The sequence below is a fragment of the Stegodyphus dumicola genome, chromosome 1 (genome assembly GCF_044657685.1).
Source record: "Stegodyphus dumicola isolate Sdum_Otavi_A_Nest chromosome 1, ASM4465768v1".
Classification (NCBI taxonomy): Eukaryota; Metazoa; Arthropoda; class Arachnida; order Araneae; family Eresidae; genus Stegodyphus; species Stegodyphus dumicola.
Genome location: NC_140768.1, coordinates 144,931,594 through 145,003,682, shown reverse-complemented (window position 1 = coordinate 145,003,682; position 72,089 = coordinate 144,931,594). Strand labels below are relative to the sequence as shown.

Genomic DNA, 72,089 nt, shown 5'->3' with positions numbered 1-72,089 from the left:
CTACGGGACCTCCAATTGCCTCTAAACCAAGACGCTTACCTCCGGACGAGCTTAAAGCCGCCAAAGAGGAATTTCAATGCATGATGGAACAGGGAATTTGCCACTCCGTCTGTTTGATATAAAATGCTATGAGTTACGAGAGATAATTGGCGCTGGTTCCAAAATAAAACTAACTAAGTTAGGCCATACGAATATTTAATTATTTACATAATGTACAAGGTTATAAGTTAGGTGCTCCATTAGCACAAAGTGGAACGAACGAACGCACCATAGGTCCGCTGCGTACCTTCTTCAACAACCTACTCAACTAAATTTGGCTCCTCTCACAAGAGGGCGCTGATCCTAGAGGGCGTTATATTAAACCGAACACCATCTATTTCGGAAATGAAATGGTGACTGGTGCCCGTGGGGCGATTATCGCCGGCTAAATGCAGCTACAATTCCTGATCGTTATCCAGTCCCGCACATTCAAGACTGTATGCAAGTTTTAAGCTGTTTTTACAACCCTTGATCTTGAGCGGGCGTATCACCAAGTGCCCGTTAACCCAACTGATATTCCAAAAACTGCGGTTATTACTCCTTTTGGACTATTTGAGTTTCCGGTCATGACTTTCGGCTTATGCAATGCTGCTCAAACGTTCCAATGCTTCATGAATCAGGTGTTAATCGGTCTCGACTTTTGTGTACCTTATTTTGATAACGTCTTAATCGCCTCCTCTTCAGAGCAAGAACACCTATCACATTTGAGAACAGTTTTTAACGTTTTCAAAGGTATGGTGTCAGTCTTAATGCTTCCAAATTCATTTTTGGCCAACCAAGAAATTCCTTTCTTGGTCGTGAAATTTCCGCTGATGGCGTTCGACCCCTTCCAGAGTCACCGCTATCCGCGATATGCCCGAACCATCTACAGTGAAGGACTTAAAAGATTTCTTGCTATGCTCAATTTTTATCGACGTTTTTCACCTCATGCAGCGACCATACAAGCACATCTAAATTCTTTTTTTGGTTGGAAGCAAGAAAAACGATAATCGTGTTATAACCTGGACCACAGAATCTCCCGAAGCGTTCCAAAAATGCAAAAATGATTTAACTTGGGCAACAAATTTGCAGTATCCTTCAGCATCTAAACCATTATCACTCCACTTTGACGCATCAACAACAGGTATAGGAGCAGTTTTACAACAGAAAGATCAAGAATTATGGAGACCACTTTCATACTTTTTCTAAAAAACTCTCACCAGCACAAACCAGATACCACTTACGGTCGCGAATTATTAGGAATTTATGAAGCTGTCAAATATTTTCGACATATGCTAGAGGACCGCGTTTTCCTGATCTTCACAGATCACAAACCAGCGTTCGGATAAAGCTTCTCCTTGTCAAATGAGACACCTAAACTTCATAGGGCAATTTTCAACAGATATACGTTATACACACACACAGATCGTATTTTATTCTCGAGTGTCAAGATGTAGAATTGAGGGTTCGCACAATATTGCTGCAGACACCTTGTCTCATATTGGAGAACTAGCCGTTCCTTCGCCAATAAACTTTGCTGCCCTTGCGGATGAACAACACCGTGATTCAGAACTACAAACCCTCTTGAAAAGCAAATCTTCCAGCAATCTCAACTTGCAGTCTATGCAGCTGTCACCTGGAAAATCACTTTATTGTGATGTTAAGGATTCAAGATTTCGACTTGTTTCGCCATGCCATTTTTAGTCAGTTGCATCGTCTGTCACGTCATGGCATCAAGGATTCGATGAAACTGATACAGCAACGTTTCATATGGCTTGTCATGCAAAAAGACATAGCCAATTGGACATGTTCGTGTTTGGAGTGCCAAAGATCTAAAATTGTCAGACACACCAGCAGCCAACTTAAAAATTTTAATTTGCCCTCACCTCGCTTCAATCACGTGCACCTCGACGACTTGATCGGGCCATTGCCGCCTTCTAATGGGTATTCCTATACTCTTACTTGCATTGATCGATTTACTCGCTGGCCCGAAGTCGTTCCTTTGGTAGATATTTCAGCTGATACCGTGGCAAAGGCATTTTACACCGTTTGGATTTCTCGATTTGGAGTTCTGGAGCAGATTTCTAATGACCAGGAGCGTCAGTTCGAGTCCCAAATCTTCCCGTCACTAAGTATTTGGACACTTACAAAGTGAGAACCAGCCCCTACCATCCAAGTTCCAATGGAATTGTCGAGAGATTTCATCGCTACTTAAAACAATCAATGCGATGCCATACCGCATTACAGTGGACTGATGTGTTACCTACTGTACTTCTAGGTCTTCGATCAGCGTTAAAAGAGGATCTAAATGCCTCTTCTGCCGAACTGATATATCGTACTAATCTCCGTTTGCCTGAGGATTTCGTACATTCAGTCAATGCATCTAAATGTAACGTAGATCCTGTTACATTCGTGCATCAGCATGTCAAAATTGCGACCAGTTCCTGCCAACGCACATTGCAAACAAACTGTGTTCGTGCATAAAGAACTTAGAAACGCATCTTGTGTTTTTCTCAGATGTGATGCTTCAAAGCCTTCTCTCGCACCAAAATTTTCAGGGCCACATCAAGTGCTAGCTCGAAACGAAAAAACTTTTAATTTTGGTCAACAAAAAAGAAGTCGTCGTCAGTATCGACCGTCTTCAGCCGGCATTTATCTGAACACCAGAAGCCACTAGAGCGAATGCGTCTTGACCATCGCAAATTCCATCTCAAGATCCACATCTATCTCCAACAGACTTCAGTGCAAGCTGTTCCAGGACTTCGACAAAAACCACGACTTCCGACTTATCAGATGCTACGACAAGACACCCTCGTGTTGTCGAGTTCGCATCAACTCAAAGTATTTGTAAGGTATCGTTAGCACTGGAGGGGGAGGGGAAGTGCTGTGGCGACCTGCCTACTACAACTCAACTATGCCTGTCTGATAACTCATAGCAACGAAAAGCAAAATAATGTTTATTCTATTGTTAATATAAAAATTCAAAGAAGATTGATATGATTAACGATCTGTTTCTGTTATCATAGTTGCCTGTCGAGCTACGCTTTATTATTGTTCAAAACGGCTTATTATACAAATTAAATTATCATATTAAAAGCAGCGTGTAATTATCCGTTTCAAGAAAATTGTACCACCATACTTATGTATTTAGTTTTGCTCATCTGACCTTCTTAGTTATTAAACTGTTTATTACCATTAAAATAAACAATTACATATTAATGCCTAACATGCGATGAGAAGTTTTAAAACAATATTACTGAACGCACTTTTTTTAAATATGATTTGTTTATTCAGTGCCCCATATAATATTAAGAACTAAAAAAATCTTGAAAAATCCGTTTTTTTCTATAAGCTTATGCTAATGTTAACTGTAAATCAGAATATTGTTTTAAGAGGATATGAAGGTGTAAAATTAACAAACCTAAACTGGCAGAAATTTACGTAAAACTCTCGAGGCTGAGGGCTACTCTGTATTAAAAAAAAAAAAAAAAAATTTCTTTATTATTTTCTTTTTTTGCTTCTGAAGAGTTGTGTCAGATTCCGTTGAAGTTGACAGTTTTGCGTAAAATCTCTACAGCATAAGGTTGTTTCTTTTCAGATTTTATACTGTTGTATGATTTTAAATTTCTAAAGTATTGTTACGGATTTTGTATTTAATTTGCTATTTTTAGTTGGATTTTAATTAAAATTGTTTTATATCTCCCTGCGGTGGAACACGAGGCATGTTTCAAGAGAAAGCTACGCCGCAAAAGTAAAAATACAGGAGCACATACATTTAACATTTAATAAATAGATATCTCGTAATTGCACTCTTTTGCTTTCCATAAACCTCGAGGAAATACCAGAATGTTCTCGTGCATGATTTAAAAAAAACGTATAAAATCCGGAGGAAAACATCTCAGTTCAGTTGTTTACTTAGTGGTGTTATTGATCGTAGCGAATTCGCGCTGAGACAACACCTCCTTATAGAAGGAAGCCGGGACACTGGATTGTGACGTCACGCGTAGTCGTCTATGTCGAAACCCCGAGAGAGCAACGAAACAAAACAGGTTGCGCGCTAGTGCCGTACTTAACGTTGATTTCACTATTTGATATAGATACTTGGGTGGGATTTTATTCAGAGATTCAATTATATATAATGAATAATTTAATTACTTCAAAATTTAACACAATAAAATTTGACATAAATTTAAGAATTTTTTGTTTCTTATTTCTTGACTTTAATGAATTATACTTCCTTGTAGGTTTCACAGCAGCATTTAAAAAGTTAAAAATCAGCCATACTAACTCAAAAAAGGAATTTCTGATTTTTCCCTCATAATTTAATATTGCTTTATATTTTTCTAATATTTATGAAAAAAACCCAAATTATCTGCATACAAACTATTACTTATCATTTCATTTTTCTTCCAATCAGTAATTTGTCTTTAAAAGAAAATGGTATAAAAATGCACTAAATTTTGTCTATAATATGCTATGTGTATTGCAAGTTTCAAATAAATTAGTATATCAGAGGTTTGCTTAGCAAATAATTCAATGTGCAATTTAAAATTATTGCTTAAATCTGTAGAACCAATAATATTAGTTGTATATGTACTTAACTGTATTGTGTTAGTTATATAGCTGAACTTGAAAATAAAGATTCACAAGTGAAAAATAAAAAAATTTTATTTACAATTTTATGCAAGCAGTCAGCATAACAACACAACACCTAAGTTATAACATACAAATAAGTTAAAACCAGCTGATCTCTTTTTATCAATAAATTATTCAAACTTTCTTGTAAAAATTGAAGCAGAAATCTCATTAAGCATATTGCCATACTAAGAAATTTCATCAATTCTTATTTATTAACAGGTGTGAAAATTTCAAAACTGCTTCTATATTAATTGGGTCTCATCAGAAACAATAAGATGAGACTATGTGACCTTAATATTTAAATTTTGATACTGCAAGTTCAAGTTTCTATTCGTTAAATTTCAACCCATTTTGTCTGGCAATTACAAACACCGTTATTAACTTTTTACAACAGCCAATTAATAGTTTCAAAACGTATTACGATACTGCCATAATATGGATAAATATCGGGCAAACACTTGAGAAGACCGTCCATTACCATTTAAAACACTTCAGGTGCACAAATGATATTAAATTTTATACGATGGCTATTATTATTTATGAAGCATATAAAGATACATTCAACAGCAAATGGATGTCAGCATCACCAGTATATGTAAAAACATTTATTGATGTTGTGTAAAGGAAGTGATTATCAGTTAATGTTTCAAATATAGAAAATAATAAAAATGTTTTACCTATGCACCAGTATCCAATTTGAAAGTATCTGGTCACTACATGCAACACAATTTTGTTGTAATTTTTCCAAGCTAAAATCGTGATCTTCTAAGTTACTCGCTATCAGGCTTGTTTAATTTAAGCAAAGAATATATCAAAATGATTTGTCCAGAAAGCCACCAGTCTTAATTATGGGACACCGGTAATTTCAAAATGCACATGAAAATCACAGGTTTGTGAAATGAGTGCTCCTAATCAGAGACACCCTTTATTCAGCCAATTCTCAGAATAATAGTAGGAGTTATTACAAACCTGTTATTTTGTCGCCATGCTGAAACACATAACTGTTATCTTGATAAAGTAATTTATCATATGGTAACATGAAAATTATACTCAAATGATATAAGTAATGGCCATTTAAAGACACAACATAGACCCTTTTTTACACAACAACAAATTAAAGACAAGGAAATGAATTTTTCAATATTTTTAAGTGTAAAACAATCAGTACATGCCCATATAAAAAATATAAATTATAATGACCCATTCTCAGTATAAAAGCAGCAGTTACCATAAACTTGTCATCTTGTAAGCATGCTGAAACACAACTTTTATCATGAGAAAGCATTTTACAGTATGTTAACACCAAATGATAACCACTTACTAAACATTAAGTGGTAGCCATTTAAATACAACCCAGATACCATTTTATGCAGCAAACACTCAACAGCACGAAAATGAATTTTTCATTATTATCATCTTTCAAGTGCTCTGAATATAAAACAGTCAGTGCATGTCCATATGAACAAAATTATAATGACCCATTCCCAGTATAATAGCAGCAGCTATTATAAACATACAATTTTCTAATCATGCTGGAAACATATAACTGTTACCTCGATAAAACATTTTACCATATGTTAACACAAAAATTATATCAAAATGATAAGAGTAGTGGCCACTTCAAGTCATATAGTGGATATATATATAAATATATTTATATACGTTTGGTGTGGCCGATTGCAACCAAAATACGAGGTGCACATATACATGTTATAGCAGTCCTATATACAAAATTTCAACGCTCTGAGGCTACTCGTTTTTGAGTTATGTGAGATATGTACGTACGCACGAACGTACGTACATACATACTGAAGAGAATTTTAGTTTAAGTTTTTTTAAGCAGTTTTATAATTTTTTTGAAGGAAAAGAGTATTTTATTCTGTCCTTACGTACAGATATGGTGCAAAAACATTGTTAAATTGCATTCGATAGCGGTCAGAATGGATATTTTCGGTGAAATATGCTGCCTGAAACTTTTCGCGATTACAATACTTCCTTTTTACTTCGTACAAGGAAGTAAAAAGGACATGTCTTCTTCAATATTTCAAGTCATCTAAATATAAAACAGTCAAAATATGTTCATATCAACAAAATTATAATGACCCATTACCAGTATAACAGTGGCAGTTATTATATACATATCATTCGGTAAGCATGCTGAAACATCACTTTTATCAGGAGAAAGCATTTTACCATATGTCAACACCAAACTTATACCCAAATGATAAAAGTAGTGGCCGCACTAAAACACAAACCGAGATACTTTTTTACGCGATGACAAATTAAAAAAAGGACATGCCTTCTTCAATATTTCAAGTCATCTAAATATAAAACAGTCAGTATATGTTCATATCAACAAAATTATAATGACCCATTACCAGTATAACGGTGGCAGTTATTATATACATATCATTCGGTAAGCATGCTGAAACATAACTTTTATCAGGAGAAAGCATTTTACCATATGTCAACACCAAACTTATACCCAAATGATAAAAGTAGTGGCTGCGCTAAAACACAAACCGAGACACCTTTTTACGCAATGACAATTTAAAGGCAAGGAAATGCCTTCTTCAATATTTCAAGTCATCTGAATGTTAAACAGTCAGTATCTGTCCATATCAACAAAAGTATAATGACCCATTACCAGTATAACAGTGGCAGTTATTATATACATATCATTTTGTACCCATGCTGAAACATATCACTTTTATCAGGAGAAAGCATTTTACCATATGTTAACACCAAACTTATATCCAAATGATAAAAGTAGTGGCCGCACTAAAACACAAACCGAGACACTTTTTTACGCGATGAGAAATTAAAAAAAGGACATGCCTTCTTCAATATTTCAAGTCATCTGAATGTAAAACAGTCAATATCTGTCCATATCAACAAAAGTATAATGACCCATTACCAGTATAACAGTGGCAGTTATTATATACATAACATTTTGTAAGCATTTTGAAACATATAACTGTTACTTTGATAAAGTATTTTATCATGTTAACACCAAAATTATACCCAAATGATAAAAGTAGTGGCCACGTAAAAACATAACGCAGACACTTTTTTACACAACAAATTAAGGGCAAGGAAATGAATTTTTCAATATTTCAAGTCAATTATAATGATAAAGAATCTTACCATATGTTAACACTAATTTGATAAGGACCACTTAAAATACAACCCAGACACTTATTTACATAGATGCATAGAAATGAATTTTTCGTTACTACGAGGGCCATCCAGGAAGTAGATTACGTTTCCGTCTGTGTCCGCTAGGGGCGGGGCTAGCGCGGCCATCTTGGGGTCAGAGCGTTGCGCAGCTCAGTCTGCATCTAGCCGTGCTAGTGAGAGGTTCGTCCTGTGCTCCGTTCAGATACTGTGACGGTTTGAGATGTCTGCGTTAATTGAAAATCCCGCGAGCTGCGCTCAGTAATAAGGTTTCTGACTGCAAAAAACTGTAAACCGATAGAAATCTATCGGCAGCTTCGTGAAGTGTATGGGGACAACATTATCACTGAAGGTGGAGTGCGTCAGTGAGTCATAAGATTTCAAAATGGCCGAACCAATGTTCACGACGAAGATCGAAGTGGGAGACCCAGCATAGTGACCGCCGAACTTCTCGAAAAAGTCGATGCTAAAGTCCGTGAAAATCGAAATTTCACAATAACGGAACTTTCTTTGAGTTTTCCACAAATTTCGCGAAGTTTGTTGCACGAAATCATCAGCGAAAAGCTTGGTTACCACAAGTTTTGTGCAAGATAGAAGGCAAGAAGAGGTAACGAAGTGGTTGAAGGCGCAGGCGGCCGAATTTTTCGACGAAGGAATTTCCAAGCTCGTACATCGCTACGATAAATGCCTTAATTTGTATGGTGACTATGTAGAAAAGTAGTATTTGAGTGTGGCTTTCATCTGTATATAATAAAATTTGTTTCCTATACTTTATTTATTTTTTTATTCCAAAACGTAATCTACTTTCTGGATAGCCCTCGTATTACTTTTCAAGTGATCTCAAGGTTAAACAGACAGCATACATGAGTAGAAAAAAAATAATAAGGAATTCACAATAATGTGTAACAGTAACTGTTAGATGCGAAAATATTTTTTCAACAGAAATAAATCTGAACTAACATCACTAGGCTTTGCAATTAATTTTTTGTGTCTTGTTACATGCATTAAAGTTACTAAACTTACTAGTCTATGAAATACAGCATCATTTGAATTAAAACCTACATTTTTTAAATGTTTAATTGCTAAACACCCATTATATTTTTATTTATGCTTTAAAGTTTTCAATTTGCGCTCTTTTGCAATGCTTTTCTGGTTTAGTGTATCATTCTTTAATTTGCAATAATTATTTAAAAATGTGTTCGTTGATGACCAAAGAATCTGCTTTAACACTTTCTGTGACTCATGAGCTTTAGGGCAATCATCTAGATTTAAAAAAATGTCATTTTCTATCAGTATGTCTAGAGTTAAGTTACATGCTATATCCCTCTGATTTGCAGAAAATAAAAATTCATTCTCAAATTCTTCAGATACAAGTTTTTGAATAACAACATAATTATATATTACTGAATTTAGTACATCAGGATGAGGATATAGAAGTCCTCTATCAAATCTTTTTATCCAAGACTGTCCTTCATTTTCTACAATTAATTCTTTATCAATAGTTAGATTGCCTTTACAAATATCACAGCTTAATAGTTTCACAACTTTATAACTACAGTAACCAGCTATATACATTAAAATTGGTATGTCATTTTGAACATTTTGTATATCTTCATTTGTAATAGTTATTCTTCCTGAGAAAGTGCATCCAATATTTTCTTGCTCCAGAGATTCAATACACAGGTTTTTACAATTTAGATAAATAGGAATTCCTCCATACTTTGATGATTTAATAACAGTTGGCAGAAGACTTTGTAATCTTAATTTTGCTTCAGTTTCATATACTTGCCTTATAGAAATATTATGTTGTGAACCAGCCAGCTGTCTATATTTTCCGAATCTATTCTCTAGGAGATCTGTCTGAACTTTTCCTGGTAAAAAGTAAGTAAATTTTAGCTCCTCAATGCAATACCTTGCCATTTCGAGCAACGAATAGCTAGTATGTGTTAATGCAAAATGTGTTTCCTTAGTTAGTCCACCACTAGAACAGCCTAAAAGTTTCCACTGATCTAACCACTCAAGTAACTTATTTAAATAAATATATCTAACATCATCATTTTGCACAGTTAACGGCTTTTGATACTCATTCATCTTATGGTGTCCTTTAAAGATACTTTTGACATTGACTATTGACCACCATGTAGATATAATTTTAATAAATTCAGCTGTTGTTTCGTAATTTAAAATACTATTTTCTTTACCAATAACCACTATTGCCTCTGTAAGACGACTGTCAAATATTTGTAATGCTAGCTTGACATTTTGTCTTTCCAAATTGGTTGGATACAGCTTTCAGAGTCAAACCATTACTATATTTTACAATTCTGCCTGCCTCTAATGAATGGAGACTTTTTATGCATGCAAATGCCGTTTTGACCTTGGAAAAATTTTCAAAATTTGGATAAAATAAACATTGCCCAGAAGTTTTTTGATTTATCCAGTTGTTCCTGACACACTTCAAGATGTGCACTGAGTCAATAACAAAAAATAGTGGCCGAGATAAGTCTTCAGGGTTTTTATACAATACTAATTTTTGGAGGCATACAAAATAATGACATGGCTTTTTTATTTATTGAATTATTGTCAGAGACAACTGCCACAATTCTATAACCTATATTTTCTAAACCAATTATAATTTTCTTAAGATATTGATACAGATCCTCAGCATTTAATGATTTAACTGGTAATATATGTGCCACATCCTTGAAAGGTGATAATAAGCTACGTATCATAAAAACATAAGCACTTGTAGCAGCTTTTTCACAGTTGTAGGCCATGCCACACAAATTTCCTCCTTTAAAATCGAAACATGAATTTAAATGCACTTCATCCATCATAATAATTACAGTTTTATCATTTTCTTCTAAATCCTTGCATCTTTGTTTAACATATCCTAAAAAGTCATCATTAAATTGCTCAGTAATAGGATTAAGAGAAAACATTGAACAAATTCTACGAATAGTACGTGGATGGGGAATAGAAATGTAACCTGAATGTCGTAAAACCTTGTATGCATGCGGTGAGATCGAGTTTAACAAACTGCAAAAAATAAGTAAATCTGGAGTATATCGATACTTCTCTTTCTTTACATTTAGTTTATTTACTTGCTCTGAAAGGAAGTTCAGTTCAGTTTCTTTTTCAGGTAACACTCTTTTCAATTCTGAAAGCATATCATCCACAATTTGTATAGAATTCTTAATATATTCTTCATTTTGTAAGTTATGAGACAGACTTTCAACTTCCTTTAGTACTTCTAGAAACATATTTACATTACTAATTTTTAGAGGGAAAACAAATTTACCAATAGATTTTATAGCGATGTTTTTAATATAAACACATACTGTTAAATCCTCATTTATTACTACCGATTTCTGAATTTCTGGAGCTGGGTCACTTAAAATATCAAGTAACATAGTTGAATTTTCAGTATGTACAGTTGTCCAAAATGTTTCTAAAATCTGATGTTCTAGGCAATTATTGAATTCAATTAAACTTTCAAATGATCGTTCATTATCATACCGTTCTTTCATTTTCAAACTTTCTTCTATCGCTTTCTCCAGGTATTTCTCTTCTAAACGAGCTTTCTTCTTTTCTGGTGACATTCTCGATACAGAATTTGATGACATGTAGGATGGGCCATCAGGGAACTGAGAAGGTATGCATCCTTTTTTCAAACGTGGCCTAGAAATTGGGGCTTTAATTAACTTCGCTGATTTCTCATCATACATTTCGATTTCTCGTATTATTTCATCTGATCGAAAATGTAATTCACATACCTATAAAAGAAAATATTCAAAAATCAACTTGTTGTGAGTACAAAAGTTAGATGCATGTTAATATTTAGTAACAGAAGTCAATAAGCCCTATGATTTAAATAAATAATTTGATACATAAATACGAATTAAAAAACCAGTAATATCATTTCAATTACGTGTATAATTTAAGTAATTTGTAAAATCTGGAATGCTCATCATAATGATTACAGCTTTATTTACATTTAAAGAAAATTATATATTTGAGATAATTGTTTACAACAAACACTGGTTACCAAATACAAATAATTACCTTGAATACATCATACCAAACTTTCATATATCATTACAAAAATTTTAAAATGAAACCTATTATGATTACTTAGTAGTTCCTCGTCATATAAATTATGATAAATTTGGAATAACTACAGAATCTGCCTGCACAGTATACTAGAAAGCATTTACAAATTATTGGCATTTATGTAACTACTAAATTTAGAATTATTCCTGTTATATGGAACTTTATTTCATTCATAAAACTTTGAAGGAAAATATTTTTTTGAAATGATTAAAACAGGCAAGATTAAAATCTTTCAAACATAAAACTTCTTACCCACAGATCAAAATCTAATATCGTAAGCATAAACATCACATACCTATCAATAAAAGTAATAAAAAAATGTAAAGATACAAAACATAAAAAATGCAGTAAAATTGAACTTACTCTGGTATGTTTAGTAGGTTGAAAGCCATCTTTTCTTCGTAGACTCCTTATCCATTTCATCCGGAGTTCAGTCTCATTTGGAAACTTGAATACAGCCACTTTTAGTCCGTTTTTATAATTACCATGACATGTGGCTACAGCACATTTATGAGGCATCGTATGAAATTATAAAAGCACGAGACAATATATAAAAAAAGCACGAGACAATATATAAAAAAAGCACGAGACAATATAAAAACTCTGTCGCTAATGCAAATAACCGCTCCACGTTCGTCGCTCTTGGCTCAACTACGGGGCTTTGATTTTGTTTGAAGGAGCGAGGTGAGTCAGAGACGACTACCTGTGACGTCAGAGCTTCCCCTCGCTTCAGTGTCCCGGCTTCCTTCTATAAGGAGGTGTTGGCTGAGATAGGATTAGCTTTCTCTGTGTTTTGAATTGAGTTCTATTTAACGTTTGAGTAGTTTAAAATATAACTACTGTGAGATATTGCGATACTGTATGAATATCTCTGAGAAATTTTCAGCATTTTGTTTTATTTCTTGGGATAAGAATAAATTTTATTAACTTTTATCGACTTGTGCATTCAATCCATTACGAACCTCTACGCACGTAACACTTTTTGGTGTCAGAGTGGGGTTTGAATGCCAATCACTAGAGCTGTGGAAGAACAATTAAGGCAATTCAAGACAGCCTTTGCTGCATTTAATGAAGAGATGAAAGATTCCATTAAAGCAGAGATGAACGCAGGCCAAGAATCTGTTAAAGAAGAGATCAAAGCAGTTCGAGAAAAGATGGAAGCTGGTCAAACATCTGTTAAAGAAGAAAGACTGAAGCAGGCCAAGAGGAAATGAAAAGAGAAATTACCTGCGTAATAGAAAACAAATTCTAGGTTATGGAAGGCAGAATTGAAGTTGTTGAAAATAAAGTTGGATGCACTGAAGAAAGAGTTTCTTCTGTAAAAGAACAAATAGAAGATAGAGTTCTAATGTGAAACAACATATTGATGACAGGGTTATTGCGGTCGCCAAAGAAGCTGATACCATGAAGAAATTCGTAGCGCTGGCAGACAGCAGTAGTTTGATGGTTACAATTTTTTTTTATTTCTGCTCGTCCCTCTCTAAACCTATCTACATATGATGGGAAGACCTCTTGGCAACTGTACAAGACGCAATTTTCAATAGTGGCAGCAGCGAAAGGGTGGGATTCCCAAGCTAAGGCCTGTCATCTTGCTACTTCTCTGAGAGCAGACGCAGCAGATATTACCAAAGGCTAGATTTCGAAGCTGTATCCGGCGCACTGCAGCTGCGCTTTGAAGGGAAATGTATGAAAGACTATAGTAGGCTTGAATTAAAATCCCGTCAACAGAAGCCCACGGAAAGACTCCAGGAGCTCGCCACGGATGTTGAAAGGCTGTCTCACCTCGCCTTTCCGGAGTGCCGGAGAGAATCAAGGGAAATACTGTCTTTGCTGTATTTCCATTGACGGCATCCGGGATCCTGAAATATAGAAAGCTCTGTGAATGGCGGATGTAAAAAGCGCTTTAGTGTACACCACGAAATTCGAGGCAGCCCAGCGAGCAACTCGTAGAGACTACTACCAAATCAGAGCTGTGCGAGTCCACGAACCAGTGGATCAATTGATGGCTCGTTTAGATGATTTATTCAGCCAAGTCAATGCTTTGATATGGAGTAGGAGTGAGAAGAAACTGACTCCAAAGTGTTGGACATGTGGTACTGAAGGCCACATACGACGGCCCTGCAGAATACCCCAGGGCACGGAAAATAAAATAGAGGATTTGACAAGACCAGTCAGTGCCTTGAGAAGGAATAGTACTGGAAAGAATCCAATCCTAAAGCGTTGGAACTACGGTGTTGAAGGCCACATACGATGGAACTGTAGAACATCCAAGAGCATGGAAAATGAGACAGGCGGTATAAACAGACAATTAAATGCCATGAGATGGAAAAGGAGTGACAAGGAATCAAAATGTTGGAACTGCGGAGCTGAAGGCCAGGTACGAAGGAACTGCAGAAAATAAAACCATTTCCCAGCAACGACGCAGGAAAAAAATTAATGATCATATCGCGGAGCGGAGTCTGAACGATAGTTAAAGCGCTCAAGATTTCTGCAGTGAGTGGCAACAGTAATGGAGTATCCAATGGGCATATCGATGGAGTTCCTTGCAATGTAATCATTGACGCAAGAGCTAATGTTACCATCATTCTTAAAGATTTAGCTCAGCAAGTTAAAGATAAACTCATTTGAACGCCATCCTATGTTACCCTCCAGACTTTATCTGGTGATGAAATCGACATAGCTGGGAAGTTAAACGTGAATGTCGCGTTTGGAAGTGCCGCCTACCATCACACGGCATATGTGGCAGATATTACAGATCCTTGCATACTTGGATACGGTTTTCCAGAATGCTACTCATCTATACATGCATTTTAGACCCAAAATTTAACTGAATTCGCATAAATATCTTTTAATGCTAAAATGTTTTCCTTTACTTAAGACATACTGACTGAACTTATCTATTCACTATGAATACTGTGCTGTGTTATGCACTAAGCTTTTTCTCAAGAAATACTGAAAAATTTTATAGTCAAAATAGTGCATTTTAATCGAGTATGCAAACTCGTTTATGCAGAATGTACATACATAATGTCTACCAGAAAAAATGCTTAAGTAAAAACATATGAAATGAAGGTACACTACACAAAAAAAGGGGCGCAGTTCTATGTCTCCCGTTCTACTGGGCCTATCGACGAAATTCAAATTGCGTTTTTCATGTCTCGAAAGCGCAACTTAGGATATACATTAGATTTATATGTAGCATTATTCTAACATAGGTATTTTGACACAAAATAGGACCTTTTTCTGAAAAAACATATCATTTTCTTTCCATATTTCGATTCTACGACTCAAATTATGCCCATAAATAAAATATTAAATTTTGTAATTTTTGGTGAAAAATTTATAGAGAAAATTAAAAATTTAGCTTGGCAAATTTTTTTCAGTTTGCGTCAAGAATAATTCACTTGGCAGAATTTTTACTTTATAGTAACCTACTTACTAAAAAGAAGGTCCATCGTTCATTTTTTCAAATAATTTAACAAAGTGCGTAAACCACGTTTTCGTTATTATCACTTATATTAAATACACCAAATTTTAAAATGCGCTGAAATGTAAATTCACGTATATCTTAGGAAATTTTGAATAAAAAATGCTTAGAAATATATTTACTTTAAGGTGATGTTAAAAATTTTATAGGTTATAATACAATTTTTTCCCTCGAAAAATTTATACAAAATATTAAAAAATACACATTAAAAAAATAAATCATAAAAAACGTGCGCATTATATTTGGATTAAGCCTAAATTTCAAATTCAGAAAGAAGGAATCAAGTAAGTTTAATAAAAAACAGATATTAATAAATATGTATGAAATTCATTTCACACCGAGGAGCTGAAATTTTGAGAGATAATTTTTTAAAAACTACTTATGCGATTTTTACAAAATTTTCTTATTCTTGTATAAACTGTTTCTAAATTATTCCAATAAACTTTTCTCCCAAATTTTAGAGAATATTTCATTAGACTGGCTTTTTCTTTATCAGAAACTATGGTATTCCTTAGCCAAAAATGAATTAAATATACCGACATTAAATCAAGGACTACGTTTTCAGTATTAGCAAAGTTAATACTTATTACTTGTCTGATAAACTTTTAATGACGTCGATTTTCATTTTAATCACATTAGCAGTTTTAAAACTTTGTAATGTGAATTGAATGAAAATCTTTACATGTTGTTAAAAAAAGCATGTTTACATGTTTTTCGAAGTTAGAAACGTGTAACATGATTATACATAAAACATATTATGATTCGATACCCAGGCGAATCCAAGCTGTATTATATGCCAAAGTCAGTCTTATGCCATGTTAGGGTAAAAGTTTACAATTGGGTGCCCCTTGTTTATTGGCGATTCTTTTTTGATGCCAAGATCAGCGCCAGGAAGTCACAATTTCAAGATGGCCGCTACACAAAACCAAAATAAGAAATCAAAGAATTGCATAAGATCTGTGTCCATGTACACATCGATCTGTTTTTACTTAAAAAAACATCCTAAAATTGCACAAACTAGGCAATGCGCACTGCCTTAAATATGTCCATGTACACATCAATCTATTTTCATTTAAATAAAATCAGGAAGCTAAAACAAAGTTAAAACTATCATGGTAACCAGAAGTGAGGTTTCATAGCCAAAATTAAAAAAAAAAAAATTGCCAATCGAAGGGGCACCCAATTCCACACTAAAGCCCATGTTAGTAAAGGATTCCTTATGTAATTGTAAATTTTTTGACGTCTACCTTTATTTTTTGCTCTTCACTTGTAAAAGGAAAAGTTGTAAAAACAAAAAGGAAAAGCAATCATTTTTAGAGTATTTTAAAAGTGAGAGCAAAAAAAAAGAAAGGGCCAACTGTCAAGTTTTCCTGTTAACAAATTATCATCGTTTCCAGATTCTTGGTACCCTTTTTACCTCCTTTCAAGTAGCGCCACTGACTTAAAGACCCACTAGTATTAAAAAAAAATAATGAACAAAATTTGACCCACTTCTACTGTATTTTCTACTTATGTTATTTTATGTTCCAAAAAGAAAGGCAGAACCAAATGAAATTTTTTTAATTGATAGCTATTTTGATTGACTTTTAATTTGATTCAATAGTGAAGATTTAATTTAATGACTTGAAAATAATATGTTATTTTTACATATAAAGAAAAGCAAAATATTTGTATAATTTTTCGTGCCTTTCAATTTTTTTACATTTTTAAAATCCTTTGATAGCTTTAAAATATCTTCCTTTTTTAAAAATGTTAGACTGTAATCTAAAATTTTTGCAATGCGAGATTTTTAAGACTTCCTCACAAGGACATTAATGATATTTGAAACACATACTTAAATAGCTTCTGCGAACAGTAAACAATAGCAAAAATTTGATGTTTTATAGCATATATAAAATTTTATTTCCCCCTATATACAGGGTGGAACTATATGACATAAAATTGTCATATTTTCTGAATAGTTCGCGTGATGAAGTACCAACTTCGTGGTTGGCTGCAGCATGATGGGAACTAGTATATGCATTCGTATGCAACTTGTTACTATCAGCCATCTTCAAGTGAACAAACATATCATGGTACAACATGCCTGAGCATATGGAGCTTGTGAAGGCCTATGGGAGCAATAACAGCCTGACTACAGCTCATAGGAAGTTTGCGATTGAGTACAAGCTGAAGAAAACCGGTCCAAGTATGCTAACAATCAAGAATTTGATTCGCAAGTTTGAGAAAACTGGTAATGTTTGTGATGACAGTGTTGGCAATGTCAGTCGACAAACAAGAGTGAAAATGCCTGAAAACATCGAGAAGAGACGTGCTGCATTTCAAACCAGTCCAAGGAAATCGACCAGACAAGCTGCACAACAGGTGGGAATCAACTGGGAGACCCTGCGACTAATTATTCTTGAAGACCTGCATCTCTTTCCATACAAAATTCAAAGCCATCAGCCATTAAGCTTCATGGCCATAGTATAGTGGTTGTGTTTCACCAACGCTATTGTCAAGAGAATTAACAAACATAAATTTGATGTCAATATGCTTTGGTTTAGTGCCGAAGCCCACTTTCATTTGGATGGGTTCATCAGTAAACAAAATTGGTGCATCTGGGGGAATGAGAATCTGCATTTTGCGATCGAGAAGTCTCTCCCCCCTCAATGGGTGACTGTGTGGTGTGCCACGTCCACTCATGAAATAATAGGTGCAATATTTGTTGATGGCATGGTGACTACTGAACAATACGTGAAGGTTTTGGAAAGTGATTTCATCTCCATTATCCAAGTGCTCCTGATTTTGACAAGATATGGTTCATGCAAGACAAAACTCAACACAATTAGACCAAGAGAGTGTTTGATATCCTCAAGGAGCACTTTGGGGACTGCATTCTAGTGGCCTTGGGCTGTGGGAGTTGCTTGGCCACCATAATCTCCAAATCTGAACACTTGACTCATTTTTGTGGGGCTATATTGAACACAGTGTGTACAGAAATAACCCAAAATCCATTTCTGAGCTGAAAACTGCCATTCAGGAGGTCATCGACAGCATCGAGGTTCCGACACTTCAGCGAGTCATGCAGAATTTTGTTATTCGTCTGCGCCATGCCATTGCCAAAGATGACAGGCATATATACAACCAAATATATGCAGTGACGTTTACCATGTTGACTAAAGTTTGTGCACTCGGTAGTTTTTAAGTATTTTACTTTTTATTTCATACAGTTCAATAATTGTCACCCTGTGTACTCATCACTTTATAGAGATGTCACAGACATAAATATATAAAATTCATCCCTTAACTGACTTAAAACCAATTACGTTAACTAAATCTTAATCCGTAAATCTATTAAAAGCTTATTTGATTTTCTCTAAAATTCATTTGATTTTGAACCAATAAATATAGTAAGTAGTCAATACTCCTACTACTAACAAACTGAATGTTGACTGAATTGTGCACTGTGCTAAGTATATATAGAAATTATCAAATATAACAACATATAAATATTTTTATTCAAAATACTAAACAGTTTATCAAAAATTGCTTTGTATCACTGGAATATATTGCACAACTAGACACTTGAATATGACTATAACATAGCTGCCAATTTGAATTAGGGAAAAAAGGAAACTTTTCACATGAAAACCAGGAGTTTCCAAGAGATTTTTAACACTATGAGGCAATGCGATTTAAAAAGAAATTCAATCTGACTTAAATTTACTTTGTAATGCGAGATTCGTGTTACTGAATTATTTAAAAAGTGATTCTGATGTTAAATATATTAATATTTTATTAGATATTCTAAATTTTATGCTCTTTGGCTAACTTTGTTTTGTAATTTTATTATCTTTTATACTGAAAAGTCCTACATTCAGAAGGAAAGATTTTATTTATCAAAATACATTTATATATTAAGAAAATGAAATTAATAACTAATGCACATACTATTGCACTATATTATGTATAAAAACTTTGTAAGGTACTATTTATTGATGATGAAAAAAATAAATACAAATACCAAGTGATCAAATATTGGTTAAATCTTTATAAAAATTTCTACACTTATATCTACAGAAGATTAAAACATTTCAGATCACACGAAATTTAAGGAGAAAAATGACACTAAAAATCATAAAAAATGAGGGAATAAAATTTTTACAACTGAAGTTCCATTAATTCAATATAGTTCATTCATTGCAGAGAAAGGTTTTCTTTAGCAAATGCTAAAAATTAAAAAATCAGAAGATTCAGTGATCTACAGAGAGACCGAGAAATGTGAAGAAAAATGGAGAGAGTTGCAGCTATGCTATAGGCCAAGATTTAATATTTAATACAAGTATATGCAATTTTAAGCCGAATTTGGAAAGGAGAGATGTAGGTTGTAAAAATGGAATTTTTCATCCAATGATTTCATGGATATAGCCACAGACCATATTGGCAGGCACAGCTTTATCTAAATAAGAAAAAAAAAAAAAAAAAAAAAAAAATATTAGAATAAACTAAAGTAGCAGAATTCTGGATGCAACCATCAGTTTGGTAATCATAATTTGAGGAATGAATAAATGAAAACACAAAAATTATTTTAATAGTATGGTGTTTGAATTTTGAATATATATATATATATATACATCAGTAGTTCTTAACTAGGGGGAATTTCATAGTATCAGGAAGAGAATGTGGGCAGCCTTTGACTTAGATGTTATGTATTTAGTTTTAGATTATCTAGCAAATTAGTTTTATTCAAGTATTATTAGTTATCAACATTTTCTACACTTTTAGTAGCTTAATTTATAAAATACACAAATAAATATGTATACGTATTTTTTGAGTTTGGGAAAGAAGGGGGAATGGTCTTCTAGCAATGGTGAAAGGCATGCACAGGGCAAAATAGATTGAGAAACACTGATATATACTGATGTATGTAATGGGTTCAAACAGATTTCTTCAACAGCTATGCCAGATAAACAAGAAATTGAAATTTTATTGAAATAATTAACATCCCATACAGTATAAAATTACCAATACCCTAAGGAGGAAAAAGAAACTAAGTTCAATTTTCTATAAAAGAATAGAATATGCAAAGAATATAAGATAATACTCACAGAGCAAAAAATCTAAAGCAGTAATCAACAAGCAAGATATTCTCAAGTAAAACAATGAAATACTCTTAACCGACAATTAAAATGACTGAGTGACAGCCACTCGAGAGGAAGGGAATGAGAATTTCTGGAAGCTAGTAGAAAAAATTGCACCTAAGGAAGGTTGTGAGAAAGAATTTCCAGAAATTTTCACAATGTCACCATGTTGGCAAGGAATCATCAAAAATTGCCAAGTCTCTGTAAGAGGGTTGCTACCCACATTTTGGTTCTACTCGAGTTATATTCCAGTGTCGCATAGAATTAAAAGATCTAACATATAAATACCAAGTGGTAGCACATTTATAATTAAATAAAATTATGATAAATAAGCATAAAATTACAGTAATTACAATACAAAATAAATAGGTAAAAAAATACGATAATACACAAAAACCAAATTACATAAAAATAACCAAAATTATTAACATAATTCACAACAGTACATTCTCAGGTTTTAAAGCAAATATTCAGAAGGCCTTTCATACTGCTTACACAACATTTCCTCTTATAAATAACAAAGTTAGATAAGAACAATTAAACTGCCTATACAAAGTGGCAATTATTTATAAAAAGATTTTAATGCTGTTTCTACCCAAAGAAATATCAAATTTGTATGATTTAAGAAATCATTCATGAGATTAATAACAGCATTTAAAAGCAGGTGAAGTTTTGATTTTCACATATTGACTACTGCAGGAATATGTAACGAATGCAATCATTCCAACAAACTTCTGAGCTTAGGACAGCAATGTAACCATAAACAATTTGACATAAACGCTAACAGCATCATATAGCAAGAGTTGTTTCACATTATAAGATTTCAACATTGTCTCATGTAACACTGAAAGTCAAAGCTGGAGTTCACAACAGTATGGTTTCCTTTACAGCTATCAATAAAATCAAGTTCTTATTTGTAAAACATATTACATCTTCGCTGAAGGAGCATTTATAAAAATCTTTGAGAATCTCACTCAGCATATGCAGCAACAACCCCTAAACTTTTAAAAGTCAGGATAAAAGAATGTATCTGGTACAGTCAAAAGTCGTTAATCCGGACTCGTCGGGACTTCGGCGATTCCGAATTATCGATTTTTCCGGATTATAGATCATCAGTTTAAATCTGGTGAAATGGCATGCAGAAATTATAAAATTAAAAATATGAAACCGTAATTTACGAAATAAAGAACAATTATGATCTAAAGGGTATCAAAATTTACAAAAAAAAAGCTTAATATTTATTTGTTTACTTTATTAAACATTTCTTTCAATGTAAGTTGTTTAAGTTGCTTCGTTTTTTATGTGATAATACATTCTCTTTAATTCTATAAACAGACATAATTTCTTGTTCAGTTACAAAGTTCCGCTGTTCAAGTCGTATAATTGCTGTGTCGAGAATACCGACTAATTTGTCAATCGAAATTTTTTGTTTTCAATAACCTCTGTCACTTTCTTCGCTATCGGAAGCGAATTATAATGACGAGGAATTTGATTTAAATCATATCAAAGACGGAGTACATCGAGATGAAATACTACATTGAGTAAGCAATTATAAGCCAAATAAAATAAAAACATCTGCCCTTAAGATAAGGATAGTGCTGACGGATCAACTTCCAATTCATTGCACGCCGCGCGGCGTTAAAGATAAACAAAGTTTAGATAAACAAACGTTAAAGTTAAGATAAACAAAGGATATGGCTTTATCCATTTTTTGCAGCAATTCCACTTTTTGTTTAATGGACTCCGAAAGATACTTTCGCTTTGTATATCCTTTACATATTAGTAAATATATATCGGAAATTCTATTTGACATAATCGAAAGTTCAAGCTTACTTTTATAAAATTGCTCTAACAGTCTGCAAAAAATAATAATTTGGATCCAATTCGAAGATTAAGGAACAACGCAATCTGCAATATTAACTGAAATAGATAATTAGATAATTTTAGCTTAGCTTATTCCGTCCGTTATACATTAAACGCGCTTTCGTAAACGTATTTTGCGCACGCGCACACGCAAATTCGCCGTGGTAAAGGTCTTACGCGCATGAAAGTTTGTAGCTTTGAGGTCCGGATTATAGATCATTCCGGATTATGGGCGTCCAAATTAACGACTTTTGACTGTATATCAAAAGAGGAAGTGAAAAGGTTTTCAATAGCATTTGATTGAAAGGGTAAGCTCCAAATCTAACTATATACTATAACAAGGGATTTCTAACTACATCAAGGTTTTCTATTTTTTGGAAGTCAAAACTGTTTATACTGACTCATCCCACAATTTAAGCTTCTTAGAAACTTTCAAAATTTCCATGCATAAGAAATGAATCAGTAATTTAGCTTCCACACCATTCCTGTGAAACATTTGGGAAAACCAATTTCTAGCATCACCTATATTCTTGTGACCACTACTTCCATGTGAGGCATGCACCATAACTTTTACTTCCAACAACTAAAAGCATTGTTTTAGTAAAATTTGAATTAGTTGCAACAAAACTGCAATCAGGAGAAATTTCTTAATTTTTTAATTATTTACTTACTTGTGAGAATTTTTACATTGAACCTTTTTACTTATTTAATAGATTTGCAGTATTATCAATTTTGCAGTATTCAGTAATTAACAGAAGAAGTTTTTGTTAATTATAATAACAATTAATTATAATAACACTATACAGTACAAAGTCTGAAATCCAGATGACCAATATCTGGAATGATCTAATATCTGGATCACCAGTCCCCCTAAAACATTTGATAATAATATTATTAAGAAATCTCTCCTACAGAGTCTACAGAGAATATAATACCCCAAAAGAGGAAGGTGGTGTCTGTAAATGTGAGTTTTGTCCCGATTAAATGAGATTCCCACATGACATTTTCAAACACTTGGTGATTAGAGAATCTCACATTGACCAGTGACAATACACTGTTAGAGCTGATCACAATTTGGCCCCTGAGGGGTTATGGGAGTGTTAGTATTTTAATATCTGACCTAAATAATAAGTGAAGTTCCAATATTTTCAGTTTTCATGTCATCTTACTAGATTTAAACTTGTGATCTAAAATCCAGATATTTCTGAAATTAAGAATCAATTAAAGTCCCAGATCTCGAACTTTGTACTGCACATTTAAATTAATTATAAGTATTTCAAATATATTCCGAAACTGCTTGTAGCTTTTTTAATACAGCCAAATGATATTTTTTATGAATACTTGTAGCATTATGTAATTAATAAATGATGCTTCAAGTGCCATATAGTATATGATATGCCCTAATATAGAATCCTTTAGGGGGCTTTTCTGGATAATTTTATCAAACTAAAAATAAAAATTAATGAATTGACAACAATGAAAGTATTAATTTTTCCTCTTTTGCATACTCATACAAAATTTTAAATATCTCTTAATTTCATCATTGTATGATAGAGCATGCCAAAGAGGATTGAAATATATTAAAAATTGGTATAAAGTTTTAAAGGAATGAACACTAAATTTTATCAGCAGGTCATAAAATAAAATAAGAATGGAACTTTTAAGAATCTCAGCAGTTGTCTAACAAATAAGAGGAGGGAAATTATTCATTTTAATGGGAGAATGTTTATAACTATATTATAATGATAGCAAGACAATCCTCTTAACACTTTATGATTAAAAGAAGATGACCTTTTTTTTTAATACAGTTTGCATACATCAGAAAATGCATGCTATTATTATTATATTATTCCAGTGTGATATCCAGTCCATATATTTCCTATATTTTTCCAGTTTGAAAGTTATTTCTTTCACACTGGAAGAATATAGGTTCTCAAAAAATGAATGGCGTGATTTATGAGGTCCAAATGAAGTATGTATTATATGGATATAAAACCCTTTCATTTAATTCAGGCTAAAAAAGATCACAAGCAAAATTAGGAAGTTCTAATATGTTCATCATTAACAGCACAATGAATATCATGGTAACATTCAGTTTTGGACATATAGAAAGAATATTTAGTGTATTGACTTATAATTGCTCTTGGGATTTGGTCATTGAGGTAATCAAAAGTATGCATTTTCTTGCTGTAAATGTCATTTTTGGAAAAGTCACAGCTGTTGATTTCCTTATCTGTGAGATCAGGACTTGCCGTGGTTCATGGAACAGGCCCATTTCTATCACTCTGCCATTTTGGAAACTGATGACTGAACCTGAGTCAACATGCTTAGCAAAGTAGGACAGCACTCAATGTTGTTGAAAAATCTGCAACTCAAATCTTCAATTTCAATTTGCTCGATCTGGAATGTCACTGTACACTTGAACATGCTACAAAGAATCTATCATATCCAAGTATATGCTGATTATGATATTAATGCCAGCAAAGACAAAAGAATCACAAATACTGCTACTCATTTGGTCGTACAAAAAACTGACTTACAGAGATTCTTGAATGTATTTAAATGTCATAAATAGAATTTCAAAGCCCTGATTTGAAAATTGTGGCAATTTACTCAACCATTTATATATGACACGACTTATGCCAAAAGGAGGATATTTTAAAGAAAATCAGTTCATTGTCAAATCTCTAAAAGTGTAGGTAAGTGTAGGTAGTTTGCTTGAATTCGACAGTTGAATTTTATTGTGAGTAGTCTCGATCTTTTACACGACGTCATATAAAGTTGAAATAGGATTTTGAAGATTACAAACAATTTCAATTTGTAAGCAATTAACACCGTGGGTATCTTATATACACAATAAAAACACATGAATAGAAGCTTTTTAGGTGACTGAATTAAAAAAAAAAAAAAAAAAAAAAAAGCAGTCTCAATCTATTTCACATAATACACACTTCTCAAAGACTTCATAAAATCTCACCATTCATTCTCGGATAACTTAGGGAAAAAAATTTATATTAATATAGAAACATACCAATCATTTTTGGACATGCAAGGTTTAAGTTTTTCATTATTTCTATGAACTCCTCCTTGCTTTTGGTTAGACGTGCATTATACCTCTTTTCCTCCCAAACTGATGTAACAGTATTTCCTGTAACACATAAAAATACATTATTATTATACTGTAATATTCCGTATACCAATAAATATCAACTCAAAAATAAATATATAGTGGCATCTGTAGAACCAAAATCATTATCTGTTCAATGAAATACTTTGCTAAATTTAAGTGATGTAAATAAATAAATAAATAAATAAACTTCCCAATATCAGAGATGATAGTGGTGAGAAAAATTCATCTTTTAAAGAAACACTAAACATTTCTATGAGACTTTCAGATATTTAAAAGGCAAATAATAATAAAGAATTCATTTAAAAAGAGAAATATACTTATGCAGTACTCGCTGCTAATTAAAATCACTTCCATTCCAAGTATATTTGAATTTATTAAATGGCGATTTCAATACTGTAAATACGGTATCACCTTTGAACTTATTTAGTAAGATTAACTAACAGTCCACCCATGTGGTGACCTGGTGTAAAAGAATAGTCCCAATGTAGCTCATGCATGTCGTAAGAGGTGACTAAAATGGGTACCCAGAGTCTGGGGGTATAACTAGGCACCCTGGGGATTATATCAAGGGACTGGTCTTCCAGGTTGGGGGTTGTGTTAACTACCCCAACCTGTAAAAAAATACCAATTGAAAAATCTTAAGAGCTAAATCATCAACGAACACCATTAGGACAACATGGAAAGACTATAAAAGTGGAGCACTTAAAAATCTAGTTGATATTTTCCAGAATTATAAATAAAACATTTTGGCCATTAAAGAGATCAGATGGCTTGACCAAGGAATTTTGAATAAAATAAGATGCAGTTTCTTATATAGCTGTCAGAATAAGCAGTACTGCTTTGGGATAAGATTTGTAGTTGCTAGGAAAATAAGAGACAGAATTATAGACTTTAAACCTATAAATGAAAGGATTTGTACAGTGTGGCTTCGAGCTTGTCCTCAAAATATTAGTATTATCAGCATACATGCACATACTGAGGACAAATGCACTACTATTAATGATTAGTTTTATGAAAAACCTGAAGACTCCTATGATAAATTCCACCGAGATGATATAAAACTAATTATTGTTGACTGTAATGCAAAGAATGGCGTGAGATTAGTAGGGAACTCTGTGGGTAATCACAGTTTACATGAGGAAAGTAGTGATAATGGTTTAACTAGTAATTTTGCAAATGCAAATGAACTTGTTATAGCAGGTACCTCCTTCAGACATAGAAATACACATAAAGTCACATGGCCGTCCCCAGATGGAAAAATAATAAATCAGATTGTTCATTTCCTGGTGGATCTAAGACACCGAAAATGCCTTTTGGATGTCAGCAGTTATGGTGGAGCCAAAGCTGACTCTGATTACTTTCTCATGATTTCTAGACTGAGAGGAAGGATAAGTAAGATCTTTTGGAATGGGCAACAAAGGGATGGAAGTTTGGACATTGAATCATTGCACAAACTTGTGATGATGAAAAGTTATAGAAATAAATTAAGCGAAAGGCTACCGGAATGCAAGGATTTAGAGAATGGTGACTTCTCCTGGAAACGGATTGAAAAAATAATTAAGAATACTGCAAGGGAAGTCATACCAGAACTGAAAGGGAATAAATGACACGGAGAGTAAGATTGTGATTGTGCAAAAATTACTGAGAAGGAGGAAAAAAGCTTATGATTCAAAAACACTACATGGAGGAATACAGGAAAGTTATAAAGAGTTCAGAAGAAAAGAAAAAAGACTATTTCGAATGTAAAAGAAAGCATATTTGAAGGAACAGTTTAGTAAGATAGAAAAATTAAAAACACAAAAGGTGTTGAGAAAATTTTACCAGAAAATCAGTGCTCTATTTCGCTTTGCCTTTTGCTTCACTTTGCCCAGAGGACTATAACTTATAGAAAAAGTGACGGTGACCTTACAAGTGATCAAGTTGAAGTGCTGAAAGGATGAAGAGAGTTCTGAAGTAATCTTCCAAGTGAGGAGGCTGATCTAAATATCAACCTGAATGCTGCTAAAAATGATCAAACTCTGAAACCTTATGTACCATCCTTATGTAAAGTGAGGAAAGCTATTGAGAATCTAAATAACAACAGCACTGCAGGACCAGATGGTATTAAGGCAGAACTTGTTAATATTGACCTACCCGAACTGATTGATGCTTTTTGTACGGTTATATGTAATGTTTGGACTATGGAGCAGATTCCCACTGAATTGAAGAGGTCTTCATATGTCCCATTTTTTAAAAAGGATATATATTGGAATGTAACAACTATCGAGGCATCACCCTCTTAAATGTATCATTTAAAATCTTCATCCATATGTAATACAATAGGTTACTACCATATAAATCTACAGTTACTGGTAGCTAGCTACCAGTGTGGATTCCAACCTGGGAAATCATCACTACTATTCATCAAACTCATTCTGTTAGACAAATTTTGGAGGGAAAAAAACAATTGAACGTAATATTGATAGCATTCATCTTTTTATAGATTTCAAAGCTGCTTATGATAGCATATACTGTGAAAAGATGTTTGAAGCTAGGCTGGAATTTGGAATTCCTAGAAAATTGATTGATCTATCTAGAATGACTAAAGACAGTAAACTGCAGAATCAAAATCATGTCTGATCTATCAGAGGTATTATTCTACATTGAAAGGAGGTTGAGACAAGGTAATGCCCTAGCATTTTTTTTAATATGGCTTTTGAAAAGGCTATTAGAGATGCTGGAATTATAACTGGAGGCATCATATTTCAGAGATCTATGCAGTTACTAATATATGTTGATGACAATGACATTATTGGCAGAAGTAAACAGGTAGTTGTAAAGACTTATTTCTCTACAGTCTGCAGACAGAGACATTGAATTAACCATTAATGAGTGTAAAACAAAATTTATGGCAGTAACTAGAAGAGTGCATAATCCCCTTTCACTACAAATAAATTCTTACACTTTCGAAGGCCTTTCTCAATTTATATATCTCAGTACTATCATCTTTGATGATAATATTAAACTTGAAATTGACATCAGATTATTTTAGAGCAAACAGATGTTATCGTGGTTGAATTTGTTAGTGTCTAAATTATTAAACTTCAAGACAAAAAAAAATCTTTATTCAACTCTTATTACACCTATCATATTGTATGGTAGTGAATGCTGACCATTAATAAAAACTGATAAGGTGGCTCAGTTTGAGAAAATAATAGATGGAGAATTTTGTTTAACCATGAAATATATAGAAGGCACAAACAACCTAATATTGTCCGAGTCATCATATCTTATTGTATCAAGTGGCTTGGACACATTTTTAGATGTGACAACTTCAACCCTGGACGCCTATTCTATGATCACTGGATTTGTGTACAACTTGAGCAAACAATATTGACTAAAAAAAAAAAACAGTATGGACAGCCATCACAACTTATCGGAGAAAGCCATTCTGTGGTCCTCAGTTGGAGGGCGGGTGGGTCCATTTAACTTTACTGAAAGGGGACAAGACTTCACGGAGCTTCAGACCAATCGCAGTACAGACGAGTGACGAAATTTATAGCGCGTGCTGGCTGAAGTTCTAGGAATATTCTCCCATTATTTCACTAACTCACACGCTGCATTTGTAGTTAGAAAAAAAATTGCACAAAACAGCATTATGACCAACACGCAGTAGAATATGCTGCTGTGTTATGTGAAAGAAAATCTCGTTTTTTAATGGGAAAGTTAATGCGGGAATTTAGAGCTAAGAAATAAAGAGTGATATGGGATACCACGAAAGCAATGGTAAATAGATAAGAGTAAATGAATTAAGCTTACTTCAAATCCTTTTAGAAATAAACAATTTTAATTATTTAAATTTATGATATGATTAATTTGCATTACAATCTAATACGAAACTATTTTTTTCCCCCATGTTTACATTAAAACTGTTTTCTCGCAATTTATTTTACAGTTACTATTCGAAAAATATTTCTTTAAATAAGAAATTAGAAAGAAAATATTTCTTTCTTAATATTTCTTCCCTTTTTTATTTTCTTTTTCTATGAAAATTATTTCTTTCAGGAAAAGAAATAAAATTCATTCGCTATCACAGTATGCTCGATTGCTGCTGCATTCAATTATCACACACGTATCAAAATGCTTTATTTTAAATAATTCATTCTATAATTAACATGAAAGAAAATATTTTTTCAATATAAAATATATAACCAAAATTAAACTAATCTATCCTGTATGTGTAATTAATTCGTTTTGCAATTTTTGTCACACAATTACTAATACCTTTTTTTCAATATTACATTGCTATTATTTTAATTTTGTATACGTATTAGAACTGCTCAGTTTAAATATTCTTCCTTCTCAAAAGATTTTGTTCTGTGAAAATAATTAAAAGATAGTAATATTTTCACAATGGAAGTATTAAAGTAAAAATAATCAGTGTAGGTCTTCTGCAGTTGAAGTCCTTATCAAACCAGCGGTTCGACACATTTTAAATAGAAAACCAATAATAATCAATATCTCTTTTACAATATAAAAATGACAATGCTATGAACAGAATTTTTTATTTATTTATTTATTTTTAAGTTTGCAAAGAAACAATGATTTTTTAATACTATAATAGGTTACAAAAGTACTATTCCATGAACAAACCCTCAGTCTTATAGCATAATACAATAATAATACAGTATAATTCTGCTAACAAAAGCCCACCAGCCGCCGAGCGGTAGAGTCGCTGAACGCAGGTAGTTTGGTCCGAGATTCGAATCCCGCGAACGAGCTGGCCGGCGTTTTCGTGGCTTTCCCCATGTGTAACGTGTATACGAGCCAGTTTCCCTTAGAAAGTCCTCACTTAGAAACCAGTTTTAAAACGTATTAAAATTACACACACACACACACATGCATACCAAAAAAAAAAAAAATAATAATAATAATAATAATAATCTGAAAGCCTTCAGATTTTATATTACTCCCAAAGGGCTATTTTTTGAAAGTTTTGCGTGTTACCTTTATTTATTAAATATCATGTTTTTCGCACTTAAACCATAAAATTCAATTCAACAGCAATATCATATAATTTAAAAATAGCATATCTTTAGAATTTCCGATAAATAGTCTTGCGCGCTAGAGATGAAAATGTTTTTTCCGTACAATGTTGCCATTGCTCGCTTTGAAATTGTTGGGTTTCTTAATCAAAAACTCATAAATGCTTTACAAAATATGATATATGAAATGGATAATAATACAAATTCTCAGTTCCAAATTTGGGCCTCCAGATATTAGGATGGAGGATAACGTTATTCAGAATTTCATGGCTCTAGGTACCGTTGTTTTATCACAGTGCGAGAAACATTCATACATTCTGCAGATTTCTCATTTAATTTCTTTAAATAATATAGAGTGCGATAATACTTGGTGGCAACGATTTGAAAAGTGAAACGCCACAAAATGGCAAAACTAAATTAATAGCCCCTCTAGGCTAAAACTTATTTTTAAAAGTATCACACTAGTTGTAGTACAGTACTGAAAAAAATATTATAAATCTATTTTTTAGCTTTATAATAATAATAATTATAATTATTATTTTTTATTTTTATTTTACAGTAGTGTGAATTTTGCGTAATAATGAACAACATTTTTGTGTTCACAGTATTATTCGTAAGGTATTCAACTGTTAGATTTTAAAGTAAACGTGATTCTTGCTGTACATAAATCGAGTAGAAGCTTATCGGATGTCTATATTTGTATTAAAAGAAGAAGGTTTATGTGGTTGATAAACTTATTATCTTCTACATTTTTAAAGCGTACAATTACAATTTATATCTATAATTTCAGGAATAGTATAACCTTTCTTTCAGTAGAAATTGCGTTCTTGTTTTCTGAATGTGGCTCCAAATACTCTCTCAGTTCATCCCAAATTAAAATAACTATAAATTTTGGCAATCTGAAATATGCAATGAAAACATCTTTTGGCAGAGCAAAAGCATCAATATATTTTCTATAAATTTGCCACCGATTCAGAGATCTACGACCATATTCTTCGTTTAAATATGAAAAAATCAAATATCTCATTGTCTACTTAGTATGTCAACTGCACAACCCCGATTGACGACGCGGCAACATTTTTTCACGCGCTTTCAACAACTTCCATACTCAGAGAATATAGGATGTCGGGCAGACCTGTTTTTTACTAGCAGCGACATCTGGCGGCCCACAACTTGCTGTCAACTCTCGTAGCGTAGAATAACCGTCCTGTTTTAAAGGTGACCTTTGTAAGTGTAAAAGGTACCAAGAAAAGAGAATGTTCTCGCACAAGATGGATAGACTGTGTGCAGCCCATCTCAAGACTAAAAGTTAATCACTGGTGGACCATAGCGACCAATTAGATCCATTGGAGGAAACTTATTGAGACGGACTTGGCCTGCAATAGGCTGTAATGCAATTGAAGATCTAACAATTAATCTAATAATTAATACCTAAATTATTAAGTTAATATATGCTAAAATTAAACTATCCACAGAACTTGGAAATTTAATTTTTATTAATTTTTTATAAAAAAAAATTATAATTATGTACCTGATGAAATTTTGAACTTTTACAAAAAACTGCTCTGTTTATTGCACAGTGTTAATAAACAGTCTTTTAACTGCATTTTCAAGTTTGTAAACTGTTGTAAAAGCTTTTCTGATCTCTTCAAAAGTTCTTGGATCCTTTGTTGCCTTTTACAATTCAGCTGATGTTGGCACGAGTCATTTTCTTCCGTATCAATTCACTGTCAGTTTCAGTTTCTGCAGTGTTTTCACATGCTATCTCAATATTATCATTGACTGCATCTAAAAACGAATCTTCATAATTTCCCTCACTGATGTCCAAAATATTAGAAATAGTTTGCAATTTCTCTGTGGCTTCTTCTAATTAAAAACTATATTTTCTAAAGTACTTTCTAACCGTGTTTTGGGAGATTGCTTCCAGTGCACCGACTATAATAATATGCATAACCTGTAGCAAGGCTATCAACTTAGTTACCACCTTCGAAGTGCTTACATTTTCACAAGCTTCAATTCAGTTTATCTTTTTTCGAATGACACCTTTTCTGTAATTCCATTTGAAAGCTTTGATAATAGCTTGATCTAATGATTGAATGACATAAGTCATATTTGAAGGAAGACATTAATTTAATGTTTTTTTAGAATCATATCAAAAAAAGTTGCAGCACAGTCATCTAACAAAAAAGTTTTTTTTTTTTTTTTTTTTTAATTTTCACTTCTTTGTTCCTTTTCTAAAGGAAATAAGTTAAAATACTACTAGTCATCCATGAGGTCTTGCTATTATAGTAAGTTAAATTCTTGACACCTTTTTATTCTTTTCAATAACGATTGATGTCTTTTTAATTGTTGTATCTCATTCATTTAATTTCTTAAAAGCAGCTGCTGTTTCGCATTTAAACATTAACATGTGCTCCGGTAATGCTCTGTAACACAGACCAGTTTCATCTGTGTTATAAATTTCATGTGGCTTGTATTCTTTTAGAAGCCCAGGTAAAATGTCTTATCTATTTCTCAGCCGAATGATTATCTGCACCTTGTTTCTCACCACTAGTTTCTGATAATTAATTTTATTTTTCTCTTTCCATTTTGTGAGCCATCCATCAGTTGGCACAGAATTTTCTGCTAACAGTTCAGTCAATGTCACAGCTTTTGTGGTCAAAAGAACTCTAGAAACTGGTACAATTTTTAGTCTTATAGAATGAAAAAAATTTAGAAAGCAGTTTCAGTGTCTCTCGATTTTTAATGCTTTTTGTGCTTCGTTGAGACATTTGCATTTTTACTAGCTCTTTATCAATTTTATTTTTTTTTAAAGTAAATTACACAATGCTGGTTGCAAAATCCTCATTTTAAAAGCTGCTTCTTTTTGGCTGCATTTACCAAACATATCATAATGTTTCAGTAATTTATCCTCTTTTTTCAGGCTTAAATCATATCACTTAGGTATTTTTGACATGTTACAAGTCACGTACACAGCATATGAAAAATGTTTCTTCCAGTAATTTATTAAATCCAAAATTTCCATTTCTTGCCAGCAGGAAGATAGCATCTTTGTCAAGTTGACCTGTCACTTCATGGTTATTATAGGTGTAATCAATGCTTTCTTTTCTTTTTTCTTTTGTCATCCTACAATGACCACTCCTGTTTTTCAATCAAAGACTGATAATATATGATAATGCAAGAAAGCATCGCATGTTTTCTGAGAACGCCCTACAAATTTAATGTTTATTCCCTATCAGCTGGTGTTCGACAAAGGAACCAGTTTTCACTTAAGCATTACCTATGTTTTAATTTTGGGAAACATTCATTTATAACCAAAGAACTTGTTTCCAATGCCTTTAGAGGACTGCTTTTGTTAATCATAAGGTAAAAGTATTCTGCCACTCTCAGCTTTTGTTCGGACAAAGAGATTTACAAACAATGGCTGACAGGACCTATGGAAGTGTACCCAACATCCTAGGGGCCCCTTTTTCTAATTTCACTGGCCGAAACTTCTGCTAAACCCATTTTATTGGGGCACTAAATAACTGAAAGCTAAATGAATGAACTACAGACAGCTTTTATCAACCACAAATAGTTTATTTTGGATCTTAATAAACATACTTTCGCCAGTTCGAGTTTTATAAGTGGCAGAGATGAGTTTAATAAATGACAGTTTTTCTACTGACAAGTATACACTCTTTTTGGTTCCTGAAAATTTTAACTAAGTAGTTGAGTTTATTAACCAGTGAATTTAATAATTGGCAGGCACTGTACTTTCTATGGGGGGGAAGGGGATAAGAGGGAAAATTCAAGAAATAAAAATGTTCCATTTTTAAACTACTCACACAAACCATTTTCAAACTACTCAACAAGCATTCATTAAGCTTAATTTCAATACTACAGCATAAACTGAATTATTTGTAGCAGCAACACAGCAACTAACAAGATGGAGTGGAGAGGGAACTATAATAAGTATTGCCGAATGTGGGGGGAAAAGAATTCAAATAAGCCATATTGTATTATAACTTATGATTGCTTTGTCACCAAAATTAAAATAACTGGCTAAAACATTTAATGATGAATAAAGAATTGATGAGTCAAAACAAAATTAATAGAATTCCCTCCCCCCTTAAAATCTACCCAAGAACTTCAATTAACAAACATCATTAAAATACACATAAAACCCAGGTAGAGCATGTTCTTTAATGATATGTTCTGAGTTTTAGTACGCAGTACCTGAAATAGCATGGAATAGTTCCAGATTTTGCAAATAATATATCATACAAAATCAGAAGCCTTCAGTATACTCATACTTAACACATATTGCAGAATATTATAAAGAAATACAGGTAAACACATAAGAGCTACCAAGCAGCTTTAATTACAAATAGCTTTAAAATACACATAACACTCAGATACAGCATGTTTTTGAATGACGTTTTGATTTTACTTATACAGTACTTGAAATAACACAGAACATCAGAAACCTTCAGACTATGTATAATATAAAATAATAGTTGTTACAGAATGTTATAAAGGCATACAGAGATAATGATTTTTTAAAGAATTAATACTGTTATGCAGATGAACAATGCACTTTTACAACACAGGATATAAGCAACTCCTGTTGACCAGTTACTTTAGCCATGATTTTTATTCAGAGAACAAAAAGTATAAATTGAAAAACAATAATTCTTGAAAAATTTTAAAAAAGAAAGAAAACTTACCTTTATAATCATGAGCTGGATAAAGTAAATAATCCTCTGGCAAACTAAAAATTTCTTTGTGAATGGAATCATAAAGTTTAGAAGAATCACCTGAGGAATTAAAAAAAGGAAATGCATAATTATAATACAATAAAGTCTAAAAAATACTTAAAATAAAAGAATAATAATGCTCTAGAAAAAGAGTAACTGAAATTTAAAAGCAATCTTAATAAAATAATTTTTTTCCTCAAATTCAGTATGCAAACAAATGATAAAAATTGAAGAAACTGCATTTTGACAGTGAAACCTCTTACTATGACCATTTCTGAAAGTGACCAGTATTTTATGGGACACAAATAAGGATATATGTTAACATCACCTTCCTTAAGACAATTCCAAAAGATTGAGGTGCAATCACCTCAACCAAAGACCTAAATCCTCTAGAACCATTTAAGGAGGTTTTGCTGTTTTCTTTCAATACTTTTTCCTAAAAATTTTTAAACAAATTTAGAAGAAAAATATTATTAAGCTTTCATATATATTTTTATAGAACTTACATTTTTATAATACATACTTTTGCAATGTATAATTTACATTTCCAAAATGAAACAAGCAAATAATCTTACGAAAAAATATCTAATCTAATTATTCTAATCATACCACCAATATTTTTACTATTACAAATTAAAGCAATAGTTAAGTGTATAAAAAGAAGTACAGACAGCAAATTAAGATGCCAAAATGTAAAGGAAGCATTTTAAGTGAATTTTGTTAATTTCAAGACTACTTCCTTCAATTTTTACTTAAAAATGAGGATTACTTTAAATATTAAGCCTAACAACAACCTGAAAATGAACCACTTTATCATGAGTGAGAATGTAAATAAAATTTTAAATAATACTTGTATTATAGAGCAATTTGTTACAGCATTTTTTTAAACAGGGTTCATAGCCACATTTTACTTAAAAAAACAAGCACCTATAAGCACTTTCCAAGTACATTTTAAGAAAAAATAAGCACCTGTCTAATTATATTATACACAACTGCATAACCTTAACAGAAAAATTAGACTTTTAATTTAAAATATGAGAAATTCAGTATTTATTAAGGGAGAATGAGCCTTACTCAACCATGGAAAACAATTACATTCTTTTTTTTAAATTTTAAACAACAATTCAATTTACAGAACTAGTTTACAATGAGAGAAAAAAAAAAAAAAACTATGTAGAACTAACTTATATTACAAGATTTATTGATGAAATTTCAGTTCAAAACAGAGAAAATAAATAATAATAATAATAAGCCATATTTAATGTATTTGCTTGGCACCTAAAAATAAATACAATTTATTTTTCCACTCGTATTAATATTTAAATAATTTAACTTTAATCAAAATTCTGAACATTTTCTAAATTTTCATTGTATAACAGTTTTTCCTTAACAGATATTGCAAGCAAAGTAATTTAAGTAAAAATAAGAAAAAGGGGAACTTTTCTGAAATCAGAAGACGGGAAATTGCTTCATGCAGTCATCCTCTAACAGTAAAAGCTTAACTAACCAGTATATTCAGAAATTGCCGAATATCTGAAAATTCTGGATAGTCGAGCATAACTGCTAAAAGGAGAAGGGGGTAGATTGTAGCTTTTCTTTAGATTTTTTTTCAGGTAAAATTTGCTTTAGACATTTGGATATGTGCATCATATAAAAAATAGCCTAATGGAACTGAAAAATAATGTGCTTAGCAAGCATAGTAAAACTCTTATCTCTGCGGAATATTGCACACGTTATTGTGCAATACGTGCACTTTAATTCTTCCGCATGGTGATATTTTGCAATCGGAATTAACAGCTACCGGTATAAGGAGAATAAATAACTAAATAAAATAAAACACCCCTTTGCTTCGTCCGGTTTCAATATTCAAGATTTTGAGGAGAAGGGGAGAACCACAAACTTTCGTAGTACATAACGCACTGGCCAAAAAAAATGTTATTTTGACTATTCGATTACTTTCACTTTATGTCATTGCAAATATTATTCCTCAGAAAACAAATCTGTGTTAAAACACACTTACCCATTTTTGAAGTTTATCTATACTTCAGCAGTTACTGCAAATATATAATTATAAATATTCATACATATGCTCATAATATAAGCATACCGATCATAATAAACGCAAATATGAACTGACCATGAGGAACCAGAATGTAAATTATTAAAATCTTGATAGAAATTCAAATGTATGTTATATTGGGTGGGAGAAAAAGAATACAGAATGCATTGGAATTTTCTACCTCTTTCGCAATTCTTTGACCAATAGAACGACATACACCTCATGTTCCATATGAGGAAGAAAAGTTGTTTATTTAGTTTTGGCTTTGGTACGGAGAAAAATGTGCGTTCGTTAAAAAAAAAAGGCACTAAAAGCAAAAAAATAAGCACTTATAAGGGCTTTTATATTTTATTTTCAAATATAAGGACTTATAAGCACTTGTGAGGACCTCTACGAACCCTGTTAAATGTAATGCAAATTATTAACATGCAACATTTAACACTAAACCAATAAATTTTAAGAAATTATTAGGAAATAAACTGACACATATGTAAAAATACAGATTTTTTTAAAAATGACTGTCAGAAAATGTCAAAAACGAGACAAAACAGCATGTGCGCTTTCAAAATCAAATGCCTTTTACAGCCAAGGTAAAAATTAAGAATAATTATTTTTCAGCATGTGTACACCACGACATACTTGCACGGAATATTAAATATACAAATTTTTCTTGCATTTCGTTTAAACATATTGAATTGAATTAAATATACTTCGTCAATAGCACATAAACCACAATAGAATAAATGCACTCTTTAAAATTCACTATATTTGTTTACCATAGTGACACTCTGGCACTGGGTTCAACAGCGTTACATTTTGTTCATATTATAACTCAGAATGCATATAAATTTATATCATTTGAAGAATTATCTAATCGTTGCCACATGTTCTACTCAAATACTATAATAAATCTAAAATGATATATAAAAGAAATTAAACAAAAAAGAAACAGTTTTTCACAGACAATTCAGTATTTCACATTCAGTTAATTCAGTTCTCACTTCCTGACAAGGCAAAAATACATAAAAGCTCAAAATATCTATATTAAAAATTACAAAATAAATCTTAAACACTTATTTCCTCGAATAAATTCTAGAATGGATTAAACATGATTTAATCCGTAATAATAAAAGGCATTATCTTTGTTGTTGCGACATTAGTTTCTCTAGATTGGCAACAAATCCACTATTTTGTTTAAATGTAAACAAACATCCACAATCACAAAATTAATTAGGCTTAGCTACACTTAAACAACTTTTAAATTGTTGATAACTCTGAAAATATTGCATGCATATTTACTAAAGGCAACAACATAATTCAATCATTTTTAAAGCAAAAAATGCACAACTTACAAACATATATGAGTAAAGAAACTGAGATCACTGAGCCAGGTAACAGAGTGGATATATATACATATAGTTATATATGTTTGGTGTGGCTGATTGCAACCAAAATACAAGGTGCACATCCGCATGTTATAGCAGTCCTATATACAAAATTTTAACATTCTGAGGCTACTCGTTTTTGAGTTATGCGAGATACATATGTACGCACAGACGCCATGAAAAATTCTCTTCAGAATCGATTTTAAATCAGTTTTATAATTTTTTAGGTGGAAAAGAGTCTTTTATTCTGTCCTTACACACAGATGTCGTGCAAAAACATCGGTAAATTGCATTTGATAGCTGTCAAAATGGATAATTTCGTTGAAATATGATGCCTGAAAATTTTCGCGATTACAATACTTCCTTTTTACTTCATACAAGGAAGTAAAAAAAAAAAAAAAAAACTGTGCTTACAGCTTTTAAACAGTAACTCTGTACCAAACTTTTGAAAGAAATCATAGCTATACAGTCAAAAGTCGTTAATCCGGACTCGTCGGGACTTCGGCGATTCCGGATTATCGATTTTTCCGGATTATGGATTATCAGTTTAAATCTCGTAAGATGGCATGCAGAAAATCTAAAATTAAAAATATGAAACCGTAATTTATGAAATAAAGAACAATTATGATCTAAAGGGTATCAAAATTTGCAAAAAGAAAAAGCTTAATATTTATTTGTTTACTTTATTAAACATTTCTTTCAATGTAAGTTGTTTAAGTTTTGCTTCGTTTCATGTGATAATACTTTCTCTTTAATTCTATTAAACAGACATAATTTCTTGTTAAGTTACAAAGTTCCGCTGTTCAAGTCCTATAATTGCTGTGTCGAGAACACCGACTAATTTGTCAATCGAAATTTTTTCGTTTTCACTAACCTCTGTCACTTTCTTCGCTTAAGCGAATTATAAGGACGAGGATTGTTTTAAATCATATCAAAGACGGAGCACATCGAGATGAAATACTAATTTGGTAAGGAATTATAAGCCAAATAAAATAAAAGCATCTGCCCTGAAGATAAGGATAGTGCTGACAGATCAACTTCCAATTCATTACGGCGTTCCCCCCGCCGAGCAGCGTGAAATTGATAAACAGATTTCGGATTTCAAAACATACTTTCGCTTTAGATCCTTTACATATTAACAAATATATATCGGAAATTCTATTTGATATAATCGAAAGTTTAAGCTTACTTTTATAAAATTGCTCTTACAGTCTGCAAAAAATAATAAGCCGGATCCAATTCGAAAATTAAGGAACAACGCAATCATCTACATTAACTGAAATAGATAATTAGATAATTTTAGCTTATATGTCCATTATACATAAAACGCGCACGCGAAAACGTATTCTGCACTTGCGCACACTCATATGCGCAGTCGTAAAAGGTCTTACGCGCACGCGTAAACACCTATGCGCACGTGTCAACGCGGCGCATGCGCAGAAGGTTTTTAGTTTTGAGGTCCGGATTATAGATCATTCCGAATTATGGGTGTCCGAATTAACGACTTTTGACTGTATTAGGTTAAGGAACTTTGAAACAACTTGCATTTAAGCCCCTCTGCATTATGATCCGAGCATAAGATTTTTTGTCACTTGGTAGGTTATAGTTTTATCAGGATCTGTGTTCCTCCTTACTTTCTTTGGAAACATTAACTGTCCTGACTCGGAACAGGGAGCTTACTAAAGCTATGTTCAATAAATTGTGAAGTAGACAATACACATAGGAAGGGTATACGAAACTCTATTTTTCTATCTTTACAATGATTTCCGGAACTTCGGAATACAGAGACCAACCACTTGTGGTCTGAACGTAAGAATATAAAAATATTAACTAAACTCTAACTAAACTAACTTTGGATTAATAAACAAGTGCCTAACTCCAAGATTGGCCGTGAATTAACAAAAAGCCGTATGTAGTACAGAGAGCTGATAAAACTACGATACGTTTAAAATTATCAAGAGGATTAAACCTCTGGCCTTGAAGGCAACCAGCAACCGAGTAAAACTACTATGGCAAGCGGCCTGCTTCTAATAACTCCTTCCTCTCTCTTGCTTGGCAAAAAGCCACAACTTAAGTACTTGGCGTTAGCAAGACAAATTTGCATAAATAAGTTAAAAGCTTTTAATTCTGGCCGGAAGTAGAAAATAAGAAGTGATAGTAAAGATTTAAAATAAAATAAACGTTAGTAAAACTTAGGATCCTTACAGTTTTAAATATTTTGCTGTCTCCCTTTTCTTTAATGGTGTAAATATCATTTTAATAAATGGAAGTTTATGAAAATTGAGCCTAAAATGAGTAATCATACAAATTTAACTAATAAATGTTGTTTAAATACAGATCATCAATCATGGGCAGATTTAAAAAGCCATGCCACTCTGAGAATTAAAGGGGTAAAAAAAATCTTTTTAGTTTCAGAGCATTTCAAATAGAAAACTTGAAACTGTACATAATTTTTTCAACTTTTATGAAATTTAGTACAATTAATTTATACTAGAAAAGCAGACTATAAATGCAGATTACTACTGAATATCATAAGCTACCTAAAAGATCATGTATGATATGTCCAGCCACAGTTGTTGAAAGAAAGCAGTTGAATAACACATCAGTGCACATAACAGTAACTAATCATTAATTATTAGCCTATAATTTAACCATTGTGCTCGAATATCTTTCCCATTAACTTGATTTAGGCTCCAGGGACTTTTTATTGCATTTAAATATCAAAATGGAGTTGCAGAGGCATCATTTTATAAATGTGAAAAATGCCAATCAAAACTACTTATCAGTTCAAGGACCCCTTAGAAACAGACCTGAATAATAATGAAATTTTTCATTTACTTTTTGGGCCCACCAGCGGCCGAGCGGTAGAGTCGCTGAACAGTGGTAGTTCGGTCCGAGGTTCGAATCCCGCGAACGGGCTGGCTGCATGGGCGTTTTCGTGGTTTTCCCCATGTGTAACGTGTATACGAGCCAGTTTCCCTTAGAAAGTCCTCCACGAAAGGCATCCCTCCCCTTAGGCAGATAGCCCTAGTGTGCTTTGCCATAATTAAATACACCAACACCATTTACTTTTTGTGTGAACTTTGTGAACAGATGATATATGAGTTATTAAACGAAGCAGATTGTCTTTAAGACAACAATCTATGATTCTAGATGATTATGGTTTTCTGGGCAGACAGCTGTTTTTCTGGGCAGACAGCCTTCTTATAAAAGATGATTAATAATGGTGATTATTGATTAACATGAATTTACCTTAATCAAGGCTCTTGGTATTTTTAAAGGAAAATACACTACAGAAAGGGGTAATTTATTAATACCATTACATAGGATGGCTCATGGAAAAGTAGCCCACTTCAGGATATACAGAGAGTGTTCACACTTTTTTGTAACAATTTTGATTTTTTCCATGAATTTAAATATTAATTTTTAAATACAAACATGACTCGCATACAATTGGAATAAGGTTTAATTATCGTCTGCAGTATTAAAAATATTCTTTTCTTCAAAATGTTGCTGAAAAATGAATTGAAGGCTATATTTTTGCGCTGTCCAAAGAGAAATACTATTCAATTATTAAAAAAAGATGTGAAAAGCATGGTTTTAATATTTGCACATGTAAAATAAGTAACATAATTAATATGAAAGGAAAGAAATGTCAAAGTTTACATCTGATTATGAAAAGGACAAAAAATGCAAACTTGACAAAGGTACGTACAGCACTTAGTAAATCTAAAGTAATGTTTTAAAGGAAAATCTAGCCCGCTCCAAAGAGCTACAGCAAAGTTTTTAAATATTTATGTAGGAACTGTGAATAAAATTATAAAATCTAATTTAAAACTAACCAAAACCAAATAACAACAACAACAAATGATGTTCATCGCCTAATGCCAAAACATGTTTCTCAGCGTAAGTTATGTGCAGATTGCTCTATGAAAATTATTTGGCAGGTGAAAATGGAAATATATAATTACAGTTTATGAGGCTTGGATATACTTATTTGATTATCTGATTGCAATAGAAAAAGATTGATTTACTACTGAAAAAGAGGAGAAAAAAATATGTTGGTTCAGAGGAACCAAGGAAAGTTTTTCTTAAGGTTTTATGGTTATCACTGGATTCCCTTGTTATGAAAAACTTAAAATAAGAAAGTAGAAAAAAGTGTCAAAATTAATTCGGATTAGTATCAGAAATATGCTTTAAAACCCATTTTTAGAGAAGAAATTATATTTCTTTATCTAAACAATCTTTACTCTTAAGATACAATAACATGCCGAACAAATATTAATTTAGAAGTCAAACAATAAAAATCAGCAAACTGTGAAAATTTGAAAATATAATGCTGATTTTTGTTGCTTGACTCCTAAATTAATCTTTACTGTGTTAAGTTTCATCAGGATAAGGCTCCAAGCCATACCTCTAAATCTACTGCTCTATTTTTTGAAAAAATGAGTAAATCAAACAGGAATTGAAGCTATTCCCTTTAAAAGCATCCCACCGAAGTCCTCTGATGTGTTTCCTATAGATTACTGAGCATCTGAACTTTTAAAACTAGCTCTTTATTAGCAAAAACCCAAAACATTGGATGGATTCTGGAAGAATGGGAAGGAAAAGTGGAATAAAAATCAACCTTGATGTTTTAAGGACTTTTATCTTAGAAATCAAGATGTAATATGATAATTCAAAAAACAAAAAAGGCCTATGAAATCGAATATATTTGAAAAAAAAAAGGGGGGGGGGAAGAAATACGAAAAAAAATTAAGATTTGTTTATATACAAATCTTTGCAAAATCATTACAAAAATGTGCGAACACCCTTTGTAAGATAATATAGACACCATCTTTATCACACTATGTGCACAGTGCACAGAAGGAACAGAAATGCAAAATAAAGATGGGAGATTGCTTTATTTGACAACATTAAGTTAATGAATAGATGGACAATAAGCAGACAGACAGCATGAGGTTATGGGTTTCTTCAACAAGTGTGGCACAAGTACTGAAAATAAGCTACTTTTCATGGGCAACCATGTATTAATAAAATCATTAATTAAAACATAAGTTTAAAATAAAGTAAAGAATAAACTTTTAAATTTTTTGAAATATTCACAATTCACAGATGAGAAATCTGTGGAAAATTAAAATACATTACAAAGAGTTACAATATAAATCTTACTTAGTAACTTTAGTAATTTCTGATTATCTGCATCGACTGAAAAGTCAAGAAAAATATTCGTGAGGCAACATATGTTGTCAAAATAGTTGTGTGGCTAGCCACACAACTATGTTATTAAAATGTATTTATGTGGCACCCTAGATATGCATGTATCATGACTTCCCCCCCCCTCATTTCGTACTTTTGAAATTCAATTACCATTTTTCTGAGTAGTGTTTCTTTTCAGACAGAGTATATTTTTTCCATTCTAAGGAATCGTAATGGGAGTACTGAGTATGCTGGCTGACGAAAAAGAAAGGAAGCATTGCATTTCTCCAGAAATATCTTATAATACAGAATACAAAACTTCTCAATTTGTGAACTTATACTTCTTAAGCAATCAAATTTTATGGAAATACAAAGAGAAATATTGCAAGCAAAGTGTTAGAAAGATCAGAATTTGGTTGGAAGATAAATATACCATGTTTATAACCCCCCCCCCTTTTTTTTTTTTTTTATTTTTTAGCAAAGCAGGTTGCATGGTGAGAAAAATTACACACAGATTTCTTGGAAAAGGTAAATGATTTATTATCGATTTTTCTTTTTAAATTTGATTGACTAATTGCTCTTTTATGGGATTATTGGTGTGCTGCCAATTTGAAAATGGCTCTTGCTTTTACACATTACTTTGTCAAAAAATTAATTGCCAACAAGTTCACAACTGCTATCCGAAATCGCCAAGGAATTTCCTGCTTTTCAGTAGGTGTGAAGATTATCAGAAAGTACCAACTCTTAACACTTATGTATTAACACAATTATCTTAAAAATCACCAAATTTTTGGAATGTGCCAAACTCAAGCAACCATGTGCATAATCATTCTTCAAGCAATCACAATCATAACAGACCTTCATTGAAACATGATCCTATTTGCCCTACCCTTTTTATTCATTTCCAAGTTCAATGTCTTTTATAGACCAATTGTGATTTTTGGGGGGTATGAATCTTAGAATATTCACATGTGGAATTTGCCAGCAGTGCAAAATGCTACAGTAAAAATCCTGCACGAATACAATATTTTGCCATAAAATAATTTAAGAAAACAATGATGAAATGTGTTTAGTAGGTATGTAGTACAAAATTTGCAGGTTGTGCACAATAACAAGTTTGCTTGTTATTGTGCACAACCTGATGTTTTTTTAAGCAAAAACAGATTACTGTGTACATTAGAAGAACAGCATAAAAAAATTACAAAAGGATGTGGAAAAAATATTTAAAGTATCATACAATTTTTATTTTAAATTTCTAAATTCTGTTTTCTTTTGATTAGTTAATAGTGTTTACTGGCTTATTGAAAGCTTTTATTTTTTTTAAAGCTGCAAAATATGCTGACTTGCATGTAAAAAGTAACTTTTACCTTTTCATCTGAAAAAATTACCAAACTGCACCAAGTGGTTGCATTAATATGCAAGTGCATAACTTTTGGTTAAAAAGAAACATTATAAGAAATACTGCCATTTATTTTGCCAGTGTAAATTTTCTGAAGAATATAACTTCATTTGCTTACATTCAAGACAGGGTGGATTACATGGTCACAGGTTATCAGAATTCTATTATAATTAAATTTTATTTTAAATACAAAATTAATTTTCTTCTCTATCCATCTAACCAAAGGAATTAAGATATTACTGAAGATAAAGTATCATCCTTAATTCAAAATGAAGCTAAATTTCTTCCTCAAATATTTTTAACTTAAATACTTTAAAAACAAAAAAATCAAAATAAAGGTTACCCTGCTGAAAATCTGTTCTGCCACAGCCTCTGTAAAGTAAGGCATCCCCTGTAAATGCCATCTTTGCTTCGTGACAAACATAAGTTACACAACCTGAAAATCGGGCACAAAAAAATTTTCAAATCTTTCATAATAGATATTCCAGTTTTTATATAATAAAATAATGATGTGATTTAACAGCTAAACATAAAAAATTTATATAAATAACTACTGATAAAAAATTATATGTAGAAACTGTTAAGAATTCTAATTTCACATTAAATACTCAAAATCAAGTGAACTCCCTCTTACAGCATCAGAGTGATAAAAGTCATGAAATTCACTATTATGTGGAAAGGTGTATGGTACATACATGTTTTATAATTTATGAAATGGCAATACCTGTCAATGGTAAATTCTTGATTCTTTTTCTTCTTGTTGGCAGTTTCCATGTTAAGTAAAAACTCAAAATGTTAAAAAAGGCAATAAAATAGATAAAAGGTTTTATGCTGAAGGGTATATAATAACAATTATTATCCAAATGGGGAATGCTAGTTTCTGAAACAATACCTAGAGCTAAAAGGTACATGAGAAGAAGAGTGCACTGAACGGCTAATTAACTGAGGTAATAACAGGCATGATGCTGCTCAAAGCTTCCAGTGTTCAAACCCACTGTTTAGCTCAAGGCAGTTAAAAAAAAAAACTTAAGACAAATAATTCATAATCACAGTTAATAGAAAAATACCATTATCAATTTACCTATAATTTCAAGTAATTTAACATCTTCCAAGTACATTCCTTTGTTTGCATATATTAAATCAGTATTATAAACTAACACATTGTAAATAATGGAAGAATAACATTCATTAAAAATGAATAAGCCAAGTTATAAATGACATGGGTGATTCAGTCATGTGAGGCAAGCACCAGGACATAGTCTGATCCTGAGTGCAACAATGTGGATACATTATAGCAATTACGATGGCTAGCATGAAGATGGTAAAGACTCTAGAGTTATAAAGAGGAAAACACTAAGACAGATCGGTGAATGGATGCTAGGTCATTAATGATGGAGAGTTCCGAGCAGTGATGTCAGGAGCAAAAGCTTCCTATTGGTTGTGTAAGGGGAATTAATCATAATAATACTCTGGATTAGCAGGTAACTTAGCTTGGTCAGATTAATTTCAGAGCCATATAAATTTTTTAAAAATAATAAAATGAAAAAAAAAAGCTGAATTATAAAACAAATGAGGAAAGGAAAATATACCAGAGTGCATTAGAAGAATAAATGATAAATGCAGTGATAAAAATAGCCAAAAGTTGAAGTTAATTGCAAAAACTTTCAGATTTTATATTATGCTCAAAGGGAATTTGTTTTTTTAATGTTTGTGTGTTACCTTTATTTATTAAATACCATGTTCTTCGCACATAAACCATAAAATTTATTTCAACAGCAATATCACAAAATAATTTTAAAAAATAATTTAAAAAGAGCATATCTTCAGAATTTCTGATACACAGCCTCTCACGCTAGAGATAAAAAAAAATTTTTCCGTAATGTTGCCATAGCTCGCTTTGAAATCACCAAGTTTGTTAATAAAAAGATTCATTAAATGTCTATAAAATATGAAATAGACAATCAAACAAATTTCAAATTAGGGCTTCCAGATGCTCATATTCGGGTAGAGGATTATGTTATTCAAAATTTGATGGCTCTAGATACCATTGTTTTATCACAATACAAGAAACAGAGATACATTTATACAGTTTCTTCCTTATTCAATTTCTTTAAATTTAATACAGGGCTCTAACATTTGGTGGCAATAATTTGAAATTGATAAGCCATATATAGTGATTCAACATAAAATGGCAAAACGAAATTAATAGCCCTTCTGTGCTAATAAAAATTCTAATAAATGAGACTCTAACTGCTGAGCTATCGGCCTACAATCAGGTGTTTAAACCATCAAGCTAACATTTACAATATCAAAGGGCAGTATAAAATAACATTAAGATGAGTTGCTTACAGTTATTCATTGGCGTTATGTTAACATCTAAAATAATTTTGAGAAAAGGTGTAAATTTTGTCAATAATGCTATCACAAGCCCAAACTTTGATTGTATATTTTTTTAATGTATTGTTTATAGCAGTCAATTTGTTTTTATCGAAGATATTATTTACTTCCATGATGTTCTACCCTTAGCTAGTGGATCTGCTATTGATTTTATTACTGGCAGCTTTATGTGTTATTTGCATTGGTGTAATTTTCATTAGAAAGTTAAAGTAACAGTAATTGGTGCTGTGATTATTTATAACATTACTACTTTGCATTGATTTTTTAATATTTGTGAGTAGGTTATGATGAGTTTGATGGTGCTATCTTTAATTTTGTTGCTTTTGAGCAGGAAACCACAACAGGAAGCATGGTGTCTGTGTTACTGCAATTAATGCTTTTGGGTTGTTCAGTTTCTCCCTTGTCAGGGAAGTCAATAGTTTGGGGTGAAAAGGCACATTTAACACATCTAGATTTGAAAAAACAATTAAAAGTTGAGTTATGCCATATTTGGAAATAGTAGTATTGCAGGACTAAGTTTTTTGTGACACATGTTTCAACCAAAACTGAGAATAGCATTAGATATGAAATTTCATAAATTTTGAGAATCATATAGTTTGGGATAACATATATCAGAAAAAGGGCATTGGCGCTTTTGTTTTCCTTCGTGTTAGTTGTAATACATTTTAGATGAATAATCCTCCTCTGATAAGCGAAGCTGCAATTTTAGTTTTGTTGATAGTTATAGGTAACACACGACTAACTACTTTAATAGTTCTATTATAGATGTAGTGTTCAATGTGTTTTTCTTAAAAGAGAGTACTAAGTGTTCTGTAGTATTCTGCATTATTAGGGAGTATCTTGACATATTCCCCATTCAGTTTACCAAGAAATTTAGCTGTCATTGATCAAGAAAATTGACCAAGGAAATCCTTGAAAGATAACTGTCCAGGATTAACCATAATTGAGTTTTCTGTAGCCCATGGCTGTGGCCGAGTTTGAATTTCTAGTGAAGTATCATTATTTTCAACATTTTCTGTACTGTTATTTAGGACAACGAATTGATACGGCAGTATTAATGACTGTAAATTTTTCTATTTTAGGATGTTAACTGTTTGGTAGGCTACATGAAACCTTCAGAATCAACATTCAGATTTATGCTTGCATCTGGGTTTGAGGTGATAATTTTATGATTACTAATGCATCCAAAGGTATAAAGATTTAACTTATCCCTTATCTGTTTGGCTTTCTTCCGCAGGGTTGCTAGTTGTTGTGCCAACAGATCATTAATGCTTGTGTCATAGTCCAAGACGGACCTTCGTTTCTGTAAGGCGTATAATGTACCCTTGATGTGTTGGTATTCATAGCCCAATTCCTCTAGTTTCTCAAGATAGTACTTTTTAGTACCTTGGTCTAATCCTCCCTCCCCAAAAGTGCTGGCCTCTTCACTGATAGATAGGATTAGTCCGCAATATTTGATTGCTCACCCACACAGAAAGTCATTTTTATATGCAGACGTATCTATCTATGACCTACTCTCATGACAAGAACAAGTGAGTTACAAATGACACTAAAGAACAATATTTACAAGAAAATTTGAATTATGCCATCGAATTCAAACTGGTACAAAGTATTTCCTTAAAATTTTAATTTTTTATAATAAAGTGTTTATATATTCAGGATTATGCTCAATTAAATTACATACTGATTCCTAAATACCATAACATCATCCAGTATCACTGGAACTTTTCTTTTTTATATTTCTTGCAGACGGCATTGTTTCATGTTGATGAAGTTTAAGGTATTAGGATGGTAATTTTAGAATTATTCCACAATTAAAAAGCTTACATTTTTTCAAACAAAGACTGCTTAATATACCTTTGGATAATTGGAAGTTCACTATAATTTAATCAATTTCTAATTGCTTTCAGGTTAACTTATGCTATATGAAACAACTCTGCAGTTAAATTTGTCATCTTTACTTAAAACTGTGTCTAGTAAAACAATATACTATATCTATATTAAATACATGCTACACCTATTTCAAAATAATAAATATAAAAATACTTACCGTCTGTATGGCCTGGGGTGGGTCGTACTTCTAAGCGAATATCACCAATTTCCAACATGTCCCTTGGCTCCAGATATTTATCAGCCTGGGCGCCAGATGCCCGAGATATTACACTTTGACAGTCTGGCAATAGTTTCTTTATCTCTCCAGTGCCTGTGATGTGATCAGCATGCACGTGAGTGTTTGCTGCAAAAACAAGAAAGAGATTAAATTCATAAATTAATAGCATTATAACAATCAGAGCAAAATCACATTAGTAATTATTTTACAAACAAATAAATCACTACAGATAAAAGAGATGAAATTTAGGCACCATATCAGAAAAAAAAGACACTCTTAAATAATGGAATTTTAGCATAAATATGAAAAATAAAGAATTTTATTTTTAAAAATACAAATTTCTACTTAAAAAAAATAAATAAATAAATAAAAATAAAAAGGTCCTGCAACAATGACAGTTTCCCAAAATCCTTGCCGAACTTATGGCAATCATTCTGATGGAAGTTTGAAGGAACAGAAAACTTTTTATTTAGATGACCAACAAATATAAGCTATGGATACAACTTATAAAATAAATTAAATATGAGCTCCCACTTGCACCAGTCATACTAGATACTAGTGGAAATTTCAAAGAAATAGATTATTTGTTAATTATCTAAATAAATAAAAAAGCAAACTGGCTTATTGAGGATTTACTGAGATTACATAAAACAAAGGTGAAGATCTTATAAATGAGTTGCAATGTCAGGATTATCAATAGCTAACACTAAATAGCACTAATTTGGTGCCAATTTTTGCTTGCTAAAATGGTTGATGGGAAAATATGTAAGTCATATTCACATTTGTTTTCACAAATATGGGTGATGGTAAAATCCAATTTCTTGAAAGAATACAGCAGCTTAATTTACACTTTGTGGTAAATTGGAAATAGTGATTGATTATTTTGAGTTTAAAAAAAAAAAAAAAAAAAAAAAAAAAAAAAAAAAAAAAGATTTTTTTTTAGAAATTTTTTAAAAAATCACATATTTGGTTTTATTATTTCTTTCAGTGATAAAATTTTTTAAACATGGTAATTAATTACTGATTGCCAGTAAAACTGAAATATACTTCCGATTTTCCTGAAAATCCATATCCTACTAAAAGAAATTAGCAGATAAATTGGGAAAATATCATTTGGTGAAGTTTGTTCTATAGCAGAAAAGGTATCAATAATCCTATACACAACATATAATTTCTTTGCCTTAGTGTTTATCGATTGGGTATTTATTGAATACCATACATATGTTATTTCACTAAAAGAAATTTTTTTAAATCTATAGACCACAAGTGAAAGACTAAAGACTCATAGATCTTTCCTTTCGACTGTATATGATCTTTATGATACTTACGATATTCCTACAGCCAATAGTCAGGTTTTTCTCACAGGAGTAGAATCCCATTTTAAATTTAAATAAGCTTTAAAAGCATCTTGATCGAATGTTAAAAAACACCTTTCCACATCAAATGAGTTAAAAAATGCTGCTCTGGCTACTATATATTACAGATACCCTCCAGACAAATAGCTTCTTGTTTACACACATGGGTTCAGCAGTAAATGCAATAAAAAAATGCCAGTGCTGGAGCCTATCCAAGTAATTTTAGTATTAGATATTCTGTTGGGAAGTACTGTGACAACATTGATAGAGAGATGGCAGCTGTAGCATATGCAAACGATAAATTTAAAAATAGCCTAGATCATATTATGTTTCTCAGTGATTCACAAGCTGCTACTTTTGCCACTTACCAATTCTAATGCCCAGGTTCATTCTTACAAAATGAAACTTTTTGAGCTAAGGGAAAACAGAGAGAGCATTACCCTTCAAGTGGATTCCGAGCCATTGTGATATTTGTGGAAATGAGCAGACAGATAGATTGCCAAGGATGGATCTCTTATGGCCCAACCTGATTTCCCTTTGCATAATATTAAAAGAATTACATACAATAAAATGAAAAATAATAGAATATACTTATATGTTAATGCAGCAGTGAATAAGAAGTGGAATATCCTGCTCAGGAAATGAAATAAAATCCCCAGTTCTTTACCTTGGACAGATGGAGTTGTTTGCTTTCGTTTGACAACCGGCCATGATTATTTACAGCAGTATTTACATCGGATTGGAGTTAAGGATTCAACTTGCTGTCCTCTGTGTCGTCAGGGTGATATGGATAGTGATTACCTCATTTGCCCTATTATTTTAAAGTTTATTATAGAAAACCATATCACGGCTAATTTTTGCTCTTGCTCTCTCATCATTTTATTGGGCTACTTGTCAACTAATGACAGATATACCACAAATAGGCGTAGGGATAAAAAAAGAAAAAGTTATTTCACTCATATTCATTTAAATTACTTAAACAGCTTTTTAAAACACACATATTAAATTGCACTATCTTCTCAAACCAAAGAAAAAATTTTAAATATGTAGTTAAGTTACCAACGTTACAATGCATGGGATTAATAAAAAAAATGAATCAAGATAATTAGTTTAGAATATGAAATAAAGAGTATGAATTATTTTTAATCTCTGCTACAAAATTAAATATTTTCCTTTCACTCAACTTGCTTCTCCCCTTCCACAATATCAGTAATCGTACATTTCTTTATTTTGTTTTTTAAAAAAAGCAATCCAATAGTAAATTTAAAACTGACCACTGGTATTCTTAAAATTTGCTTTAAACAATTTACTCATATAGTATACCCACCTCTCAAAGAAAAAAAAAAAATTGGCATATTGATTTATATACTTCTGGTTTATAGTAGCAAAAAACATTGTCTAAATAAAATAAACAGCAAAATAAAAACTGTAATTTGCTTCTTTGAAATTAAAATAGAATATATTACTATATCTATTACAAAACAATTTTTTTGAAAACTAAAAACCAAATATAAATATGCCTAGTATTTTTGAGCATTAAGCTGAAAAAAAAAATATCATTAAAGACAAAATAAGAAATTTAGAACTAGCATTTCACAAAAACCAAAAGTTGAAATTCATAATTAATAAATTTCAAATAATTGCAACAAAGAATTTAAAAAGAGTTAAAACCAAAACAGTTTTAACAAGCTAAACACCATTTCAAAAAATTAATGAAAATTTAAAGAAAAATGAACAAAGAAGAGAAATTCAATCAACTTCAATCTTACTTCATCAGGGGAAAAGAACAGTGAAATCAATTGAATTTTCTCTTCTGCAACAATCCCTGCTTTTCTGTATCCAGAACTAGCCGAACCATTTCAATATATTATAATCATAATAGTTCTATTATAATCTAATCTAGAACTATTCACCCAAAAAATTCTGGCCCTTTCCCAAAGCATGGAAAAAACAAAAGAATTTCTGATTAGTATAATTAGAAAAACCTTAAAAAAAGAACAGAATTCTGTTTTATAAAAAGAGAATTCTATTTTATTAAAATTGAAACCGAAAGTGAAAAAACAAAATACTGCAGTGAAGAATTTTAAATCAAAATGCTTATTTTTAAACAGATAATCCAATGAATTAAGATGTGAGTGAATTTAGTGTAACACTTGAAAAAAATTAATTAGTTACACACAGGAAGTAATAAAGAACTTTGAGCACTCTCATTAGACACTAGTCTTAATTATGAGATGTGAAACAGAAGTGATGTACAGGTGTGCCATTTTGCCACTAAAAAATCTTGGTGAGAAAGTAATCACACAAAAGCTAAAATCTTGTATGAAATATGTAATTTTGAAACCCAAAGTAAAACTTTTAAAGAAAATTTATTTATATTTTTTAGTCAAAGAAAAAATTGCATATTAATTGAATGAAATTTTGACTCTTGTAAAATATTTTTAAAACTTTAATTAAATTTTAAAAATCAATTAATCCTTAAAAAAGTGAAAATGTGGTTAAACAAAATGTGGTTAAATAGTTTTAATAATTGCTTTGTAAAGATTAGTAAGAAATCTATAAAGTTGAATTTTAGTTTTGAAATTTTGTAATTTAAAAGTACAGAAAAAAGTTGAAAAATGAAGTAAAAGAACTATGTTAGAAAAGTAAAAAGTCTTCACATCATGGGCTTTTCATGACGACTTTGAATATATATAAGGCCATGGTCAGTAACAGAATAGTAATTTAAAAAAAAAAAATAATGAATAAAACTATATACCCTTTAAAGCATCCTCCTTTATCCTTCTTTTTTTAGAGCTTTGAAATAAAAAATTCATACCTTTAAAAAGTATTATAGAGTGTAGACTACTTCAGGTTTGTTTAATATACTATTAATGAATTTTAAAGGAATTTCATGATGTTTTAAAATTTTTGTGAGAATTAGAAATTCTTCTTTTTGTGTTTCTATTTCAGTGTAAACTTGCTTAATTCTACTAATTTGGTTAAAAATAGTACTATTCCCAACAACTTTTTTTACATATGTTTGAATTCCAATTAATAAGTTTATTAGTAGAAAAGTTAAAATCTTTTTGTTCATCAAAAAGTTTAATTTCCTTTACATTATGAATACTTAGATCAAGATAAACTATTTCTGTTTGGATTTTATTGGTCTTGTTTAGTTTTAGACAATTTGGGTAGATGTTGCTGATTTCGATGAAATTAAAATTGTTGAAAGTAATAATGTCATCAATATATCTATAAGTGTGTTCAAATTTACTAAAATCGTTATCAGAAAGGCTTTTAAGAAATTTAAATTCTTTTGAAAATAGAAATAGGTTACAAATATGAGTGGAATAAGAACTTCCCATTGAAAGTCCTTGTGTTTGCAGGTAAAGAAAGTTTGAATATTTAATACAGTTATTGTACAGTGAAAATTGTACAAATTCTTTCTGTTTTTGTAGATACAGAATATTAAGTATTTCAGGAAAAAATTTCTATGAGACTTTCATAGATTTCATGGAGTGGCAGGGTTATGTAGAGGTTTACAAAGTCATAGCAGTTAATATTGTAAATTTTAAGATTTTTAACTTCTTCAACGATTTTTAAGTTGTCGTAAATAATCCAGCAGAAGCTTTTGTCTTCTTTAACTTGCTCAAAAACTACTTTACAAACAGACTTAAGTAGATTGGTAAAAATATTATCAAAATTCTTCTTGAAGTTTCTAATACTATTAGCCATAAATCTAATTTTACATGATTTTTATGAAATTTTGGTAAGGCATAAAAACTGGCAAATCTGTTATTTGTAGTGAAGAGAAAAATTCCCCATTTTTTGTGAAAGGCAGAAATTTGTTAAAAACAGTTCTTTCTTTATTTTTGCAAATTGGGTAATTCTGGATACAGAAAAGCAGGGATTGTTGTAGAAGAGAGAATTCAATTGATTTCAATGTTCCTTTCCCCTGATGAAGTAAGATTGCAGTTGATTGAATTCCTCTTCTGTTTTTGTTCATTTTTTCTTTAAATTTTCTTTAATTTTTTTAATGGGGTTTTATTTGTTTGAAGTGTTTTGGTTTTAACTTTGTTGTAATTATTTGAAATTCATTAATTATGAATTTCAATTTTTGGTCTTTGTGAAATATTGGCTCTATATTTCTTACTTTATGGCTTTATTACTATATCTATTTATACTATATGCTTTTTTTTTTTATATGTCAAGTTCTGCTGTCCAGACGGTATACTGGTTAGCGACGCTGACTGCTATACCAATGGGCTCAGGTTTGAATCCCAGAGAAGGCATGGATGTTTATAAATGTATAGTGTCTGTGCGGTATGGAAGCATTCAAAACAGACAGCAAGCCAAAAGTCCTTTTGAATAGTTTGGTGGCAGGGGAAGAGGGGTTTGAGACCTTTGGACCCATTCCCTAATATTCTTCAAAATTATGGCAGAGCAAAGTTATGCTTTTATATATGTGGTGCTCTAGGCTGATGCCAACAATGTACACGATGTAGCACTCATTGCCATGATAAAATTCACAGGCTTGTTCAGATTAAGTCATACATGTGAGATTAGCTATTACAACAATATGTGGTTAGAATAGATTGAAGGGTGCCCCTTGTTGTTTTATTTATGGTAATCTGAGTAGTTTAATGTTATGGAAACCCTATTATGATGTAATCGGTTGCGTGATTGACATAAATTTTGAATGATGGGAAAAAAATTTGTAAGGGCTTGTGGTGTGTGTTGGTTAGGAAGCACACTGCTTATTTTGTGGTTTAAATGGTAGAATGGCTGAATGTGGTAAGATTAATTTGAAGTTTCTGTAAGATTTGGAACGAAAGGGAAAAATTGCATTAATTGACTGGTGTGTAAACGAAAGTTTACTTAGTAGCCATTATAAGCATCTTGTTTTTAGAAAGGAAATGTGTATGGTTGAACGTCAGAGGATATTTTTGACTCTTATTTTTGTGAATTTATGTGGCGACACCAACATACGGATTCTAGTTCACATAATTTTAGGAAGTTTTTGGATGCTGTTGAGGAATTTTGTGTGCCATAGACTGAAGGACTCAGAAATTTCTAAACAAGGTAAGTGGATATTTGCTTTGTGAAGTGTTTAGATGCATAAGATGAATTCCCTTTTTTATGTTATTTTATTGTTTGATTTAAAATGTAGTTTATTGAGATTATGTATTTTTTGTTTGGCTCTACTGTAGAACTGGGTGCTCCTTTGCTTTTTAAGTGAAACTAGATCGATATGTACATGGACAAAGGGAGTGCGCAATGCCAAGTTTGTGCAATTCTTTGACTTGTTATTTTGTCTTTGTGTAGGCTAAAAATCACCGATACACAAAGCCAAAATAACAATTCAAAGAACTGCACAAACTCGATATCCATGTACCACCAAAAATTGCCAATTTTTACCAAGGGTCACCCGTAAATATATTTTTACTTAACATGCCAAGTTCTTTCTGAAAACCCTCTACTCAAAAATGACATAATTTTTATTGCTTGATTTTTCAATAAATAATATTAGTAAAAAGAAAAGGGGAAACAGATATGTAAATACTGTATTTACAAAAAAAATGATGTGATGATATCAGTTTCAACAACTACATCAGACATACTTTTTATGGTGTTTGCTCTACTTCTTACAACATCCAGACAAGTACCCAAGTCATCTACAGACGATTTGGTGCCTGCACGTCACACCTGCACAGTATGGATTTCGAAGTGGGGACCATGTAGTATCAGTGGCCCCTTGATTGCTCCGAGTTGAATAGGCCTCATCGCCAGAGTAGTCTGACCCATTCAGGATAGATGTACACTCTGGCTAAAATAGACCACCGACACGCAAGGCACAAACATATACATATATGTATATAATATAGTTAAGGTATATAATATAGTTAAGAAGTACATTTTTCATGAAATTTAATTTAGTCAGTGTTGTATGAAATAGTTCCAATGTTTCTGTCCTGAGTCTTATATCTATGCCAAACCAAGATAGCTTTTTTACCTAATTTACATTCCTAGCTTTCTCTTCCAAATTTTTTTTACCTTTATCTTGAGATTTTTTTTATTCCACTTGCTCTGAGAAAACAGGTATCCCTCCTTATTTCAGACAGTAATGTTAAGTTTCCTTTCAAGAATGTTCATTAACTAATCCCAATGCTATTTGTAAAAACCTAAAACATTCGTACATGTCTGAGTAATATCAAACTAGAAACTTTAAAATATGATTTGAGAAGAACACCGGCTCTATAATGTCAAAATAATTCTCTACACAATTTGGACTATTTGTTACTAGGATTTGATGACATTTAATAACTTAGTAAAATCCTAGGAGAACCGACACCCTTAGTGACAAACTGGAAAAGTGCAGAATCACCCACTGCATCGTTTCTCAAAATCGCCAATTTAAAAATAATAAGTAAAAAAATTGCACAAACTCGGTATCCATGTATACATCAACCTATTTTTACTTAAAAAAAAAAACATCCTGGAATTGCACAAACTTGGCATTGCACACTCTCTTGACTTTGTCCATTTACACATCGATACACGCCATATAAGTGGGCGCGCCAAGGGTGTAGGCTCTGCTAGGATCCAACCAATAACTTGACAAAATATAATAAACATAGATAACTACTGGAGTTATAGACTATACGGATTTCAAATAACTTTTTGCATTCAGGAAACATTACAAAAAAGTTATGAAAAATAATGGCATAAGGAGTTATATTAAGTGCATAAAATTTTCATAAACAGATACCCAACACAGAATACTATCAATGAAGCAGCTACACATAATAATAAACTAAAATTTCAAAAGCTAGAAATTTTCGTACAGTGAAATGTCAATAAACAGATCTTCCATACCTGATTTAAATGCTTGTTATTCCTTAAATATATAGCTTAATATCTTGAATATCTGTACAAATCATAATAAGGTACTATAAAATACAATTTTCTTAAAGGGGTTCATCAAGATAAACTAAAAAAAATTTCAGTTAGGCTGAAGTCAGTAACCAGATTCAACAAATGCAAAATACAGTTAAAATCTGAATATTTAAAATATAGCTACAATAAAAATAAAAATAAAATAATAATAATAAAAGAAAGCACTAAAAAAGAATTCTTCGACTATATTAAAAAAGGGTTATTACTTACTAATACAGAAATCTATGGCAAAAAAGTACATGAGCTAACAGAAAAGTGCCCGAAATTATTCCTTGTCTCATGGATTAAAATGATTAATTTCTCATAACATGAATCATGTACTGTTACTTTCATATTTTAAAGGAGTTATGGGATGACAAAGTTCTTTTATTTTCACTAGCGTCAGGTGGTTCACAGTGCCTTAACGAATGCATTCTTTTGGCTGTCTGTTAACTCTGAACTTCCTTTTTAGAGTGTAATAACTGATTTAGTAATATAAGGATCCATTTTCCTCTTAATAAACGCTATATTTTAATTCACTGTGCCCAGTTTTATGTTTTATCAAGATTATTTAGATAAATAATGCATAATTGGCACAAATAATTTTATTTAATTTGTTAAAAATGAAAATATTAAACTCATATTTTCATTGTTAACAAATGAACAATTTGTTAACAATGAAAATATGAGTTTTTGAAAAAAAAATTGCATCTTAAAACATATAAGTCAAAGAATAATGGTTAAAAAAATTAAAAGATTCCATTTAACGAGTTTTATACATGATTTCATGCAGTACCATCCCTATAACAACATTCCTGTGCATTCCTTTTAAAAGAGGTCCTTAAAAGCTTTCATCTACAGATATTTATATTATTTTGTATGCTTTAACCCATTAACCACCTAAACTACAAGGAATGTTTCTTTTCTCATGAAAATAACAACAAATATTAAATTAAGCATTTATAACATAAATTTACATTGAAAATTAAAAAAAAATGATCTTACCTGTGGGAAATGCAAGTGTTGCGTTTACGCAACGTCAGCAGAATAAGACTACGGATGTTTAGTGAGTAGGATTGTACTTATGTGATGTTTCTTTTGAGTGGAGCGCAGGATTACTTTTTAGCTGTATAACATTTTATAAATCTACAAATCACTTCACTTGTAATTAATTTAATATTAAAATATACATTGTATTTCTTTTACAAATACAGATTATTTCAATTGAAAAATTCAAGCATGAAAAGCTTGATTACAATCATGATGTAAAGCTACATTACATACTTTGCATCTATAAACAGTCTGGCTATGGTACTCTTTACAACAAAGTCTTTTGTTATCAACGGACTTTACGATAAAATGTCTCCATCTCCATGCAATGGTTTTTGAATGCTGAATTTACTAGGTCTTCCTGTTGCTGATCTATTTCTGGCTGATTTGGCACTCTCAATAGGAGTTTGCGAAAGGAATAATACATTCTCGCGTCTGAAATCTAAGAGACTATATTTCCAGTAGTAAAAAGTGGTGACATTTAGTAAGTTTAGATATGGTCTCACTTCATATAATTTATCAGTATCGTTAATTTGACTATTGCCAAATGCAAATTTTGCTTCATGTTCCTCTACTGCAAACGTGATATCGATTCTTGTACAACAGGAACAGAAATGTCCTAATCAAAAGACCAATACATTTTTTCTTGAGGTAAAGAAGGATATCCTGTAAGCAATAATATTCCAATAAATCTTCTCATATAGGCTTCAGATGCAATAAATTCTGGGCATTTTTTTTTTTTTCGCTGAGCATATATATTTGTCTGTTCAACGAGAAGATAATAAATGTCTAAACCAAAACGAAAATCTGTGCACTAGTTTTACCTTGTATTTTGTCTTTTATAATTTCTCTTCTATCTCTTTCTTCATGTTCTTGCCATTCCTTTCTTCTTCATCACTAGATTCTGCAATTTCTGCGGGAACAACAACAATATCAGTTTCATTCTGGTCATTATTAACATTATCATCATCTGTTTCTTCATCAAAAAATCTTTGAAGGGCTTCTTCTAATGTAAGATACCTCGTTCTAGGTATTTTTAAACAACCAAAACATGAACCAGAACATCGAAAGGAATGAGTGAAAAAGGAGATTGACTACCCGTTTCTTGCTGACGTTGCGTCAGCGCAACACCTGTTTTCCCTTCCTTCCCAACACAAATATAAACATCTGACTGATGTAATGTTCTGATAAATGGTGACCTTGACAAAAAATAGATCACTCATAAAGATGGCGAGATTCTTTCGTTGAATATTTTCAGCAAAAATACCCGGTCAAAAATTTGCTTAAAGTATGAGATTAATTATTATAAACAAAATGATTGTTGAAGGCAAATATTTTTTTACAGAAATAATCTTCATGATATTCCCTACACAAAATCATCTGCAGGTATAAAATATCTTAGGTAGTTATATTTATATATGCATTTATTTTGATCGTTGCGTCAACGCAACACCAGCGGTTAATGGGTTAAGTCAGTCTAAATCTTATGCAATTATTAAATTCTTAATTGTGCTAGCATAAAAAAAAAAAAAAAAAAAAAAAAAAATTTACAAGCAAACAGATAACAAACAAATATTTGCAGATATGTCTTTGTTACTTTAACTATTCCAAAGAACAAATTTATTCTTTCTGTGCAACCAGAAAACTCAATGTACTGTTCTGATCAAAACTGTGTAACTTAGCACATAATATATGCATATATACTAATTAAACAAACAAATAAATAAAAAAATAAAATTAATTTATGGAACATTTACCAGCATATAAAAGTTTTAATTTCAGCTCTTCTACCAATTTTACATCTCTCTTAACTTGCTCAATTACAGGATCAATCAAAATGGCACTGCGACATTTAGAATCCGCAAGTAAATAAGTATAGGTGCAACTAGAAGAATCAAATAGCTGAAAAATAAAGGGCAAATATATTATATAAGAACAAAAAGAAATAACTTCAAATTACAAATTAGTAAAGTAAAAGCCCAACTATCCAGTATTCATGTAACTGAAAACCTCAAGTAACTGGAAAATTTTAGAATTTTATATTTTTTTTAAACATCCTTCTGAAAAAAAGCAATGGGAAACTTGTACAAACATTCTATACAAGACTCTCAAAACCACTGATAATTTCTAAAATGTGAAAGCCCTCTTTCAAAAGACATTTTTATTTGTCTCCCCCTTCTGCACCACTGTATCCATGCTATTGTTCTAAGAATCATCCTTGAGATAGGATACACCTCATAGAAAGAAAAGTGGGCAGTGATTATAAAAGAATTTCTAATAAAAATTCTTATCACTAGTTCTTTGTTGTCACTATGGCACGAAAGCATACCAGAGATTCCAAACTTCACAACAGGTGTTTAGTTTGTTGATCACAACTCTTGCAAGTATGTTTAATGAAGGCAGTTACTAGAGTAACAGGGCTTCTCAGTTCTATCAATGAATTTAGAGCAAAAGTATAATGATTATTTAATTTTTGTAATAAATGAATTTAGGGCAAAAGTATAACGATTATTTAATTTTTGTACTTAACACGCTTTCCCGTTAACGGCAAACAAAAACTGTTGCTAAAGTTTCATTTACTAGCAATAATGTATAAGCTTAAAATGTACAATTTTAATAACTGGTTCTTAGTTTCCTGTAAACTAGATAATTCTTGATAAGCCACTTTTGTTTTTGTAAAAAAAGATATAAGTTGACTGCTAGCTGTCTGTTTTCCCTTGCAATTTGGAAAACATGGTTCAAATTTTGGAAATCTCATCTATGCAGCAACATACGGTATTTTAAAAATTACGAGATTCTGGCATTAAGAAAAATGTATCTTTTTGGCTACAACATATGATTTTATTTGAAAATGAATAAGCAATGGCAATGCAATGTGAAAAATTAGATACAATTTAAGTTTCCTATACACTATATCCATATCTTGAATCTTACGACTCTAATTAAATAAACAATCTTTTCTCTTTAAGCTTTCACTGAAATGATCAATGCAAATCTGGTGGCATTTCCACTAACTTTCATCATCGACAGCATTTTATAATCAGATAAAATGTTTTAATTTCATACATCAAAGGAAACAAAATATGTTTGACTTCATGCATAAAACACAATCTTTATTCAAAATCTTGCATAATTTTAAATGTAAACTTTTGATATTCAAGCTGATAACAAAGATGACTGATTTTATAATTCTAAAGCAAACATTTCTTTTTCCATTCACAAGGATTTTCTAAAATAAATTGACAATTTCTACATGGAACTTCTGACAACTTTTCACATAGAAATTTTCCCAGCACAGCTAAGTTATTGTCTTTAATAAATATTTTCAGTTCACACTTGAAGATGACAGTTAACGGACATCCTCTACCTTACTTCTGAATGATTAAGCTACCTGTAATATTATGATAAGGGCAAGTTTGATAGCATAAATTATTTTAATCTTGGATTAAAAATTGGTGCACTAAAATTTTTCAAAGTGATTCTGGATGATTACATTTCTAAAAAATTTGCTGTTACCTCTTTCATCAAAACTTGCTGATTACTCACACACCAACAAATGAACTGCAAAAAGAGTACTGATGAGGTAACACACCGCAATGCCAAAAAGTACTCATGTGGAAACCCAGGTATGCATGCAGCATCCCCCTAGATTTCTTTCAACTTTAGACATTATTGCCACTGTAACTGCTGTTTATGATCCCCTTTTATGGGAATTTCAGGTTTACAGCACAGCAGGAAACCATATACTGCAGTTTTCATCATTTTTAGCAAAGTACCTCACTTAAAGAATGATGTGCTTATATTTTCCTTCTCCTCGCTTTAAGACTTTCATTGTAAAGTTATACCTAATTGCAAGTTTGCGCAGTGTTTGATTTTTTTAGCTGAAATATACCACTGTGTGCATGAACAGAAAACAAAGCAAGAAACTGAAAAGTGTGCACGTCTTTTAGAGAAAAATGGAATGTTAAAAAAAAAAAAAAAGGCAGGGTTGGATGAATCATTGAAATAGATGTAATGATACTTAAACCAATGTTTCTCTCCAAAACTGCTAACAAATTCACAACTACTTACAAAACTAGCAATAAATATCTTTCAAGTGAGAGTGTACTAATCAGAAAGTACCCATTGATTTTGGATATATTCTGGCAGTTGGAATCAGTCAAGATGATTTAAAGAAAATTTCAAATTATCATTTTAATTTATATTATTAATTACAATTAATTAATTTCATGTGTAATCAAATCTGTTGGAGAATAAAAAGGCACATATATAGCAATGTTTTAACACATTCTTAAGCAGTTAATACGTAAACCAGAACTATTTTATTTTGTATTAAAGCTTTAATATATACGTAGTATATAAGCTTTAATATATATGTAGCTTTAATATATATGTGTATATATATGTAGTCGTTTACTGTAATATATATGTAGATACAACGTTAGATTTATACACAAGGGAAGTTATAACTACAGGATTTGTTTTTCAAAATTTTAATGCCTTTCTAGAAGTTAATGAATATTTTATCATGAAATCAAATAACTTTTAAATACCAACTGCTGTTTTAGTATGTTTCAAAACAACAAAAACACTTAACAATGCAATCGAAATTTATAATCGGTTATTACGATCAACAACATTTATGACTGATAAAATAATTTATTTTACAAATTACAAACATTGCCTTGTCAATAGCTTAATCCAAAATTTTAAAACTGAAAGCTATATATTTTCAATTTTAGAACTTAACAATATCTAATTAATAATTTAAAAAAGATTGGGTTAATCAATTAAGGCAAATCAACTCGGGTGGTATCTGCGTATGGGAAGCGATGCCTTCATAGAGGACTTTTTAAAGGTAAACTGGCTTGTACCTATGTTACACATGTAAAAAAATCATGAAAATTCCTATACATCTGACCCATACACTGGAATTTGACAATGGGTCTAGTATAAGGTGACCAGATTTTTAACATTGGTAAAGCGGGACACGATTGACCAGAAGGGGGGTGGTTCTTGATTAAAAATTTGGTCTACATGGAGCAACTAAAATTTTCATAGAACGCAAAAATAGTATTGCAATATATTTTTTTAAAAATTTCAACATAAGTACAATTTATAAATATTATACTTTAAAAAATTATGTATAGTATTATTTTATTATTTGGCATACTTCTCATTTGAGTGAATTTTTTTTTTTTTCTTTTATTAAATTGCTGTCACTGTTTAAAAGGTCATGAAGCTTTTCACGAGAATTTGTTGAATTATATTTCACATATAAAATGGCTTTTAAAGTGTCAACACTTAATTGTGATTTTTCTGATGCCATACTTTACTTTACCGTAGAAAAAAACACGTTCAGTCACAGCATTAGTTCCTAGTAAGGACAGAGCGTACTCCACAGTTTTTAGTGCATTATTGTAGGAAACATGGTTTGTTTCAAAATGATAAAATATTTCTAACCATTTGTAACTCTAGTGTGATTTTTGCTGATGCCCAAGTTTTAACATTTTCCTTATCAATATATTTTTTAATAATGGTACCTCAATAAAAAGATCATTTTGGGAAATATAGCTATATGGGAAATATGATTGAATGATTTTTGCACATCATTCCAATTAAGTTCTTGTTTTAATGTAACCCAATGAAAATAAATATTTAGTGTCATTGTAATGTACCGCCCACTCTTCTAAATAATGTATACAGTTACTATAGAACTTTTTAATGTGATTCATGATATCTACACAATTTATTGCACCTTGTTCTTCTATCTGGTTTATACTATTATGGAAAGTTAACGGAAGAAAATTATTTTCTAACTGCTCTTGACACTGAAATTTTAAATTATTAACTTAATTTGCTACTTCGATTACCGAAACTTTGTCACCTGCAATAAGTTTTATAGCATTTTGAAAAAAAAAGCTACTTGATAGTGCACAAACTCTAGCCAAATTTTTGAAGATTCCTTTTCAACAAGCAGTGTATATATAGCCATAAGAATATATTTTGTCGTGCTTCCAAAAATCGGGACTTCTTTAAAATGTCACGGGACAAACTGTTAAAAATCGGGACATCTGGTCACCTTAGTCTAGTATCAAAGGCTGCTCACCTGATGATTCAAAATATTTCAATACAATTATCAAATAAATCATACATAATTTATTTAATATAGGACTGCTTAAATATGAAATTACTGTAGTAATTAATTTAAAGAGATGTATGAGTTCTATATTAGTATCTTCATATCAGAAACACTTTAAAAGAAAAATAACTAGTATATTATAACAGAATAAATTTTCAAGCCATTTGCGCAGATGGTTCTTTGTAAATCATATATCTCAAAATACAGAAATTCAAAAAATAAATTTCAAACTTATCAAATCATTTACACAATGTTGTACTGGTAGCATATACATTTTTCAATGAAAATTTATTTAATAAATTCTTGTTCTTTGTATGTTCTGCTAAAATAATTTAAAAAAATAGTTAAATTTCAGGAAATCAGATACTTTATACATCAAACAAACAAGGGGAGGAGGGGAGGAGAAAGAATGAACTGAAGAAGAAATCAAGGCGTTTGGGTTAAAATTCAGATGTAAAAAATAGTTACTTGAATTTCTGTATTTTTAATTCTCAGATTAGAAATAAGTAACTACGCATAACAGTTCGTGAAGATTAAGCCATAAATAAAAACCAGTAACACAGAAAAACAAAAAAAAATTTGATAAGAATTGCCTAATCACCTGCCGGAATAGGATGCCCATCATCCTCTTCATGCTCCGTTTTCAAGCTAAAAATTTAATTCTTAAAAGACAGGAGTATTCTACATAATCTCAAAGAACGACTCCGAAACAGAGACACGACATCAGTACCTGAGTAACATCTACTATAACGTCTACCGTTTAAAACAGATAACACAGATCTATTTTATTCTCGAGTGTCAAGATGTTGAAACACCTTTACGGAGTAAAAGATTTCATCAATTAAACGAAACTATCTCAATGTTCTTGAAATCGGGACAGACGAAATTTCAGCTGGGTAGAAAAATTTGATTGGTTAATAATGTACGTCACATATGACATCAAAAGAGGCGTGTTTGGCCATTTCCCAAAGAGCATTCTTGCGGATCACTTTGAGAAGCAATTCTTCCCTAATAGCACACATTGTACTCAAGAATTTTGGACTGAGGTCAGCTCCTATGTTAATGATTGACTATTTTACCTCCTACGCAAAATCATCTCAAACTTACTTCGCCCCGGGAAATTTTGGACATACCAAGAAACTTAGAAACAGGAAATCGCCTTGATTTGAAAACATCATTAGCGTCGCGTTAAAGTGGCTTCCTTTAAGATTCATTACAAGATACAAGGGTATTTTAAATGCCTGCCTCTTTAACCAAACTCTTCCCAAACTTTGAAAAAATGCTAAGATGATTGTTATAACGAAGCCGGGTAAAGACAGGGCTAAAGAAAGAGAAGGGCTGGGTCATCCCTTTGAGAAGAACGATGCCGACACGAACCCCTCTTGGGGAGGATACCGGATGTTATGTGACGTCACTGGGTTCGTCCCGTCGTCGACTGACCAGAGCATCAATGCGAAAGATTGAATCTTTAGTTCTTGGATTCTCTTTCTTTAGCCCTGTTAGTTTCAGAGAAAAAGTTTTTTTTTTTTTTTTTTTTTTTTTTTTTACTTGAAAGTTATAACTGATGATACTTTTAAAGGGATTTTGTATTTCGAAAGTTCTTGTAATGAGAAATCATTGAAAAAATGGTATCGTGTGCCGTTGCTACCTGTAGCAATACATATCATAATACGAAAGAAACTAGCGTGGTATTTCATAGATTTCCGTACAAAAATATTCAGTTAACGAAAGAATGGTTGCATAGGGTTCGAAGAGCGGATATTGTTAACACAAAGAGTGCTCGAATATGCAGCATTCACTTCACTGAATCTGATTATGAGGATGATATGAAAAATAGGTTGCTAGGATTACCGACAAAAAAGATACTGAAGTCAACTGCTATTCCAACTGCTTGTATTCCTGACTTGGTTATTTATCAGAATACACCAAGGCAACAAAAAAGAAAAAATAAGTGCATTTGAAAGAATTCAGAATTTAAGTCCTAAAAAGGCATGTCTGGAACTTCAAAACGATAACAGTAATAGCTATGAGGAGCTCACTGAAAATAATATTACTCAGCAATGTTGTAACTGTTCCAACCTCCAGAAAAGTGTGAATGATTTAATCACAAAATTATCAGCTCTTGAGAATAAGGTTTCTGTTTTATAGACTGAGGAAAAGCAGCTTTTAAAAACTATCTCCCAGCAAAGAAAAAGATTTAAAAGGAATAGAAAACTAATATTAGAAGTTCAGAAACTGAGGAAAGACATTAAAAAAGTGGATCAAGAAAATGAAAAACTAAGAAAAATGAAAACGTATATTCAAAACATATTTACCGAAACTCAAATAAATGCATTAATAAAAAAAAATCAAATTAAATGGTCTCCAGACGACATTTCAAAAAGCATAGTAATCAGATCGTTATCCGTAAAGTCATACGACTTCTGGAAAGAAAAATGGGTATTCCGCTTCCAAGTGCAAGTACACTGAAAAGATGGTGCTCAAGATTCAGTTGCATTCCTGGAATTTTAAATGATGTACTGTTATTGATTAAAAAAACTTGCCAAAATGCAACTGACGAAGAAAGATTATGCGTATTAAGTTTTGATGAAATTCATATAGATTCAAGACTCTGTTATGATTCAGAATTGGATCAGATATTAGGTCCTTTTAAAAAGACTCAATTTGTATTGGTTCGAGGACTCATTTCGCAATGGAAACAGCCCATTTATTTTGATTTTGATCGTCAAATGAAGGAAAATCTTCTGTCGTCCATTTTGTTTGCACTTAAGGCTCCTATATACCAGGCTGAATCATCAGGCATTCGCGCTCCCAAGTGGGAGATTTAATGGCGGCTGTGTAGTTACGGTGCAACAACCAGTTCGTCGTATCCCTCGTGAGAGTAGCACGTCGCTTGCGAGTGCTCGTTTCACCAGATCCGGTTCTTCGATTTCATCATCCTGTCCTAGGCCTAATCGCCGCGCTTGCGGGGCCACGTGCCCAGAGATTTCGAGTTTTGACTATCGTACATGTAAGACGTACATCTGCTCGCTCCTGATTTTGTGATATTAGAACTCTTCTTTTATTATACCTGATCAGAGTGCATGCCGCTGTAACAGTAGGTCGGCATTGCAATAGACTCTGGTTGCTTTCTCCGCTGCTTCATTTTCTGCCATCCGCTCCACCATGGATCGAATGATTGATTTTATTGCCTCTGAGATTACCAACTTAGAATGCATCAAAGAAGCTGATGGATCTCTCTCATTTAAGGACGCACGAGAGCTTAAATTCCTTCGACGCCTCAAACTTTTCATTGACAGAGAACTGAACGCTGATCGTTCTTCTACTTCTCTTCCCAAACCAAACATCCCTGCTCCTAAGGTTAATGACAGTGATTCTTCAATAACTGGAATCAACAAAACTAATGTCAGACGAGCCAGCAGCCCTGCGCGCTCAGATGAAGAGCAGTCGAAAAAATATAAAGCACTGAATGAAGACAGCTCCGACACGGACTCAGGTCCTAAAGGAGATTTTATTAGAAGACTAAGAAAACCCTCTCGAAAGTCTACTCTGACGGATTCCTCTGTTTTGTCAGAAGTTTCGACAGCTGAGCCGACCACGGAAATAACTTATGATAATATGGATACAGCCCACGCTAATTTGGCGCCATCTAGTGAGATCCCGAAAAGCCGGCTGCGAGTACGTCTCAGACGGAAAGCATGGTGCGGCCTATCGGTGCTGCAGATGAGGTCACGTGCCCGGCTGGGCTAATAGGTGATGCTCATGATCATGAAACTGGTACCAATTCTGCCGAAAATAATGAGCAGGATGTGGATAAATTCATACATCCAAATAAAGTGAACAATAAAGCTCCCCCGATTATTATACAGGATGGTAAATACTCCTGGTCAAAATATAAGGAAATGTTTAAAGATGCAGGAATTAAGCTAAAATCAGGTATAATGAAAGCTGAAGACCACTATGAGCTAAAAGTTGACAGTATAGAAACTCATAAGAGTTTAACTGCATTACTTAATGCCAAAGGAGTGAAATATCACTCATTTATTTTACCCGAAAACAAGAAGGTTAAAATTGTTATACGCAGCTTACCGATCGACACGCCAACCTCAGAGATATCTGATGAACTGATAGATAGAGGTTTCCCAGTTGAACGAGTCTCGCAATTAGTAAGACGCAGAAATGGAGAAAAATTTAATCTGCCCCTGTTTCTAGTTATTTTGAAGAGGAATGGAAAAGCGAGAGGGATACATAATATAACTAAATTTTGTTTGCTGAATGTTAAAGTAGAAGCTTACAAAGGAAGGAAAGGGCCGGTACAATGCTTTCGGTGTCAAGCATTTCATCATGCCCAGGCAGGATGTATGCATGACCCGAAATGCATGAAATGCGCTAGCGATCATTATTCAAAAGACTGCCCCAAGCCAAGAGAAGATAAACCTAAGTGTATAAATTGCCAATTAGATCATACAAGCAACTACAGGGGTTGCCCGAATTTTCCCAAAATAAATACTCAAAATCCGCCTTTGAAGAATTTCAGTGATAGAGTAATTATCAATAAATCTTATGCCGCCGCTGTTGGCGGGCAAACAATGAATACTCTAGATGAAGCTAGAAGTATTTTTGAAGGGCTTAAAAACCTTGTTGAGGCTATTACGGCTTCCGGCATTCTACAAGTAAATTTAGCTCCTAGCGCAAATGCTAGTAGTTTCAACGCGGTCAATAATGAACCCAATCATGGATAGGAAAGATAATAATTTTAGGCCAATCAAGATGTTAGTGTGGAATGCTAACAACATAAGAGGAAAGAAAGATGAGTTGGAGGACTTTATGTATGAGAACGACATTGATATTTGCCTGATCTCCGAGACGCACATCACCCCAGGAGACAGAGTTAGCATCAAAAAATATAGAACCTACCGATGTGATAGGTTACATCACAGAGGAGGTGGAGCACTCATCTACGTTCATTGTAAATATTCATCTTGTTTAATTTCGACTGAAAGAGACAAGGGCTATGAAATTGTGATTGCCTCTATTAGCTTGCCTAAGATTGGAGATACCTTATTTACGGCAATCTACAACCCCCCTACTAATAGGCTAACTGAGGAAATGTTACAAAATATTATTCCGGATTCCTCAATAATGATTGTTGGTGGCGACCTCAATAGTAAGCATAAAGATTGGGGCTGCCGCAGCACCAATCACAATGGTAAAGTACTGAGAGAGTATATCAGTAACCACCCAGTTGGTATATTTGCGCCTGACGTACCGACGTTCAGGCCCAGCAACATCAGGTACACTCCTGATATTCTAGATATCATCTTGACTAATACAGGAATTAATATGGTGCTGGAGGTTCGAGACGACTTAAGCTCTGATCATACTCCTGTGATTGCTACACTAGGGGTCACCAGTATTAATTATACGAATGTTAAGACCCATACCGACTGGAGAATGTACCACAATGTTGTGAAAGTGAGGCTCCCTAAATTAGGTGCTATGAAAAGCCCTTCTGATATTGACAAGGAGATTGATAAGTTTACTACATGTCTTAATGACTCTTACTATGAGGCCATCAAGGTTACTCAAAGGTCTTGTAAAATCGCTAAGATTCCAAGGTACGTCAAATCTCTCATAGCCGAAAGAAACAGGCTGCGAAGGAGGTATAATATCACCTGGGACCCAATTATTAAAACGGAGTTAAATAGGATCAGTAAGCATATTAAGCTTGAAATGCATAAATTAAAGTGTGAGGCTTGGAATGTTAAAATGGAGGAGTTAAACTTAGACAGTGATGCCTTCTGGCAGTTTACAAAAATGTTAAAGAGGACGCATCAGTGGGATAGGCCAATTATTGCCAATGGCGTGACTGCTTATTCAGATACTGACAAATGTCAGATTTTCGCTTCACATCTTGAAAAGCAGTTTTCTCCCAATCAGACACCTCGTAATATTCACCTTGAGACCCAAATCAGAATGAAAGTAGAAGAATGGCTAGGTGCTCCCACGGCTCTAAATGCCGATGGTTTAACTAATCCAAGAGAAGTTACGGATATTATCTCCAAATTGAGCCCCAAGAAAGCCCCAGGTATTGATGGAGTTACAAATTTAATGATCAGGAACCTCCCGCGCGGTGGAATCACAAGGCTTTCCAGCATTTTTAATATATGCATTACGTTATGCTACTTCCCAGACTGCTGGAAGTACGCAAAAGTTTTCCTACTACCGAAGCCTGCAAAAGACATCACTAAGGCGGAGAATCACAGGCCCATAAGCTTGCTCTCTAATATAGGCAAGATCTTTGAACGAATAATTTTAATGAAATTCCAGCCTTATTTACAGGTACTTCCGGAAGATCAGTACGGATTTAGGAGCGAACTTTGCACATCTAAACAACTGATTAGGCTTGTGGAATTTATCGGCTCTGCTCTGCATCATAAGAGTTGTACTGCAGTGCTCATGCTGGACGTGGCCAAAGCATTTGACCGTGTCTGGCATAAGGGCTTAATATATAAATTGATAATGATGAATTTGCCTAGAGAACTGATCTTACTCACCAGATCTTATATTGCAAATCGTCACTTTACTGTTAGCTGCAAGCAAAGTCATTCTGGATACAAAACTATCGCTGCAGGCGTTCCCCAGGGGGTCCTGTCTTGCCCCAGTACTCTATCTTTTCTATGCGGCTGATTTCCCGCGGGATAAACTCAACAGAAATACATTGCTGGCCTGCTATGCGGATGACACCGCTGTAGCGGTCAGA

General features: G+C 32.2%; 1 protein-coding gene across 2 annotated transcripts; it reads right to left on the bottom strand.

The window, feature by feature from the left end:
- Window positions 1-18,911: 18,911 nt before the first annotated feature.
- On the bottom strand, window positions 18,912-66,224 carry LOC118181054 (uncharacterized). Of its 2 annotated transcripts, none has more exons than XM_035350135.2 (7): window positions 65,928-66,224; window positions 60,942-61,086; window positions 49,802-49,987; window positions 45,698-45,790; window positions 35,283-35,372; window positions 25,451-25,567; window positions 18,912-19,874 (listed from the first exon to the last, which is right to left on the bottom strand). In XM_035350135.2, exons 1-7 carry the CDS (start codon window positions 65,958-65,960, stop codon window positions 19,819-19,821), a joined length of 720 nt encoding a protein of 239 aa, XP_035206026.2. In that variant the 5' UTR covers window positions 65,961-66,224; the 3' UTR covers window positions 18,912-19,818. The 2 variants fall into 2 exon arrangements, with proteins under 2 accessions (XP_035206026.2, XP_035206027.2); XM_035350136.2 differs by lacking the exon at window positions 65,928-66,224 and adding an exon at window positions 65,574-65,615.
- Window positions 66,225-72,089: the final 5,865 nt, after the last annotated feature.

Bases quoted from the DNA above. Each gene is read 5' to 3' on its own strand.
- LOC118181054 (XM_035350135.2), bottom strand. From the start codon at position 65,960: ATGAAGAGGATGATGGGCATCCTATTCCGGCAG. The intron at 61,087-65,927 runs GTGATTAGGCAA...TTTATTTTTCAG, and splicing joins TGGGCATCCTATTCCGGCAG to CTATTTGATTCTTCTAGTTG. The intron at 25,568-35,282 runs GTAAGTTTTCTT...TATGTGTTACAG, and splicing joins TCCAGCTCATGATTATAAAG to GAAATACTGTTACATCAGTT.